This window comes from Cebidichthys violaceus, unplaced genomic scaffold (assembly GCF_023349555.1).
Source record: "Cebidichthys violaceus isolate CVI_PGR_0920_01 unplaced genomic scaffold, fCebVio1.0.p SCAF_2, whole genome shotgun sequence".
In the NCBI taxonomy this organism is placed as follows: domain Eukaryota; kingdom Metazoa; phylum Chordata; class Actinopteri; order Perciformes; family Stichaeidae; genus Cebidichthys; species Cebidichthys violaceus.
In genome coordinates, this window is record NW_027176372.1 from 2,207,979 (window position 1) to 2,279,030 (window position 71,052).

A 71,052-nucleotide genomic window follows, 5' to 3' on the forward strand; every position below is an offset into this window, starting at 1 on the left:
TCAGCTAACGGTTAATAATCAGCTAACGAGGCAGGAACAGCCCCAGTCCTGTGCTGCTGTGTGTTCTCACTGGTGCTGGTGTTTCTGGAGGCTTACCAAGACTTTGTAAAGAAAATGCATAACTTGAGAAATGAGACGTCGAGGCCTTCTGCATCAAGCTTTACCTCGAGTGCAGTTCCACAGGATTTATACATACTGTTGTGATTGCCGTCTTAGAAGCCCCACCTCTGCATCATGTTCCCTACATATATCATCTTTTAGCTGGCTTCCTTCTCATCATCCTGAAATGCTACACGAGGGGAACTGAATATAAATTGCCTAATCGTACTTGTGCTGCAAAGCAGCATGAGATAAATAGCCTAATCTGTTCCACATGCTGCTGCAACATTAATGTTTAATTCCATCGCGGTCCTGCAAAACTTCTGGGGAAAAAAGCACAAAGTCTGAGATCTAAATAACGTGTTTTTCACACAAATAATTTAAATGTATGATGCTCTGCCACGCAGGCATGAGACAACATGATACAAGCTATATATTACACGGTATATTAATAAGGCAGTAATTCATGATTTATGAATGAAACTCGTTTTAAACCTTCACCGCATCCTTGAACTTCCACAGCTGTTTCTCTGTGCAGTTTCAATGGCAGGCTACTAGTGTTCTCCACACTATTATTGTATTGTTGTACATCACGTGTGTTTCAAGCTATTCAACAATTGCCTTCATTGTTTTCTCTTTAACAACCCAGATGTTTCAAGGTGTTGTACATAGAGGCGTATGGAATCCTCTCCCCAGCACAGCGACGCTGCACTTATTACGCGTTTCATGCTCTGAGTCTGGTAGCTGCATATATATAAAGAAGTGTCTGCATTGTCTTCTCCAATAAAAGAAATATGAGCAAACCCTGGACCACCTTTTCAAAGATGAAAGAATATGTCAATGTGAGCAATTCTACTGTGAATTCAGCAGGATTTAAAACTCCATAGAGGCAATCGAGTAGTACAGGTGATAAGAAAATGAGCTTCTGTGGATCCATTCAACCATAGTTCACAGATCCATGCAACGATTGTTCTAAATGAAAATGCAACTAAAACTGAAAAGGTTTCAGAAAGTCGTCATAAATGTAAAATGAAATCCAACTAAAGCAAACAGAAATGTTAGATCCAAAACTACCGTTTCCACATATCCGCTGGAACATAAACCAACATCTGCTTCTTGGAACATGGAACTCATCCAACGCTTTTATAACATCCGATTCATTTGTTACACATTTGGCATTTGAGTCACCGAGCAGAACTTGGTGAAATATATCCATCTTTTGGACAGCTTGCTCATCATGTACTTTGGATAATATTGAACTTTTATTGCCACATTTCAGCAGTATAACTGAGCCTGGAATACAACCGACTACCTGAAGAACCGAAGCTGTCCGTTCATTGAACGGGAGTCTGTAACGTCGTTTGAACTGACGACATTACCTGGTCCCAGACATAAACCTGGGACCGCCTGTTTGTTAACGCGTGTGACTGGAGGAGTGGATCGTCTTCCCCTCGGCTCTTTAACGCCCTCGTGTTTTCATTCAGTAGTGGTTTCATCCGGAACAAATGAGCCTCGCTTTCCTCACTCAGCACTTATTCCACAAAATACATCACCGATAGTTAAGGGGGGGGATTTTTTTATTGCTCTTTTATTCTTCGTCTAGTGGCTGCCTGTGACCACTCATCTGGTTTATAACATGGCGATCTGTTCCAGAGGTGGTTTAGTGCCGGTCGACTCGTCTTAAGCGTTATTTCAGTCGTCTGAAAATCCCCAAAATGTGGCTGACACATCGGCCCTTCAAGGCATGAGGGAGAACGAGTAAAAACAGGTTTCATTGAGGGAAAATGACTTTCTTTATTAGATTTCTATATGTGCACACAGCAGCGACATCAGGACGTCAGCCTGACAGCAGATGGGTCAACGTGAGGAAAAGCATCAATGGAGTGAAGTTCAACCAATTATTAATGTTTGCCCAGCGTAGTTTGAAGATGTGTGTGACAGCATTTGTAAAGGAATGATTCTGTCACAAGTTTTTAGATGCATATCAGCTGTAATTGTGATTAATAAGAGCAGCTTACACTGTATAATATAATCTATTCATGTCAGTCATCGAGGTGTGTTCAATCTGAATGTAAAAGAGGTGATTTGAGTTCATACACAGTTAGCAGAAGATGCAACCGGATATGGAAAGTGCTGGTGTGTAGGAGATGATGATGATGATGATGATGAAGAGGAAGATGATGTACGCTGTAATATAAGGTGCGATGTGTTGCAGAGTTACGACTACAGAACAGTTCCATGAGTGTCGGCGTGCAAAGTTGTGCGAGGACCAATCTTAACTTAAGCTTGTGGATTCACAAAGGATAAGACCAACCTCCCAAACCCGTCTTTAATAAGCTCCTATGACAGCAAAACAGACACATTGGTAACAAAAACATCATTTGCTTCATTTGAAGTATTGCAGGTTCACGATTACCTAAACTCACTTTGTCAGGCTGGATTTTACAGTTTAGGGATATTAAGCGAAGGAAGATGAAAACTCTTATTTTCCAGATGGATAACTATTTTAACGACCCAAGAAGCGCCGCGTGTTGTGTTTAAGAGAATACTGAAAGTGATGCTCCGGACTGAAGGTCCGTCCGTCTAATCAGCACCTGTTCAGGTCATTATAGTGAGAGCGGCCGAACAAAACACTCCATAAAATCCCTCTGCTGGTGATATCGGAGAAAAGAGAGAGCAGAGCTGTCGACCCTTCCTCTTAAAATAAAGGTCTATAAAAGTTTTCCTTTCATCGTTGTTCCAGAGTCAGCTCGTTAAGTTTCATGTTAAATCTATTATTGATGAAAGATGTCTCTGGCAGTCATTGATTCACACGTAGTTCACCCTCCAGGTCTCCTCCAGAACTCTCCAAACTTTCACCAGAAGGAAACGTGACGTCCTCAGAAGTCTGGAATAGTGCCGCTCCCCTCGTAAAACATGTTTTGTTGATATGACTGTTGGGACATCTGGTGAAAACAGTTATGAGTCACTTCACTCAGCTTCTGGTGAAATATGGAAGAACTCGATGGTTCCACTTGTCTTCTTTACCACATTCCTCTCTGTGTCTTTGAACCATTTCAAATCCAAAGCAAAATATTCAAGCGTGTAGAAGTAGGTCCACGGGTGAATTACTGCTGTTGAGTTAAAGAAGTGAGGTCTGGAGCTGCCGACCATCAATTTCTGTTGCTGCTATGTAGCGTTTCAAGCACAGACTGTGGTAGAGACCTGTCAATCACTCTGTAGCCCCGCCCTAAAGCATACCCTTTTGACTCTAAATGGAGCATAATGTACTAAATGAACATCATGCTGTATTGAAGAAGACTGTAAACTGGAGATTGAGACCATAAACTCATGTTTACAATGTTTGCATATATCAGAATCCAGTTGAACGTCACCTGAACTCAAGAGAGTGTTTGGTGTGTGTTGTGTAAACGGTCGTGGTTAACGGTGGATTATATCTTAACATGGTGGTTTGGCGTGAGCTGCCTCTTCCCCTTTTGATTCTGGGTATTGATAATATAATTGGTGTATTGCTGCCACCTCAGTGTCTGGCCTGAGATGTCATGTGAGTGTTATGTTGGCAGCTAATGTGCTGAGAGAGGAAGGAGCTTTTGACACCTCTTCATTATGGAGTCTTAAGTGCCCGTGGAGAAAGATTGACTCCGTCAACTGCCTCCGACGTGAGGCAGTTGACTCCTATCGGCTTCACAGAGACGCTATACTGTTTTGATTCCCCCCCCCCCCCCTCGACTTTCAGCTCATCTCTCACAAACGGGACTGAAATAGCAGTCGACGTAATCTATCAAAGTAGGCAGGCAGATGGCAAGCTGCTGTTGTTAATAACAAAGAAGTATCCATCAAACAGCTGGGCAGATGTCAGGCAGGAAACGCAACCTGCAAAAACAACTTCTTTGTATCTCACCAGTGCCAAGGAAGTATGATGAAAGTAGACAGGAAACGGACGCATTAAGCGGCCGCTGTAATTAAAGTAAATGTTGCGCTGCCGTTTCCATTAGCACCGGTAATGGCATTAAGGATGACCCAGCGAAAAAACACACAGAGGCCATATTGGAATCCTTTATAACAACTCGGGGAAAAAACACAAAGCTTTTTCTTTTGGACATGGAAACGAGGAGAGCAGGACAACTCCTCTTTGATTGGAGGAGAGGTAGTGGACGTTTCTAGAGTCAGAGCTTTGTGAGGACGTGACTATCACAACGCCGGCGTTATTACTCCGTTCTATTTGCTTCTAATGTGCAGAGCATGAATCAACTACCGCCGGCTCCATGAAGTTGGCTACATATAGCATTATAAAATGATATTTTACTGTATTATATATATATATATATATATATATATATATATATATATACACTATAAGCTACCTATTTCCATCCATAAATGAACATGACAGCATCACTTTATGTGGAACATTTTGCAATGAGAACAAAACTGAAGGACTGACATTATTACAATCATACAAAAAACCCAGATTGGTTGCAGACGGGGACAAGCTGAGTGTCTTAACGTCGTCCCACAGGCATCAGCAGAGAGCCGACTCTCACCGTGTGACCGTCCTTCCTTGGCTTGATATGTGGTCCGGTCCTCTGGTGCTTCACTGATGGCTAATCCACTGATCCATTCATTTTCAGTCAGTGGATGAAGCACTGTGTTTGATGTGGAGGGGGCTCAGAGGGGTCGTTGTGTGTGTGTGTGTGTGTGTGTGTGTGTGTGTGTGTGTGTGTGTGTGTGTGTGTGTGTGTGTGTGTGTGTGTGTGTGTCGCTGCCCTCGGCCTCCATAAAGCCATCTGCCCACTGGAGTCCAGAGCGTCGCCTCCAACTCCCTTCAGGCCACTTCAGCGAGTCCAATCGTGGCTCAGAATTAATATTGTGCATAATCTAGACTCTGAAGGATCTGATGCATGTTCAACAGACGGAACTACTATTGTGTGGGTGAGGGAAATGAAATGAGTTCAGAGCGTAGAGTGTAAAAAAGAAGTGGACGTAGTGTTGGTTTGTGGACTACTGTTGGCCATCGCCATCTTGTTTGTTTGTTTTTAGCCAGGAGCGTCGTATTGGACGAGAGGGTTGGGTTGGGGAGGAGCGATACGGTTAGCATAACAAATGCTAAGTTATCAGCTAACACTAGCACTAGCTTGGTTAGCGAGGTGCTTCCCTAGTTCTCGTTAGCTGTGATCTTAATTGGGATGATGTTTTGGCAAACAAAAACCCTAAATAGTGTCTTTTAGTGAAACCGAACGGCCGTTGTCGTGTCTTGTCAATATACACGTACGTTTTCATAACTTTGAGCCTTAATGTGATTCAAATGGGGGAAACATAGAAATTCCCTCCTGTACAGTTGTCATGAACACGCTGTAGAGACCGAACACGTTTATTGTACCAGGCTGTAAACGTGTGTATTTCTGCTATTTGTGCATTTTAACATGGAGGTCTATGGGACTATGACTCCCTTTTAGAGCCGGCCTCAAGTGGCCATTTGAAGAACTGCAGTTTTTCTGCGTTTGGCTTCATTTCTTCCACAGCTTGCCTCTTGGTTCAGACACCAAGTGTAGATCAGGAGTCTGATCTACACCCATCTGGTGTAGAGTAACGATGTTTTACAAATAGCTGTTTTTATGTGCGAAACCTCTTAGCTCCGATTTCAGTTATTTTGCACTTCTGATTTAACTCCAGCGATTATTTCTATACCGGAAAACTAGCTGCACAACTAATCACACTATTAGTTATGCAAAGTAAATGAAATGAAAATACAGCGGTGCAACCGACATCTTCATTGGCGGACATGTAGACGTTCCAGATCCGTTAGCTGTATCTGAAGAAAGAGGAAAATAGATACGAGGACGACGGAAAGTGGAGCTGATGGGAGAGAGTGTTGGTAAAACAGTGTTTGACAGCAACCGAAATGCCTGGTGGCTTCCTCTGTCAAAGAGAGAAATCTGGAAATGTCCCTTCACAGGACATTGGGATTTTGACAACTTAAAATAATATCCCTCCGGATGACAAGTGCTTTATCCGTGAGCTTTTCCTCCCTGAGTCCTCCCTGAGTCCTCCCTCCCTCCCTGTCTGTCTCTTTCTCTGTCTGTGGCGAAGCAAACAAAGAAATGGAGGCAGAGTAAAGTCGTGGCATTTATGGGATGAAAGCGGCTGAGATGAGCGAGGCCAGCGAACTGAAGCGTCTCCTTACATTTACATTACAGTCATTTAGCTTAGGGTTAAGTGTCTTGCTCAAGGACACATTGACATGAGACTGGTGGAGCCGGGGATCGAACCGCCGACCCTCTGACTGAAAGGCGGCCCTGCTCTCCACTTAGCGACGGTCACCCCATTATTTCTCGTTGCACAGACCTCTGCCTCCATTAACTGAAAGTGTTGTTGGAAACCCTTGACCTTACGATGGCCTTATTCCGTCACGTTAGCCTGCTAGTGACCTCGGGAATAGGATTTATGGAACAACAACCCTCACACATAATGCACTTAAAACAGTGTGACAGCATAGGGGATGATGAACTAGTCCTTTCACCACCTCACCGTTCAGAACACTCGAGTGACGGAGGAGTCTGAGTCTTCTTCTTCTTCTCTCTCTTCCTCATCATCATCTCTGATGAAACGCCTCAACAATAAAGAAAAAGAACCATTTCAAACTACTTCTAAAGAGCACACTTTAGCTACTTTGTACTTTAGATTATTATTATTTTGATTTATGTTGGAACATGTTGCTTGTTTGCTGTGCATCTAAACATTATTCTGGTTGTTGGTCCTCCCTTTGAGCGTCATCTTACACGTTTTGGCCAACGACAGATCAGCATGAAAGTACATTGAATTGATATGAGGTCCTACCCTTAGGTCTGCTGGAGCCGTCATCCTCGGATCGAATTTCAATTATGGACTATAAAAAATATAATCTTCTCTTTCTTCCCTCTAGAAAATAAAGGAGGACCTCTACGGACCAGCCTCCTCTGTAACACAAAGGAAGAGTCCTTTAGTGTCCCATCTGTTAAAAGTTCAAATGTGGTGTGAATTCTTAAGCTGGAGATGAACTTTAGATCACATTACAATAATTCCTGCATCACCTCCAGAGCAACAGCTCCTTACTATCGCTGCTTTTGATTAAGAAAGTCAGTTTTGGATTTGGTGGTGATGATAATAAAATGATGCAGATTGGAAGTGAGTTGGAGAGTAAACTTGCTTTCTTCTTCTTGTGCTGGAGTTTTTAGTTGCGTGTCAGTCAACACAGGTGCTATTCCTCTGTGAAATGCAGATTTGGAGCGGCAACAAGCCGTGAAAGAGACTGTAATCACCTCCGGTTCCCTCGTTTCTCTGCAGACAACCGGGTCTCTCCTCTCTTACCCGAGTAAGCTTGCAGGTTGCATGTATTGAGTTCAGAGAGACGAATCCACAAGTTCTGCAGTTTTTCTGAATGAACCAGGTTATTTCATTTATTTGGGTGCTTTAATTATTTTATCCCAAGAACCACATTATGTGTTCCGTCTCCTCTAAACCTGCAGAACAAGCTGCGTCTCTCTGGTCCTGAGCTCGGAAACCAAGTGGAGCTGACTGATGCGGCTTACAGTCTTTAAACCCGGTAAGTCCAGTTTATTTTTGAGCTCCAATATATTTAAAAAATGACTCTCAATCAAAGGGCAACAGGTGTTCATGAACGTACAGTATGATGCTCCCAAAGGACTGAACACGTCGGTTTTAAATAAAGCCCAGGGGGACAGAATCAAGACAGGAAGGAGATAAAGATGGTGACAAAAGATCAGAACTAAGAACAGGTTGAACAACAATCCATGCAAATGGGACTTAAACACATGAACCTCTTTACCCTGCAGTGTTGTTTGTCTTTGAGAGAATACATAGAAATATTATTCACTGAAATATATTACTAAATTCTCTCCGGCTTCCTGGTCAATGCTGCCCCCTGGTGGCAGAATAACGTCACAGCAGCGAACACCAAACCAGAGAGACTCTATAGACTACAACCAACACTATATGGAAGTCTTACATTTCATAAAGTACTTATTATATACTGTACTGTTACTGGTTTGACACTACTCAGCATAGTGTTTCAAACGTTCCTTCTTGACTTCTGATCTCCTATGATACCAGTTCTTCATGATGCAATGGAAACGTGTTGATAATGTGGATGATTAGAAACACATGTACTCTCTTTCTACACACCAGTCACCTAACAGTAACGCGAGCTTCTATCGTTCCTGCAAGACGTCCTGAACGCTCGATGATTCATCCGTTTAGCATTTAGTTGTGCGGAGGCCTCGAGGTAGATGCAACCTGAAACACACGCCTCGTACCAACCCTGTCTCCTAACAAACACGCTCCAGTGCAGCTAAACTCTTCTCCACGATTACAGTCATCTAAACACGTGACGAAAGGCGTAACGTCATACCAAATAAAACCTGTCCTCCCTCCCCGACAAAAAGAAACTAAATGTTGGAGACAATCTGTTCCCTCAAAGCTGGGTTGAATGCAGTTTTGTAGGAAAGGAACATCATATTTAGGAGACCAGACTTCATGGTTGATAAAAGTTTAAATATATAACGCCATTGTTCCTTTTTGTAGCACTTTCAGTGAAAGTGTTAGCTGAGGATGAGGAGAGAGAAAGAAGATGAGAAGAGGAGATACAGGCGGGCCCAGAACTTCTAATCACTAAACTCTTATCTCCTCCAGAAGTTCACACACAGCCAGACTGCTTATTGACTACAGCTCCAGAGCGCAGATGGGGCGTCTGAGGATTCCTCCTTCAACTTGAGGTGCTCGTCAATATTTTGTATTTTCTCCTGTCAGGCAGGGTCATCGATCATCTGGGGAAAGGCCACAAGGACGCTGAAAGAACATCGGGATGAAAAGCTTCAGTTTAAATGAGCTGAGAAGCTGCTGCGGCTCTCCTGGAGAGCAAGACAGACGTAAAAGTACCTGATGTTTTACTGAATATCTGCACTGTTAACAGTAAAACAGTTGTTTGTTGAAAGTCAGACTTAACGTCACTTTGAAATCCACATTAAAATGACTGGATCTATGGTATATATTTAGTTGAGTTGTGTATTTACATTATGTTAAATGAATCCAAACATTTTTCAAACCCAGAGAAATCTATTTTAATCGAGGTAAAGGTTTCATCCGGTCCATCCAGTGTTGGTTTTGTCTAACATTGTAAACTGACTCTTCATCGAGTTTGAAGCCACATTTTTTTTCCCCGCAACACAAATAAGACCTTGGTTGTTTTTAACCGGATGTAAAGGTTTCAGTCATCGCGCGTCTGGATCTGAAGTTATCAGAGGAACGAGCGGAGCAACGTCTCGGCTCGTGGCTCCTCCGGGACGTCCCGTGTTCGCCGAGCAGCGTCAGAGAAACGCCGATTTCCATATTGTCAGTATGTTAAAATGTCTGTGTTGTCTATTATCATGAGGGAGAGGATATATAGATATATAAAAAGTAGTTTGATTCACTTTTAAGTTTAGTCCACGTTGGTGGTCGTGGTTATTTTGTGTTGATGGTGTTTTATTTTGGATTTCAGGGACCCAGACTCAACCGTTGACTGAACCCTCAAGGATTCTCATGAGCCTTGAAACCGGCATTGACTTTAACCTGGAGCCTGTGGCCCTATTGTGTTGTGTATGCAGTATATGAAATAATCCAGATTAGCTTGTGTTGTGATGGTAGCCACGCTCACATTCTGAACTTTGACTCTTTGATCAACATCCTCAGAACATCTGGACTCTAAATAAGTATGTCGGTATAAAGGAGTGACGTGCTGGTTGGGAATTCACCGGAGTAACAACGCACCATGTCACCATGTCACCATGTCAGTTTGTAGTTCTGGGTGAACAAAGGTCATTTAAGAGGATTTCCCTCTTAGAAGCATGTCGATGCACTGAGATAAGCAGAAACACAAAAGAGTCAACAGTAAATACTACGTCAGTCAATATTAGCTGAGGACAGTGTTGGTTTAAGAAGGGCTGATTGATTAGACCCTGCTTTACTAAAGCAACAGCAATGGGTACACAGCTAAACAAAGCCATCACTTCTTCTTTACAGGCTCTCTGGATTATGGATCTATAGAAAAGAAGCTATCAAACTACACCGCTACCGTTTCATGTCTGCAAGTCATTGAGATGACGACTAGAGATGAGGTGATTGCTTTGTCCTCCCACAGATTAAACCCCGAGTTCATCTTCTTCATGAACATGAAGTCAGATGTGTTGTAGTGAGACGGGTGTGGCAGACTCCCTGAGCTCTCAGACTGACTGACGGTTATTTAAGGAGACGGGGTGTAAAGGGTGTAAAGAGTAAAGAGTAGTTGGTGCGAGTCCTGACGTGTGTTCGGTGAACACACAGAGCTGCATTCAGTTTAACTCATTCACGTTTGTACAGTTCACGGTCACTGCCGTGTTGTTCTTGGCCCGATAATGGAGCTTTTGATTCTCTGTTAATACCAAAGTATGAGAAATTGTAAACACAAATTCAGTAAAACGGACGGATTTAACTTTTCAGTCTTTAATCAGAGACTTTAGAGATTTGGTCCAAAGTAGACTGAAGCACGGCGATTTAAGGCAAAACACTTCATTAGAAGACATTTTAACAGCAAGTGCATCGTCAACTGTCAAAAAACAAGAAGTTTTGACTTGTTTTGCATAGATTTCAACAGATTAATACATGTATGCATTCAGTTTTCAGGATAAAAGCATTATAAAGTTAAACCCAATGTAGATGCACTGAGTTCATCCTAACCCTTTTATGTTTGTGTGAATGAAAAGCTCTTCCAGCGCTTTGAATGGAAAGAGAGAACTCACACCGTCACCGACAGTCACTACGAATGAATATCGCTTACTTTTAAAACCAGTTCTGGTGAAAGAGGTCTGTGTGATGAAGCTGGACTCCCGTTGAGCAGAACAAGTCTCTTTGTTCGGTCCGACCCGAGTTTCAACGCGGCTCCTACCGAGCGTCGCCCTCACACCAGCAGAGTCGGATGATAACCTGCAGCGGTGTTCGGCCCTGTGGAGGTTTCTTGTGAACAAACTAAAGTCTCGTTTACGCTCGGTGTTACTGAACAGAAGGCATTGTGGGTATCCTTCAGGTTTACATCTAACATAGTTCACTCCCTTGTTCACTAGCTAGCAGCGGCCTTCTTCCCTTCCTTTCACTGGCGCATTGATCCGTTTGTTTCTTTTGGCAGGAACGTGTATTGCATCGCCCGTGTGAAAAGCTCTTGACCTTTAACTAAGAACACCATCATGTAGCCAACCCTTCTATTACAAACATAGATTTCAATAATCGTTTTACAGTCATTTATTTGATAATGTACAGGCTCCTGGTGTGATGAGCTGCTCTCTTGCACACAAAGACGTGAGCTCCTTTGAGTTTCTACGTTGAATTCAACATGGCCGTTTCCTGGCGTTAATCTCACATGGCATTCACACAAGTGCTTTTCTTTCACTCAAACTTCGCCCTCATTCGCCCTCATTCGCCACCCAGCTGATAATCGCCTATTTACTACCGAGCCACAGTAACAGTCGGTGACGTTGTCACCCTCAGCAAACACGGATAGCAGACAAACAGGAAGCACTCCATCAGAGTGACGCGTGTTAAAAATAAAACAGGAGGTAGTTCATTTAAAAAAACACGACCTCCGTTCTCATGAAATAACTGAAAAACTAAAAAACTGTAAAGAAATGGTAACAAGAAGATTGTGACTCACGAGTCAATCGTATGTCGAAGGACCCGATATGAAAACATTCGGTACATTTGTACAACTCAGGCTCTGTGTGTAAAGGCATCGCTGTAAACTGCAGTTTAGATTCATGAAGGCTGCTGAATGTAAAGTACACACACACACACACACACATTTACTGGTTTGTTTGCTCACGTCGAGCATTGCTTCTCCCATTCAGTCAACAGTCACAGTTCGTTTACGGCTGAGTAAACATGACCACTGGCCTGAGAGAAACCCGCAACATGGACCATCAGTTACAGTACATTCACGGTTCATGTTGTCGAAAAACTGCACAGTATGTATTTAAACAGGAAGACTTTTTGCACTCATCCCAACAGACATTATCAGCCCCCCACCCCCAAAAAAAAACCCACTTTTGACCCTTAAATATTTCAGGCTTGCAAGTGATGGACAGGAGCTCCATGACAGGATTATACATCATTTTAGTGAACTACGGTCCTTGCTGTGAAATATAATAAACGTTTTCATCCGCTCTGCATGTGACTACATACTGTAGGGACACTAATGATGGGGTCAAAACCGTTAAAATGCACTGTGTTATACAGTAGATGTAGGCTATTGGACTACATTAGATGTACATTTTCAATTTCAGGGTCATTCAAATTAGTCAGGACGGACCTGTAAATAAATATATTTATATATAAATAATATATAGTTTTCCTTTGGCAGTTTGAACACAAAAATAAGAAAATTTGTCTCAAAGTGAAGTTTTGAATTTTTCTATAAGTACTAAGTTCTTTGGCTTGGACGATTTAAAAATGCTTCTAGAAAAACAGAATCATGCTGAAACTGTGTGAAATAAATAATTGTCTGCAGCAGTTGTGTAGGAGAGATGTGCGACACCGTAGCGTTACAAGGCACAACGGTAACAATTGATATTGCATAAATGTAAACAGAGATCTGGATGAATGGAGCTCTCATTTGCCGGCATAATCTCCGTTTGGAGCGGAGAGGCTTTGGAGGTGGGCGACGGCGTCTGCGATGGTGAAGAACAAGATTTTGTCTCCTCCTCCATCGTATCCCCCTCTTTCCAGTGAGTCCAGCACTGAGGTATTACACTGGGACAGGACGACCTTGATCCCGAGTTCTGCGTAATCTTTGCGGACCTCTTTCAGAGCGTTCACTCCGGCAGTGTCCAGAAACAAGACGGCGCTGCAGTCGATCACCACGCTGCGTAAGCTACGGGGGTTCTTGAGGAGCATCAGGGTTACAGTCGCTCCCTCCTCTTTACCGTCACCCTCCGATTTCATATTCGGGACTCCTGCGACCTCCTCCTCCTGCTGCTGTTTGTTCTTCTTCTTGAACTTCATGAGCTGGGCTTTCTCCTTCACAGGATTGAGCCCCATGCTCTTGTAGAGGGATTTCTTGAACATGCTCTGGTTGGCGTAATAGATTGGAGCCCCGTACCTGAACACGGCCACGGTGGGATGCGTCCGGAGGCCACGGTAAGAGGACAGGTCCTCATAGTGCTCCCTGGTCGGAGCCCGGCCGAGCTCCAGGACCCGGGCTTTCTGGGTTCGGCCCAGGACGCTGAGGGCGGACACCAGAACCCCCACGAGCAGACCCAGCTCTGTGTTGACCAGCGCCGAGGTCGCCATGGTGGTCAACCAGATGGCGGCGTCAACGCGGTTGACCCGCCACATGGCGGGAATGTCGAGGAACTTCCGTAAAGCTCCGCGCAGGTTGACCAGGATGATGACGGCTAACACACACCTGCAAAACAAGCAGGCCGGGACTTAGTGGTGTTCATGGAAGAAAAAAATCAGATTAAGAGACCAAAAAGTCAAATAAAACATAATCTGGCCTCAGCACGTGTGACATCATTGATGAAGACTTCCAATCATCGGCCGCAATCACAGCAGACAGTGGTGCTCAACCGAGACTCAAAGCCTCTCCCAACGGGTGAGGAGTGTCTACCTCTGTACTTTACAATGAGTTCATTACCGTGAGATATTCTAACTTGCAGAGCGAGCAGAGTCAGCACTGACCCTCGCCTACAGGCCGTCTGTATTTGTCTTTTCATGGTCAACAAGATAAGAAGAGCAAGCAGAAGTACTCCTGAGAACCCTTCAGTCCTGAACCGAACTGAAACAATGGAATGTGAAGTTTGACTTTTCTTTTCTTCAAACGTATCGACCTGGTCACAATAATGAAACGTTGTGTTTGCTCAGCACCAAAATGTGCGTGGCTCTTTGTTGCATGTGTCTGGTGATGTATGATCTATAATCATGATGGTCCTCAAGGTGCATTTTACAGATCAGAGATAAATACTGACTCTTACAGAACAGCCCGACTGTTTAAGTGCAAAATTACTGGTCAAGGTCAGGGTTTTCTCAGTTAAGGGCCTTTTAAACACCAGGGGCGTTTCTTTCTAACTTTTTTTTTTTTTTTGCAATTTAAAGGCATCGACCATGTTCAAAACGTACGCTATAGTGTGCAACAATACGGAGGCTCCGTAGTCCGAACTTTATTACAACTTGTAAAGGACCTCTGAGAGTGTAGGGTATTTTAATAGATTGTTCCTTTTTTTACGTCTCTTATTTTGGACGTTTTGTCACTGAAGTCGGTACATTTCCTGTTGCGCTTTTATTTTGAGGGTACAAAACCGGAACTAGGTAGTAAGATGCGATACGAAACAAAAAGTCGCTAAAGGGACGGGAAAAAGTGATAAAAACAAGGAAAAGGTTATGGTTTTGTTAGTTAAGCACCTGGCCGATATGGGCACAAGGTTAGTATCTGTTCAAGTTCATTCTTTGGAAAATGTTGTTTTAAGTTGCTATGAATTTTCGGTTTTTGTGTGAGCTCAAGCTAACAAACTGCTGTTTCCGCTCGAAGGCACCACCTTGTGGTCAAATGTAGCATGTTAGAGGAAGGATGGGGAAGATGCTACAGTGTTCAATAACGTTTGTCTTTACTTATGTTTCTTCATAGTTCTTACGGTGTGTTCAATAAAGACTTATGGACCATCAGTTCAAGCCTCCAGACCATTATTCAGCCGGGGATGCTACACTCCTTTCAACCTTGACAAAGGCAGCGCAAACCGGTTACACTCCTTTCGTTCTTACCTTTCACAATAAAAGCCTGAGAAATTGTGTAACTGTTTATCAGAGGGAACTGAAATTCACTAATTTTTCTAAAAGGAAACTCACTAAAATATCTTTACAGTACCTTAGTCTTTACCAGTTTACCTCAGACAGACTGACAGATGTTGCTCTGGGTCAATAGGATCCAGATAGTTGGTATTTTGTTCATTTGTCACGCCTCTAGTGTGTAAAGGCCACTTGTGATTGTACACGTTTTGTGAAAACGTCAATACTGCTACCATCTAAAAGCTGATTTTACTCTCCGATCCTATTGATGCAGGTCGTCTCTAACAATCTCCTCATATGCTTACTTTTGAAGGGAATAGAAGAGAGGTGCGACGACCAGCAGCACCAGCAGCAGGACGAGGGCGCTGACCAGCCCAGAGACCTGAGTCTGGCACCCGGTGGACTCCTTGACGAGGGTCTTGGTCAGCGCAGCGCTGCTGGTGAAGCAGCGGAAGAACGACGGCACGATGTTGCAGAGGCCGATGGCGTACATCTCCTGGTTGGCGTCCACCGTGTAGCCGTGCTTCTTGGCGAACATCTCCGACAGCGAGACGGTGATGGCGAATCCCACGATGGCGATGGAGAAGGCGTCGACGGCCACGTTGGGGATCAGACTCCACATCGGCAGCTGGGGAGGGAGGAAGCCCGTCGGGATGTCGCCCGCCACGTCCGACCCGTAGTCGGCGTTGAAGTGTCCAAAGTGAGAGGCCAGCGTGGCGATTATCACCACGAAGAGCTCGAAGGGGATTGGAGCCTGGGTGAGCGAAAGAAACAGATTATTCTGACACCCTCAGCTAGTGGGACAACAAATGTAACGTCTGGTCTGAGGCGGGGAAAGATAATGCTACATGAATCAGTAGTTTATCCTGTCTATGGTGGCCTTCTGAGGACTACCTGAGCTCACTCTTAGCTCAACATCCCATAGTAGTTTTAGCTTTTTATGCCTCATTGTCAGCCTCAATTAAATGCTCAGCTCTGCTTTAGCTCAGCTGTGCTTTTGACCAACATACTACAACCATTAGCATGCTAATGTTAGCGCTAACCTCACCGTATCGCTGAGGCTGATGTGTTTTTATGGGCAGATTCTGTAGCTGTGAGCAGACTGAACAGGAACCTTTGCTTTTGATTATAACGAACACATAGTTGTGTTTACCTTCAGCTTGGCTTTGAAGCGATTGTTGAGCTCCTTGACGGGTATCAGGATCAGCAAACACACCAAACTGGTCACCAGGTCACACACGTTGGTGTTTGCCAGGTTGGTGAGCAAGCTGTACCAGGTCTTAAACAGGACGAACCAGCCCTGAGGCCTGGGGATCTTCAGGCCCAGGAGGTATTTGAACTGGGAAGTGAAGATGGTCAGGGAGGCTCCTGTAGCGAAGCCACTGAGGAGGGAGTCCGAGAGGTAGACCGAGACGAAGCCGACCTGGAAGATGCCCATCAGCACCTGAGAGACAGAGACACGCAGTGCAGTTTAGAGATGCCAGCCGTGGAGGAGAGTGGATGCATGTATCCTTCCTGTGAGTCGCCCCTGCTCTCTTACCTGGTAAACCCCAGCAGTAAAGGTAAGCGTAGCCCCCACCGCGATAGCGTAGCAGCTCTTGTCACATCCCACCCAGACGGTGCCATTCCCCTGGTCAGCCAGCAGGACGGCGCTATCGTTCCCACCGCCGCCGATGCCGCCGCTCTCTGTGAGATATCCCGCCAAAGCCAATTCCCGATCCACAACCTGACCCACGAGCAGGCAGAGCACCCCGAACACCCCCGCCGAGATGTGTCTGGAAGTGCCGAAGATGGCGTAGATGATCGAGGTGAAGAAAGACGTGTATAGACCGTATATGGGGTCCTGACTGGCCAAGAGGGAGTAGGCTATGGACTGAGGGACCAATAGGATCCCCACAATCAGCCCCGACATGGCGTCGCCCAGCAGCCAGTCCCTGAGCTGGTAGCGTGGCAGCCATCTCAGGATGGGGACGAAGCCCAGGACTTTGGATTTAGCTTTCTTCGAGGTGCACACGCAGTGTTTCTTCAGACGACGCGACACAACGGACTGCCAGCTTCGGGCCGTTTCTTTCTCCACTCGCTCCAGAATGAGAGGCTGCTGCTGCTGCTGCTGGTCCCTCTCGGCTCCATCTTCCTCCTCCTCTTCTTCACCGTGATTCATGATGGAACCCTTATCTGTGGGGGGTAGGAATGACAGTTTAGAAGCAGTGCTATTATTACTGTTAAGGTCAGTGGGTGTTGGCTGAAATGACATTTTGCTGATGCTGATAAACCATATTTCCTCCTATTGATGTTGCCTCACCATACAGATATGACACTTCCTCTTATCCATAGAACTCAGCTTGTGCTTTTAGTGACTCTCAGACAGAAAATCACCAGTACTGACTGAAGTACTAAACTAAGGACAGAGTTTAACAGGAAGCTCAGGAAAAAGACAATGACATCCCATAAAATGTGTTGTTATCTCTACACAGCATTATGTCACTATTTTTGGAGAAGTCACCATACGTCTTTCAGTTTGATTAATCATACTTTATGGTGTTATTGTCCCCCATTTGAATAAGCAAATACATTCATTTTAGAGGGTCAAACGTCTAAAAGTCGAGGTTGAAACTGGGTTTAACTTTATTAAAAAGTCTGTATTATTATTATTATTATTATTATTATTATATTTGGTTTATTTGATACGGGACAATGCACATTCATAAAAACATTGCTGTAAATGTGCCAAGAGGCTATTTTTCATCTGTAGTCCCAAGAGGCTATTTTTCAAAGTAAACCTAAAAACAGAACATAAGATTAAATATTGACGCTTTACAAAGCGTGCAGAAACAATGAAAGAAGTGAGAATATAAGTAGTATCATCATTCAGGAGACTCTTGTACTACATTGTCAAGTACTAACGAGACGAATTCAACACACAGCTGTTGTCAGACGCAGCTAAACAACAACAACAGGCATGCAGGCAGGTGGAGGACAGTAAGGAGCAGTTTCATTCTAGTGCTGACGGAGCTGGGTACTAACCAACATGTCTTTAGTTGAGCTCTAAATGAACTGCACGTTTGTAGTTCTCTAATGGTCACTGGGATGGAGTTCCAGTCTCGTGCAGCTTGTGACTGAGTGAAAGCACTTTCCCTGAGTGGGATAATGCAATCCCCTCTTGTGAGCCGATATCCAGTTGTTCTTGTGATAACAAGCGGAGGAGAGGTCAAGCCATGTACAATCTTGTACACGAGACACATATTTAATCATGTTCTCCCAGCTAAACGAGTCAGATTGTCTTATATTGTATAGTTGTATAGTTTAGTTCCCTGCTGTTCGAACATTACAATGATCATATGAGTAAGTGAAGACGTCCTAACTTCTGTAACTTAACTACAATGCTGGGTAAATAACGAGCACGACTAAAGCTACACTATTCCCTTCCGACCCAGTTGATCACATTTAAAGCTCCTTCAACCAAATCAAGTTTACTGGAACTCGCAGACTTCACGCGTTCTCGAGTGTGACGTTAACAGAATTACAGCGACGTCAACCTGTTTAGTTCCCTTAAAGAAAGCAACGTTACCAATGTACTGGAGCGGGCATGAAGTCCTCCTGTGAATGAGCTCCATTGTAAACAAGTTGACAACGTGGACACCAGCTGGAACTTTACAGCCACCCGCACTAAAGAAACGAGACCGTCTGCTCTCCAGCAACAACAACAATATATAATAATAATAATAATAATAATAATAATAAAAACACAATATTGTTGTTTAATGTGCGCATTAACTGACCTGAGCTCGACTTCGGTCGCGGTTTCACGAAGTTAATTCAAAAGTTGTGTTCCGAGCGTCAGTCCGCCTCACATGCATGTTAAGCCGCAGCTCCGTGCGTCATGACGTGTCACGGAAAACGTGTTCCGCGTCACGTGACCCGCAGAGAAGGCGTGTTGGTGGATGGGTCACTTTGTAGCGAAATGAGACGCCGCTCGATACAACTAACGCTACAATTAGATTAATGAAGATGTTAATGCAGAAGTTTAGGCAAAGGAAGTTGCTTTGTGTGGTTATTGTCGCAAGAGATAAATAAGTGAAACTTTATACTATAACATATTAAAACCTTCCAGAAACGCACTTCTTTTTAAAGCCCCTGAACTATATAGCTAGATATCACAACTTTTCCATTTCCACGACTCACTGAATCAAAACCTAAAACGCGGACTTCTTATGAACACCGTTCAGAAACCCAGCGAGGCATCAACAGGAAGCCGTCCTCTCAGGTCTAATGAGCCAGTTCCTCACGTTACTGTTGGTTCTGGAGTTTCCAGTCCGAGTGAGCGCTCTCTCTGCTCTGCAGCTCTCTGAAGGTGCCCTCACAAGTTTGACACCTTACAAGTTAAACCAGCTGTAGGATCCTGAAAGGGTTTATTTTGGTATCTCCAGCGACATGACTTCTGTGCTTGCTGTGTGTTATTATCTAGTCTCAGATTCCTCAGAGCCGGTGTCAGGGCGCCTGATGTGCGTTTGCAGTTCATCGCCACAGCAGGGCGGAGACATGATACAGTGTATGATGAGCTGGAGGAGAAACACATGAGTGTAACACTGTGACATAACCAACAATACAGAACGATGTGGACCGTGTCAAAGGTAACTCAGGGGCAAACGAGGAGGATAGTTGGGCTGAGGTCCTACTAACTAATAACAAGCTATTGCACAGTAATGAACTGACAAGAAAAGTACTTTTCTTCAGGCCTTATCTCACAGTTGCCCTTGAACCTCTAATACCGATACGGTTAGCAATTCTTAGAGAATAGGACATTGAACAGATGAAGTTATGAGTTCTTCAGATAAACTGTTAGGCAACTTGTAGAACAGCAAAGGTTGAAAACGATCCCAACGCTCGTCTGAACTTTCACAGCACTACGTATTAAATTCTATAATCAACTTTTCCTGGTATCGTGGTGTTTAACAGTGAAATGATGAAATGTAGTGTAAGCTCCAGCGTTATGTGTGTTATATGTGAGCTGTCTCACATGGAAGCCTTTTTATTCCAGAGATTCCATTGTCCGGAATTACTAAAATAAAAATATGTAATTTACATTCAAACCCTCTTTTTTTATTGTAAACATTTCTTCTCCCCCAGTTTTCAAACTCTCACTGTGTTTGGATCTGCTCCGACAGAATCTGTGTACGTCTGTTTGTTGGAAGTGAAGAACTAAAACTACATCTGCAGAAAAACAAATGCTTCAAACCAGTGGTTGTTAGGCCTATGTCCGTATATAATATATATATATATATATATATATATATATATATATATATAAAATCTAATAAGCAGTGAGGACTCGTCCTCGTGACCCTGCACTAGAACCCATACGTGCTAAAAGGTGTCTCGTCCTGAGACAGAAAATACAAATGGAGCCCAGGATGGTTGGTTAAACGTGACAGGGTATCGTAATCCCGCTGTTGTAAGTGGATGCAGGCTTATGTCCACACATGACCATTTAAAACCATCCAGGTAATCTCCTTTCTGTTCTCGGACACCTGCAGGTTTGGAGAGCAGGACAGAGGGATCACACACTCTGCTGGAGACAATACAAGGACTGTAACGGGTAGGACTGCTCACCTCTTGTTACAATAAGATACAGGGACACAGATGTCATGCCGTTATTGTGAAAACTTTATTAGTATTTGAGGTGCCTTGGATCAGGAATGGAAATATTAAATGTGCTCTTCCTGTCGTGAGAACACTCTCAGTACGACGCGTTTAAATGAACTTTAACATTGATGTTGGGATCATTTAAGGGGGTGACACCCACGCTGCTGTCATCACAGCCAACGTGGTTCATATAATACGAGAATGAGCACAGACTTCTTAACAGCCAATGATCAAACTGCACCACGGTCCTGATGTTAAGAGCTGAAGACAGAGGAATTGAAGTTGTCCTTTTATTCTGCGGTCGGTGAATCGCTGATTTTTGTCGTGTGGTTGATGTCGGATCGTTGCGTTGGACTTTGTAAGCTTCTTGGCAGACGCTGTCTGGTTTTCATTTCATGCCTGCTGGTGTTAGGATAGGAGACATGTTGTCATGGACTTCACCAAATAAGATGTTCAGGGCCTTTAGAGTAAACACCGCCCCTCACAGGATCCCCAAAGATCCACCACCACACCTCACAGTGGGCAGGCGGTGCCTTTCTTGTCCCACCGTCGATGTTTTGTTGCCAAAAAGCTCCGGTTTGCTCTCATCCGACCAAATAACCAATGGCAGTGAAAGTCCCGGTGACGTTTGGCAAACGGCAGGCGTGATAGTTTGTTTGATTGACACAGCCTGTGGTGATGGAAGTGGTGTCTGATGGAGGTTTTTGGAGACTTTTCTGACCCGGAAGTGTCAACTAGCATCTCCAGTTCTCAAGCTGTGGTCCTCTGAGATTCACTCGCCAGGTGAACCGTCCTCCTCACGGTGCGTGGAGTCGGTACATACGCACATCCTCTTCTCCACAGCTCCTGTAGCGCAAAACCTTTGAATTATTGTCCCGAAAGTGTTAAGAGATCTCCTCATATCTATTGCCTGATTTGTGCAGCTCAAACACTTTTCAGCGCACATTACCACCGCGCTCTCTGGTCTGAGGCTGCGGCCCAATAGTCTTCTTTTTACTAAGGACGGTTTATAAGTGGCAGCCATGATGACAGCTGGTTGAATTCTCTAAGGAAGGAAACAGGCTGCAGAGGTTTTTACAAGCTGTACATCATACGACGTCCTCTGTCCTTGGACCCTCTCATCAGAAAAGGGAAAACTCACTTCAATCCTTCGCTGTCTCCTTGAGCAAAGGGTACACTGGATACACTGGACCATCCCTTACTAAAGTAAAGAAGATAATGCCGTCCCACAATTCCTTGTGGCCGCACCGCGACAGACCCGCATCAATAACATCCGTCTCTTCACACCGTGGTTTTCTTTTTCCAGTGAATCCTCCTTCACACCTTCCTTTGACCTCGTGAAGGAGAAGCGTTCAGGAAAAGACGCGGGACGCCATTCTTTAAGGCCTGTGTCACCTCATATTTATACCCCGATGAAACAGGAAGTCCTTGATGTCCACTTTAGAGTTCCTAATCCAACGAGTGAACTCAAATATGACTTCAGAAGTGCCAATACAGTGAGTCAAAAACCAAGAGGATGAATGGCAAAGACATTGTTTTTCACAGCCTGTTTTAAACTAAGGGTGCCACCAATTGTGAAGGACACATTCTAATGTGTCTGGTAGTGACCAACCCACAGAGCATCCTCCTCTTTCAGCTCAGTGTTTGGGTTTTAACTGCAGTCTCAGAGCTCTTATCCACCAGGCTTCCAGCTGCAGCAGATTTCAGCGAACAAGCCATAAAACCCTCCGTACAGAAAGCAGAAGACAACGGGAGCGACCGGCTGGGGAAGACGGCGCAATCTTTAGAGGTTGTAAAAATCAGATATCTTGTTTGAGACCAAGATGAAGCTTAAAGGAAAGTGATTGTTGGACTTGGTGTAGTTGTTTGATTCGTGGAAGAGGAAGGTTTTTGATCAGTTTTTGGTTAAATTCCTCGTCTAGAAACAGTTCCTGAGTTATTGATGGATGAAAGGTGTTTTTCGTTTCTGTCTCTAATCGTCCCCCGTCAGCAGCAGCCATGGTGGACGCAGCGGCAGCAGAGCAGTACCTGGATGCCAACCCGCAGTTCGCCAAGCAGTACTACGACACCAACTTCCGGCCTAAGGTGGTCTCGGACCTGCTGGACAACAACCGGAAGGTGGCGATGGACGTCGGCGAGTTCCACGACCTGACGGCGGTGGAGGAGAGCGAGGTCCTCTTCGACCTGATGCGGGACATCCAGGACAACCTGCAGATGGAGAAGTCCGTCTTCAACCTCATGAGACACCTCAGCTTCATGATGAGGGCCGACCGCATGAGCCTCTTCATGTACCGCCAGAGGAATGGAGTGGCCGAGCTGGCCACCAGGTGACCGGGGATTTCTTTAAAATATCGGAAAAAAGTAGCTCAATATTCCAACGCAGCGCAGCCATTCTTTATTCATTTTGATGTGTATTTATTCTGTGTCTATCTGGTATTTCTGCACAGTTGCAGATAAACATCAGGCTACACTATTATTATAAAAAGTATTATACTATTTGTACATTTATTGAAAACCGATAGATGTAATCATTTCCAAAATTCACAACATGTTTTTATTTATTTCAATATTCAGATGTTTAGCATCACACAAAGGGAAGCAGCACTTATGAGATATATTAATCAGAGAAAGATGATTTCATAATTTAAAACTCATTTATTCCGATAAATCCCTTATTTCGACTTGAGGATTTTCTTCTTTCTTTCTTTTTTCTGATTACATAAATGTCATAAAATATGATGACAGACTTCTGAACCGTGACCGTGACCACTGGAACAGAGATATATAAAATGATATTTCATTGTATGACTGGATGAACTGCACACCGATAATCTCGGGAAACTAAACGTTTTGGACAAAAATCAAACGGATAAATACAAGCAGAGGACTGTTGTTGTTAAAGTTTAACTTAAATGCATCGATCCGTTTAACCTGCAGAACTCGTACTGTTCTAACGTCAAACTGCTTCCTGTCTGCATCAGCACCTCTGTCACACATCTTCAGGGAGCCTCATTGAATTCTCACCAGAACTCTGCTTCACATTCACACGCTTCCAGACACTCTCACAGCTTCATTATAAAGGGAACTTTATTTCGGGTCGCTCTTTATGTTAATGCAGCTCCAGTGGAAAAGTACGCCGTATCCGTACCTTGATGAGTGTCATTAGCATTTCTTTTCTCTGTCGACTGACTTTTGTCAGCTCTTTGAGATCACCTGTTTGAGGTAAAAGCACATCACGATGTAATCCAAGTGTTTGTCTTTCCCTCCAGGCTATTCAACGTCAACAAGGACTCCCTGTTTGATGACTGCCTGGTGCCGCCCGACAGTGAGATCGTGTACCCGCTGGATATGGGCGTCGTGGGCCACGTGGCCTCCACCAAGAAGATGGTCAACATCGCCGATGTGTCTGAGGTACATACACACTGTTGATGTTGACATGGGCATCAGAGTCACGTTACTAGTTCAAGTATTCATATGCATAACCTTCCCCAACCTACATTTAATAGGTATTTAATCAGTGAACATGTATTCCTACCTGTTCATTTCCCCCTAACTTTACTTTACTTATGCGTTTGTCTGCTATAACGAGTAGCCGAGTGCTTGAAGCAGTTGCCAAATAACTGCATTGCTACACTGTTCTCCGTCCAATAAAGGTGAAAACGTTAAAACAAATCATCTTAAAAGACTAAGAAACAGACAAGTCTCTCTATTTATTTTAATACAAACTCCTCCTTCACTCCCAGGTTCATTCAATGGGTGTACACACTTTTTATCTGGTAGACCCACTGAGAATGAAGCCATTTTTCACCATGAAGTAAAAAGAAAACAATAGAAAATGTAAAGTACTCTTCTGCGTAAAGAGCTCCACTGTTGCTGCGTCTCAGTTTGACCACCAGATGGCGACTTGACACCACGGTGTCCTCCTCCGCTAATCCCCTGCGACCAAAGCCAGCTCAATCTCATTACAGCCAAATACCTTTTGACATTTAAAAAATGGCTGGCGAGCTTATTCCCACGTGTGCGTCAGGTGTAGCTGCAGGTCCACTGACTCCCCCCCCCCCCTCCTTCCTGAGAACAGTCCTGCACCAACAGCTATTGTGACATTTACACTTTAATAAGTCAGCAGCCCTCTCCGCATAGCGGAGGATCACAGGCCGTCCTCTGTATCGGTTCCATCTCCTCGTTTCGTGGGAGATTAGAAAAGCTCAGCTTGCCGATGTACGGACAAGACGGACCCGGGGTTGATTGTTTCCCGTTTTGGGTTTCTTTATCGGTTCTGCTGCCGGAAACAAACATCACCATCGCTGTTCAAACCCCCCCCCCCCTCCTCCTCTGTCCGTCACGCCGCGGCCTCACACAAACGCATGAAAAGACATGATGGGAAATGTGGCAACTGGAACGATATCAAAGCCTCCGAGTCTCCCCAGTCGCGGCGAAAAGGAACAGCTAATGTTTCCATATAATTGGTGGGCTTTATGATGCTAATGCCCTGCGGATGGCCTTTCAGAGACATGCAGAGGCTGGGAATCACTGTCTCTCTGCGCTCTATTTCCATCCCAGTCCACCACTCAGGATTGTTGTAGGTAGAGAGTGGGGGATTATGTGTCACTGGGATTATGTTGTGAGTAACAGCTGGCCTCATTCCCCCCCCTTCTTCTGTCCCTGCCTCCTTCAAAGTGAATTTAATAATCACACAATTTCACAAACTAATAACTCTGGCCGTTGTTTGAGGTGTGGTATCTCGAGGGGTGAGTGTGTGTGTGTGTGTGTGTGTGTGTGTGTGTGTGTGTGTGTGTGGGGGGGGGGGGGGGGGGGGGGGGGGGGGGGTTAATCTGTCCTGAATTAGAGCGATCCCAGATTACTCTCAGAGGTCACGCAGGCTCTGAGCCTTTTTCACCGACTCAGCACTGTGACACACCTTTAATCCATTCTGCTGCACTCTGCTGTTTCTCTGTGGTGGAGAGGAGGAAGGTTGCAAACGGTCGGATCAAATCCAAGGGAAGTTAAGTTTGGGAATTTTGGGAATTACATTATAACATTTTTTTTTTGTGGGGGGGATACACATGAAACCCAGTATTAGGTCTTATTGCGTGTTTTAAGATGAGACACTACAGGTGAATAGGATAAAAAAGTTTCCCCCAGTTTATTACTTGCATCAAGACAAGAACTTTTTGTATTATAAGTTTTCTGGAAAAGTATGTTTCGATATGCTTATGATATGCTTATGACATGGTAACTCTTGCCTGAGCAGTTGACCCCTATATTTCATTTAATTCCCATGGAGCAGTATGTTTGGATATGCAAATGAGGTGTTATCTTATTACATATTCATACATCTCCAGAACAGAAATCTGAACATTGGATAAAGCCAGGTTCAACATTCTTGTCTCATTTTGTTGAAATATTAGAGTCCAAAGGTTTTTGCAGGAGAAATCAGAAAATACTGTCATTGTTGGCATAAAGAGATCCACCTTATTTGTCATAACTGGAGAAGCTAAACTGGCCAGGGAGGAAGTTTATTTATTGTTTATTTGCAGAATTTATAATGAATTATTTCCACATTTATTACATATGTATGTATTTATTTGGACGCATGTATCTTTTTTGCATTTATTATTCGTGTACAAATTTGACTTTTCATGGAAGGGATCAAAGGTCTCGCTGCCTATTTATCAGATGTATGTGGAGGTCTAGAGTGTGGGATTTGGTGGCATCTAGTGGTGAGGTTGCAGACTTGCGCATCATTTGTCCATTCTGGGCTACTGTAGAAGCACGGCGTAAACAAATGTATAATTTGTGTTTTTTAAATTTTTTATATCAAAATACAACTTTAGATGAAACTTCTTGAGTGTAGATCCGCTGTGGAAAGGTCACGGCAAAGCTTCAGCTGAGGATAACGAGCAGGATGAGGACTTCTCTGAGCTTTAAGGGGCCAACGGGTCACCCAATAACAAGCTGTCAAACTGCTGGAGCAGGTTTATGTGTAAGCCGTGTGAGGCTGCAGTGAAATAAGCTGTCGTGTGATGCAGATCCAGCGCTGCTGATTCCCCCCCCCCCCTCAACCACTCCTCAGGTCGACCCCTTTCGTAGAGAGAGAGACGGACGACTTCAGACATTAACAGATATGGAAACAGGATGGGTCACTCATTGAGCTGGTAGCGCAGGATGAGGACGGCTCGAATCGAATTAATGATGCTCAGACTGAAAATACAAACTGGGCAAGTCTGTACAGCTGCTGCACTTTTTACTGGACCTCGTTGTATCACACAGAGGAGCATGACATCATGGCACACTCTCTTTGAATGCAGATTCAGGGTGTGTTCCTGCAGCAGAGGGAGAGATCAATATGGCCGTACATGTCGGCTGTCAATAAACAGAAGTACAGCAATGCCAACGATGTGTCTCTGTGTTTGAAACCGTTTCAACACTCTACCCTTTGTCCACCAGACTAGTGACGAGTTTGTTTCCCCTGAGGTCCTCTCTTCCTGTAGGTTTTGAATTCCTCCTCGGCGGTTAATGAGCCGCTCTCCCTCCGTTTCACCGCCGGAGGAACACAATTGATGACCCCTGCTGTTCGGGAGGAGCAGTAGCTGGAGTGCAGCGGAGGGGGCCTTGAGTTTGTGCATAATGGAGAGCCTTTTTGCTCGCAGCGCTTACGGATTGGAAGTGGTGTGTCCATCAAAGCTGGAAGTCTAGAAGGATGCAGGGGAGGGGGGGGGGGCAAAGAGCAGGCAATTAGATACAATCAAATTCTCTCTCTCTCTCTCTCTCTCTCTCTCTCTCTCTCTCTCTCTCTCTCTCTCTCTCTCTCTCTCTCTGCACAGAGCGCTCATTACAGCGACTTTGTGGACGAGCTGACCGAGTACAAGACCAAGAGCGTCCTCGCCGTCCCCATCATGAACGGCAAAGACATGGTGGCCGTCATGATGGCCATCAACAAGCTGGACGGGCCGCGCTTCACTGCGAAGGACGAAGAGGTAACGTCGAACTGGAAGGTCACCCTCAGGTCACCCTCAGCACACTTTACTCTAGTGATTCAGTCACTTAGACAAAGTTTACGACAATCCGTTACAAAGGCTGCATGACACCACCTGACGTAGGCGCAGCTTCTGTTGTTCAGGGTCAGCTCCGTCTCTACTGCGGTGCTTTTGCAGCCGACCGGTTCATCCATCCCAGATTACATTTTGTAATCGACATTCACTTCATAATGATAAAATAAGGCAAACGAATATCTATTGCTACTTTAAGGAAGTATAAGCCTTTTCGGGTTATAAATGGACAAGTGGGATGCTGTCTGCATGTATTGAAGACACCGAGGCCGGACTTTACACTCATTTTAATCCCCCTAAAAAACAAAGTCCCTGTTTTATATCCCACTAAAACAGCAATGCAGAGGTTGCAGAGGGCTGTAACACTGATTAAAGAGTCGCTCTAAAAAACTCCGTCCTGCCGGAAACAATAAAAACAAGTCTCTGTGGCATGAATACCACGCAGATGTGATGCATGACGCGTTGTCTCTGTCAAGAGAGACGAGACGACGCTACCTTCTGGTTTAATATCGCACGTCAAACACGGCAGTTTGACAAATATAAATATCGGCAATTTTTGAGACGTCTGCCATTTGAAGCGTGTCCCCCTGCTCTGACTGGTGGCACGCAGGTAGAAGAGGCTAACATATGACAGAAAACAGAATAGTGTGATGCTTATGGTTTGGCCTTTGAAATACAAGAAAGGTTATTAAAAAAACCAACAACAACAGACAAACAAATAAACTCACTCACACGCTCCAGTTCTCAGTGTTAAGGGACGTGTGTGCTGCTTTCTTTCCAGATTCTGAACAAGTATCTCAACTTCGCCAACCTGATCTTGAGAGTTTTCCACCTGAGCTACCTGCACAACTGTGAGACCAGGAAGGGACAGGTGAGACTGCGTCCTTTGGCATCTGAACCAGCCTCTTTTTTTAGATGTATTTGACAAGACGCCTCAATTCAGCCTGACTCTGAAAGCGCAAACTAACCAAAAATATGGTGGAGGCGAGTTACAGGAAGCAGGAAGTCCAAGAGGTAAAGCTCGGGGTGTGCGGCGCGCCTGAAGCTTTTTTTTTTTTTTTGTGTGGTCCAGGTGCTGCTGTGGTCGGCCAGCAAGGTGTTTGAAGAGCTGACGGACATAGAGAGGCAGTTCCACAAGGCCCTGTACACCGTCAGGGCTTTCCTCAACTGTGACCGCTACTCCGTGGGTCTGCTGGACATGACCAAGACCAAGGTGGGTTACATGGGTCCAGACCCAGTGTCCCAGTGGACACGATGGGGATTTCAGGTTTTAGTCTGAGATTATCAGGTTTCCTCTAATGTGAAATCATATCCACTTTTAGGGAAGAGGTTTTTCTTCATAATCAAATTTTGGTTCAACAATCTGCACATATGATGATACAGTATTACAAGCTCATGTCTGTCTTCTTCTTGTATAAAGGATAAATAAATACACAAATATAGATAACACAATACTTAAAAAAACAACTGGTAATACACAAAATCAGTTTGCATTGCCCACACGCCACAAGCTCACGGTCCAACATGTGTGTGTCCCCACGGTGTTACACGTTTACTCGTGCACACGCTTCATGCACCTACATACACACAGCTGCATGCTGTCAAATAAGGTCAAATAAATGAAGCTTAAGAAGTCCAAACACTTTAGATTTGGGAGCAATAATCCTTGGTTTTGGTCTTAAGAAGCTTGACTGCAGCTCGTTCACCCATAAACCCTACGACTTCACGTCAAGCATGAGTCACAAAGAACCAACCGTATATATCGATAATGAATGCTTCCAAATTTGAAACTGCGTGCATCCAGTGCTTCTTACTATCGTCCTGCTGTGTTTGCACCATTCTCATCCCAGATGAGGTTTTGATGAGATCTGTTTGTGATATTGAGATCTTTTCAGAAACTCCTCTGGGCTTTCTGTGCTTGATCTTCTTGTGCTTCAGTCCCTCGTGTCAAAGACGGAGCTCACACTTAAAACTCATCTCCCGATCGGTGCACGATCCGCACGCGCTAGCATGTCATAAATACTACTTATTGTGCCGTGGCTGTCACCTAATTACAAGCAGCTGCCAGTTGATTCCTAACACCTGCTATCTGAGAACAAACACATGTCGTCTGCCTACACAGATGGCCGTCTGGTTACTACACTGGATTTCAAAGCGCTCAAAAATAAAGAAAGCTAGTAGCTCAGCTTTGAGCCACCCTGTTGTTGGAAACTGTGCACTTTGTGAAGACGGGACAAAATCATTCCAGCCTAAGAGGTGGCTGGAATTAGCATTTTCAGGCAGAATGGTGGTGTTGGATGAGCCTCCAATTAACAGTAAGTGCATCTAAATAATGAAACAACAGAAGCAGCTGTGTCAGCGACGTTGCCCCTCTCTAAATCTTCTGGTTTTCTCTCTCTCTCTCTCTGTGTGTGTGTGTGTGTGTGTGTGTGTGTGTGTAGGAGTTCTTTGACCTGTGGCCAGTCCTTATGGGAGAAGTTCCACCATATGATGGACCCAAAACTCCTGATGGCAGGGTGAGGACATGCTGCTGGTCCTGCTCATTTACTCCAGGTCCACCATCAGGCAAAGTGTCCCCTCGAGTAGCAGTGGGCCTGCCTTTAAGACCAATAACTATATTATTTCCTTAATTACACCTTTTATACAATTTGATATTGTCATGCAACATGGCCGGTGATAATCAGACGTCGGGAGCCTTTCAAAGGACCGAACTGACTTTCGCTTTACTCGTCTTCGTTACACGCCGTCTCTGACGTTTACGTCGTTTGTCTCCTCAAGGAAATTGTCTTCTACAAGCTGATCGACTACATCCTCCACGGAAAAGAGGACATCAAAGTCATACCGTGAGTCACAACACTGGGTTTTGTTTGCTGTCGTGCACGTGGACGCACACGTCCACCGATACCGACGCACAGGAGGCTGTGAAGTGATAAGAAACGAAGCAACGCAGCAACACAGGCAGAGGAGGAGGAGAACACATGCAGTCTTATCCTTCCTCCCTCACCAAACATGACATGTCTACATTTTGTCATTCACACGATTATGTTGTTGATCACCGTGTTGTGTTCATCCTCAGGAATCCTCCGGCGGATCACTGGGTCCTGGTTAGCGGCTTACCGACCTACGTAGCAGAGACCGGGCTGGTCAGTGTGTGTCTTTCTGTAGAGCTCCTCTTCCTTTAGTTCTACACGTCTTTGAGCAGATCTCACGCAATCATTCGAAGTGAAAGTAAACTCTCAAACGCAGTTTGTGTCACAAGAACATCACGAGTTTCACGCAACATTGTTTGCACGTTTCCCACCAGATAACGATACATTTATTAATCTTTGAAGCGTGCAAAATAAAGTTAACCTTTGGAAACTTGTCGGGTGTCAAACTAAGTGAGAGTTATGCAGCGTCTTTCATCGTTCTTCTTCTATTCTCTTCATGTCAAACTGTTCTCTAAGATCAGAGATGTTCTCTGAGGTTCCTTCATGTTCCGTTGAGTTATTGAAGGACACAGTTTCAGCTCTTCCGTGACGAGTGAGGGTTTTGAACATGTGACCTTTCAACCACTGCTCCGCCTCCCCCGAAGCTCAGCCATGTACGAATCAAACAGCACCTGAATAATGAACGAATGGCCGGCGAGCCGATTGAACAGTGACGGCTCAGTTCAGCAGGAGTAAGAAACGACAACAAACACCCGTCTGAAGGTAGGAGACAGAAGGAACACTTCAGTTACGGCAGGTTGGGTCAAACAAGTGGAACGGGGAACCACAACACCAGGTGTGTTTGGGACCTTAAATGACAGCGTGAGGAATTCACAGAGCTGAACGGTTCTGATTATAACCAGCATGTTCACAATTACAGCCTTCACGGAGTTCAATAAGTCCTTTAGCGATGAGATTGCGACAACCAAAAGCAGGAATTCACAGTGAGGGACTTCAATGAATCACATTTCAACATCCGGTTGATCCCTAAAATGTCTACAGTTGTCTTGCAGTATGTTTAGGAGTGCTGCTCCAAATGTACTAATACTAGTTGTATGTGATAATAATTATAAATAAGATTAACAAAAAAGTTATTAGTATCAAAGCAGTGGATACAGATGTTCGTGTTGACTTTGGTGTAGTTAGTGATTGTGTATTAATGGTCATTCTACGGTGGGGTCAGGGATCATGAGTGTGTTTGTTCGATCCATTCAGCTCGTCTTTACCTCGTCACCCGTTGAGAGCACAACGACGACTTACAGGAAGGACAAAGTCTGCAAAACCCAGCTTTATGTCAGCGGTCGAATGTGTTTCGTGTGATTCAACCGAAAACTTTTTGCTCGGAGCAAAAAAAAAAAAGCGCCTCCTCCACATTTCTCACTCTTGACTTTCAGAGAACAACTTTCCTTTCCTTTGTGCAGGAGTCCGTGTGAAACCAGTGTCCTTTATTTCAGATATCTTAATTTCAAAGTAGCTCCTCTGGAAGCTGCGGGTGGTCAGAGGAGCAGAACGCCATTAGGCCTCATTACACAGTTGTCAGTGTGCACACCGTTGTGGAAATGAAAAGTGTTCAGCCACACGCTGCTGTGATGTATATATGTAATTTCTGCAGCCGTTGTAATTAATCACAGTGATGCTCGCTCGTCCATCTATCCCTCCTTCTATCCCTCCTTCTATCCTTCCTTCTGCTTCACCCCGTCTGTCCTTCCATCGTCTCCTCCGCTTGTCATTTTTTTAAGTCGGCATCATCTTTCCTCCCTCATCTTCTCCTTCTTTTTTTTTTTCCCTCTTCTACATCATGTAAAAGGTGAACTTCAGCTTCACCTTTCCGTAAATGGAGGGATAAAGTACATGTCAGAGTGACACTAATGGTTTTTGGATGTGACACGAGGGGATTTTAATGGATTCACAGCGGAGCGATACGACTCTGTCTGCTCTTGAACGTCACATGTGAACATGTGAGGGTGTACTTTTTTGTCTTTAATGTGTTTTTCTCACATGAAGACATTGGAGCAGCTCTCATCACAAATGTCATTTCTTTTGTCCTTTTTTTTCCCCCACAGATCTGTAACATAATGAATGCAGGTCAGGATGATTTTTTCAACTTCCAGGTAAGAAAGCAGCAACTTTTCACATGACTAATAAGCGACTTGGTAAAACTCTGAGCCTCAGTATTTCGTCACGTCTGTAATTGATTCGTGATCAGAAGGCACAGCAGCTGACATGTTTGTTTCTACTCTGAACTCTAAAGCTCCTAATCAATATGTCTCCTTCCTCTGTGGTCTAATGAGAGTTTATTGGAGCTCCTTGAGACACTTGTAGTTACACACCCAGGCCATATAACTGCAACTCCAGCCCCGGGGACCTGTGTCCACTCTGTCAAATTAATACGGCGTGTTACCCACATTGTAGGTAAGAGTAAAATAAAACACTGAGCCGTGGGAAGGGGAGTAATACTGAGGGATTAAAGTCGTACATTCTCTGAGATTAAAGTCATAAATTTACAGAAAAAAAGAAATAGTTTGGGCCAAGGAACCACATCGCTTCACTTTGCCACGTTGGATCAAGATCATCGTGTATTGGTTCTGCATTGTCAGATTGTAATTTGCAATTGGATTTAGCAACAGTGAAGTATTTGTGAATTCAGCCCAGAATCACCGCGTCATCATAATCACCACGTCATCATAATCACCACGTCATCATAAGCATCCAGACTTTGAAGAGACGGTGCTGTGAATTTGGCCAATTTAGTAGAAAACTACTTGTTGATTTAAGTTTTTTTTCCCTCATAAATTCCCCCTGGTAATCTGAGAGATTATCCGCGTTTTATTCTCATAAATTAACATCTTTAATCACCCCTTTTTTTTTTACCTACCATGGCTGTAGTACGCCGTCGTCAATGAAGGCAAAAATGCCCCCAAAATGATCTTGAATAAAAGATTAAGCTCTTGCTACTTTGCTTCCTAATTTAATGAATATGCATGTCAATGAAAATGTCTTAATTATCAGCTGTTATACATTCACATTAAATCACTCGGCAGACTCCGTTCTCCAAAGCTCTGCACAAATGTGATCATCCACAACCAGGGTGACATTAATTTGATTCATATGATTTGTTCTCTTACATTTATTTATATATTTATATATATAGAGAGAGAGAATAGTTCATTACTTTATGTACATTAGTTGTTGCTGTGAGAGCAATTTCCCTCATTATCTGTAATCAGATTTGTATGTAAAGTAATAGATGACATTAGCATATCACAGTCAGATTACAGTAATTGCATTATATATATATATGAGCCTTTACTCTTGAGTGATGTGAATGAAATATAATAGAGGTTATATGTTGAAATACTATATTAAAAAAGTAATTTAGCTACATAATGGGCTCTCGGGTCCCATTCTGCCTCGTAGTCCAAACTAAATGTGTCCCCCATGCTCTGCTCTCCTCGCTGTAAATTAGATCTCTGAGGCTATAAAGCGCCCGTAGTATTTATCCTTATCACACTCTGTGTCTGTCATTGGTTCTGCACCGCTGATAACAACGAATGTTAACACGAAGACCCGCCTCTTCTCTTACAGTCTGACCGGCTTGACTTATTTTGTGACGACGCGTTGTGATTGAAACGCACAGGAGGATGGGTTGTGTTGTTGCCGCTTTGCATTCTGGTCCTTCTGCCCCTGTTGAAATCAGGAAAACGCGCAGCGTTGGATCTCTTATCAGCTCCTCCTCATTGCGATGGAGCTGAACATTATGCATCAGCTGCACGCTCAATAGTTGCCCGTATGAGTACATGTTGCTTTCCAGTGTTGGTGTGTTGAATGGACACGCTGTGGTGTCTTTTATTCCTGTATGATCTCTGAACACCGGTAAAATAGTCCCTCTCCAAAGAGGCAACCCGTCTCAGCCTCTCTGCTGTTTTTAGTGCTTCTGTTCATCTCCACTTTGCCTCTTCTCTGTTGCTGAACGCGTCGCTTTTTACTACCTTGTAAAGCACCTTAAAGTGCAGCTTTATGAAATGGGACTAGATAAATTAGGTTGATTTTTACGGGGAGGTTTTATGTCGCTGAAACCTTTCTCATCATCAAACTGCTGTAAATAACTCTCACATCCGTGACGAAGGAACACACAAGCTCTGAAGTTATCCTTCCACGCCATAGTTTTCATCCCTTCACAATAAAAAGAGAGAACATTTGTTGTTACAGCCGCTTGTACAAGTTTGCGGTGGCAACATAGAAAAGAAGGCTGATAACGGTGTAGGTGTGTGTGCTACATGTAGACTATTCTCACTAATTCACCGCGGTGTCAGACGGTCCGTTCTGATGGGGAACTGAAGCCGTTATCTATGCCGACGATAACAGTGGAACACAGACTGCCGGTCTACCGCTGCCTCCATCGGACACAACGGCAGAGTCAACGTTCACAGCTTTCCAGTGAAGGATGGAACTTTTGTGACTCTTGACAGATAATCCAAGTAAAAATCTTCCGCTTTGTGATGAAGCTAAAGTGCAGAAGTGTGAGCCCGTTTTAAAAATGAGACTTCATCAACCGCTCCTGCGGTGTGTTCATATCTTAGGGGCAGTGAGCAGGTGAATTATTGATTCTCTCTCATATTCCCTCTGGATGGAGAAAGGTCATATTACATTTCTGTGGGGTTCCTGCTTTCTTTATTACAAATATTCATAGTCTTTGCATGTTGAACTGTGTGTGTGTGTGTGTGTGTGTGTGTGTGTGTGTGTGTGTGCACAGAAAGAGCCTCTGGATGACTCCGGCTGGACCATTAAGAACGTCCTGTCTATGCCAATCGTCAACAAGAAAGAGGAGATAGTGGGCGTGGCCACGTTCTATAACAGGAAGGATGGGAAACCCTTTGATGAAATGGACGAGACTCTGATGGAGGTACAGGCTGTGTGTGTGTGGCAGCACTGAGTCATTGGTTTATAAATACACTCGGGCCATTCAGAGCGTCTGCATTATTTATCATTGGGCCTGGAGGCTTTTTACTGAAGTTTCTCTATCTGCCTCGCTGCTGAGAGTTCCGTTAAAATACACAACATGACAGTTTGATCCTCAAGCGTTCCTTAAAATCTGTCTTTTTCTGAACAAGTGTCTTTTTCCACTTTTGAACGTGATTCATCACTCATTGATAACCGCACAGCCGAGGTGATTTATTAGATCTGATGTTTGGAGAAATACATGCAGTGTGGCGATGTGTGTCAAACAGTGTAAAGTACATTTACTCTTGTACTATGTCTAAGTACTTGTACTCTACTTGAGCCTTTATGCACATTTGTACTGTTACTTTGTGCTAGATTTCATGTATTCGTCACATATTGCTAGGTACTTTGCAGATTAAGATTTTACATACAAACCACATGACCAACATATAAAACACAATGAATTACTAGTAGTAGTAGTTCAACTTACACGTCACTGGATGGTACAACATTAACATACTGCTTACATGTTATTCACGAGTCAGTCACTACTTTTACTTTGGAAACTTAAAGTTTTTCTGAGTAAGTTTTAATTGCAGAACTTTTTCACGTTGCTTCTACTTTTACTTGAGATGAACCTCCTCCACCTCTGACAGGGAGGTCTCACTGGGTTTTGGGCTGAAGAAGGCAGTTAGCTTGAGCAGTGATAGCCACCGTGGCTGAACAGAAAGAGAGAGAGTGTCACCTATTCTTATTAAAAAAAAGGATTTGACATACCTGCCTCCAGTAATAGGCTGCTAACTCTCTCTCTCTCTCTCTCTCTCTCTCTCTCTCTCTCTCTCTCTCTCTCTGTGTGTCTCTCTCTCTCTCTGTGTGTCTCTCTCTCTCTCTCTCTCCCTCTCTCTCTCTCTCTCTCTCTCTCTCTCTCTGTGTGTCTCTCTCTCTCTCTCTCTCTCTGTCTCTCTCTCTCTCTCTCTCTCTCTCTCTCTCTCCCTCGCTCTCTCTCTCTCTCTCTCTCTCTCTCTCTCTCTCTCTCTCTGTCTCTCTCTCTGTCTCTCTCTCTCTCTCTCTCTGTCTCTCTCCCTCTCTCTCTCTCTCTCTCTCCTGTGTCCAGTCTCTGACTCAGTTCCTGGGCTGGTCGGTGCTGAACACCGACACCTACGACAAGATGAACAAGCTGGAGAACAGGAAGGACATCTTCCAGGACATGGTGATGTACCACGTCAAGTGTCGCAAGGATGAGATCCAGCACGTCCTGGTTAGTGGACAAGGGTGTCAAAGAGGGACCTGGTTCTCTACTACCGTAGAGACAAACACATCACTGAGACCATGGAAAGGCTCATATGGAAGCAGACTTTTGGGTTATTAATGAATGAATGTATTTGTATAATTGTAAGGTTGGTTTGTTGGTAAAGCCATGTATAAATAGTTAATTCTTTTCTTTACTTGGCCCATTGAGTTCTCTAGAATATGTAATAATGGTTATAATGACAGAGAGGCACATCTCTATGAATTAAAGTCAAACAGTCGTTTGTACTTCAAATTCGGCAAAATAACATCACGAGTGAAACATGAATAATACAATAGGAATACATGAGGAACGAATACTTTCTTCCTCCATTGATATTTGTGCTAGCCAGAAGAAAGCCGGCCCGTTTGAACCCGGTGGGTTGATGCGGATGATCTAAACGGGAGGAGCGCATCGTTTATAAAGTGAAATAAGCTGTCAGCTTTCTTATGAGGTGATTTGTCAGCGGACGGAGAGAGACAGAACAAGAGCAGATACCTGATTTGACCTTAGATCAGGAGTCGGCTGATTGATGCCAAACCGTTTCCTCTCCAAGGTGAGCAGCGCTGATGTTGTGTGTTTCCCCTCAGAACACCAGGGAGAGGTGGGGGAAGGAGCCGGATGCGTGTGAGGAGGAGGAGCTCCAAGAGATCCTGGTAAACAACAACAACAACAACAACAACAACAACAAGAAACATCCAGTTTGTGTTTCAGGAAATTCCACGAAATTTAGAAATGTCTTGAACTCTGAATACATTGTCCATACACAAAAAGAAATACATTTCCCACAATGCAAGCTGATTTTGATTCCATGTTGGAAAAGGGCTGAGGACAAGCTAACCAGTTTTCTGGACTCTATAGATTGAACCTGGACCTTTTTGGTTATTCTGTTTTTCTGTCTTTCTATAAAACCGCTCTGTGCTCTACATCCACGTCACAATGATCGCTAAGTGTGACGTGTGTCCGTCTCTGTCCACAGTCTGAGGTCCTGCCAGACTCTAAGAAAGCTGAGATCTTCGAATTCCACTTCTACGACTTTCATCACACCGAACTGGAACTGGTGAAATGCGGCATCAAGATGTACTACGAGCTGAAAGTGGTGGACAAGTTCCACATTCCCAGAGAGGTGAGTAAGTAGTTAGCTGGTTAATGAAGTACTCTGTTGGGCCGTGTGATGAATATCCATGCTGTACATCGTCTATTCATTGTCTGTGAAGCCAGTATTTCTGCTCAGTTGCAATATATAAAATCATGCAGCCCTAGACAATAGAAATTTGCAAGATAATAATAATAAACGCTTGATTAATCATGATAGGATTCAGCTGGAAGTCGATGAACATGAAAATGATTCGTCTGAAAAGTCCTGTTGTTGTCATTTCCTCCTGAACACACAAGTTAACAGCAGGAGGCTGTGTGCTTGCAGGTGCTGGTGAGGTTCATATACTCTCTCAGTAAAGGCTACAGGAGGATCACCTACCACAACTGGAGACACGGATTCAACGTGGGACAGACCATGTTCACCCTGCTCATGGTGAGACGCTCACATAAACTGACTCTCTCCTTCCGTCTCGCTCGTCTCTGTAAGCCGCCATCAATCCCTCACCTCCTCCTCCTCCTCCTCCTCCTCCTCCTCCTCCTCCCTGATTCAAAGTGATAAACATTCTCTCTCCTCCTCTGCCATTCCTTCATCTGGAATGAAATGATGAAGTGTGTCTGTAAATGAAAAGTGAGCCAGTGTTCCCTGAACTGGTCATTAATAACACAACCAGTGAGTGTCGTTATTGTTTTTATATATATATATATATATATATATATATATATATATATATACACAGCCCCTACTTGGACGTTGCATGTGCACGTACGTATGTGATGATATTTGTGCATGAGCTCCATGAATCATGCTCCCATGTCTCTAGAACAGCCGGAGCTCCTCGCTCCCTGTGTCTGACCTGTCAGTGTTTGTTTGTGCTCTCAGACGGGTGATCTGAAGCGGTACTTCACAGACCTGGAGTGTATGGCCATGGTGACCGCCGGCCTCTGCCACGATATTGACCACAGAGGAACCAACAACCTTTACCAGATGAAGTAAGAGAAACAGGGAGGACAGAGGGAGGACAGAGGGAGGGAAGGTTTGTTTAATCAACAGAAAGATGGCCGCTTCCAGCTTCAGCGTCACCGTCTGATAACCAAATAAAACGTCTTTTAAGGCGTTCCAGGCTCTTTGGGTTCATCAGGTATCAGGACTCTGTTTGAGAGCGCTGAGGCCGTCTCGATCATTGGCTTCAGGGTTTGATAAACGAGAACATGGAAGCTACTGAGGCAAAAAGAGACCAGCCGAGTCACAAGTACCCTGAACAGAGAGGCTTACACAATGGCTCTCTGTAAGAGAATCATTAGACGTACCGCTCACTGCAGCAGACACGCCGTGTTGTGTCTCATGGGGGAAAGCTCATCCACGTTTTGATCCAATAATTGATTATAAACTGAAATGAACCCAAATTGAATTAGACAGCGACATAAACAATATCATACATTAAGATATGGTTTTGATAATTGCTTTCTTCCTTGACCTGATTCCTTCCTGTCGTCGGTTGGCGCGAGAGCGTTTCATCGACTCGAGGTGACAGCAGCCGCTCCTCCCGTGTTCAGGGGAGCTGACCTCAGCTCTTTATGTGACGCTCACGTCACACGCTGAGAACATCAATGAGCTCATATTGACTAGATACACCTCCAGCTGCTCCGCTCCACCTGCTGATGGATGAGCTAATGAGAGCCGCCATTAGCCGCGGACACAGCAGGCCAGGCCCACCCTGAGTTTAACGTGCATGATTTATCACAGTGTAACCTCCCCACTCTGTGTGTGTGTGTGTGTGTGTGTGTGTGTGTGTGTGTGTGTGTGTGTGTGTGTGTGTGTGTGTGTGTTTCCAGGTCTGGTAATCCACTGGCGAAGCTTCACGGCTCCTCCATCTTGGAAAGACACCATCTGGAGTTTGGAAAGACTCTGCTAAGAGATGAAGTATGCTGCAGTACACACACACACACACACACACACACGGACACACACACACACTTTGTTAAGCAACCCGGTATCCTTGTTGACTTTTCTGACTTTCTGTTGCGTTTCAGTCGTTGAACATTTATCAGAATCTGAACCGCCGGCAGCACGACACCGTCATCCACCTCATGGACATCGCCATCATCGCCACGGACCTGGCGCTCTACTTCAAGTGAGTCCAGCAGCATGGAAACACATCTAACCGTCAAACTGTCTGTGTGTACGGCATTCCTCTGCTTTAAATGCACTTTAGTCAGCAAGTTAAGACAGAATAGTGACAATTTCAACTAGTGAGTAGCACATTTTAAGAGTCGTTTCATATTGTTCAGTGTCGTTCATAATTTAAATAAGATAACCACTGACTTTTAGATTGATATTGAAAAGGAAACAATTCATTAATTGACTTTAATTAACTACAAAGGAGTGTATTATTCAGGCATACCTACCATACCAAACAATGATCGGTAGAGAAGACGTACTGAGAGTGAGACACATTGATACATGTTTATACCTTTATTATCAGAAATATCCTCGTGAAACCTGCCCCGTAAACCAAGCACCCCCATTGTCCCTCCTCAATACAGAGCAAAAGCACAGAGAGAGTTGGGTTAATGTGAAGGAACCTGTATAAAGACAGATGAGATGTATGTTTTGGAGTACAGTTTTCTTTCTGTGCAGGAAAAGGACGATGTTCCAGAAGATCGTGGACCAGTCCAAGACCTACGAGAACTGGAACGATTGGACCAAGTACATGATGCTGGAGACCACGCGCAAAGAGATCGTCATGTAGGACACACACACACACACACACACACACACACACACACACACACACACACACACACACACACGTGCCAACAGAGACGTACAGACCAACGGATGTCAGTCACGTGTTGTGTTTTTAGGGCCATGATGATGACCGCTTGTGACCTGTCTGCCATCGCCAAACCGTGGGAGATCCAGAGCAAGGTACACACACACACACACACACACACACACACACACACACACACACACACACACACCTACCTGTGTGATCTCCACACAAGGTCCTTTTCATACTTCACAGTATAATGGCTGAAAAATGGCACTCCAGCCTCGCTAACATCCAGCCGCTCTCAGTAATGCGGCGCACACTGGCGTTCTCAGAGAGGCTGTGTGAGAGGGGAACCGATGATAAAGTAGACAGAGAATGACACTCTTGTCAGCGCTGCCATTTCTCTCAGTAGTGATTCCTGACGGCCTCATGCATCAAAAGCAACTTGCTGCTTTTCATTCCCCCTCATCACGTTGTGGCAGCCGCCGCCTTTCATTTCAGTTAAGTGTGTGATAAACACATCGCCCTGCACACACAGGACGCGTATCCGGCTGTTGGACGTCTGCTTCACATTCTCATATATACGCACACGTGAGATGGAGACTCATCTCATCAACATAGAACCCATAAAAACACCAGAGATGGTCATTTAAAGCACAGCTAGTTGAGAACCGGTGAGGTGTTTGATGCAGCATCTGTTGACAGAAGAAGTAAAGATAACAATTTTATTTCTGCATATAAAAGTTTGTTTACTTTATCAGATTTTCCTCCAATCTGTGTGTTCAAATCATTTTATTGGGCCGCTAAAAATCCTTTAAATAAGGGCACAAGCCAACAATTAGTCTGTTTTAACCCAACGCAGTAATTGTACTCTTGTGCGGACCAAAACAACCGGTCTGAGACCGCTTGCGAGAGCTGGTTTCGAACCCTAATGTGGTTCGACTGCAGTAAAACCAAAGCTGACCCAAGTCGTGTTGAGATGGACACAGACAAGCATCAGGTCAGCACGAGGACTGACTAGGACCTCTGCAGAAGTTTGATGTTTGATTGACATCTGGGCCGAGGAGAACACAGTGAATATGGTTAATAAAGCGCACATATGTAGTGACGTTTAGAAAGTCATTCCAGATAAACTGGAGGAGAAGAGATTTTTGTTCTGCTTTAATTTGTGTGCTCAAAATAGAAAATAAACCAAAAGTATCAACTCTCCTTGTGATTCGGACCGGCCTAACAGACTACAGCTCATGAAAGCGCACTGAAATGATTTCAGAAGGAACAAATACATCGCTGGCTGAAGTGATCCCACCCTGAGACCTTCCATTCAAGGGGTCACAAGTAGACATGGCTTCATTTCACAGGGTCACAGGTTAGAACTGTTAGCACTAGTCTCATTGTCCACATCAGTTGTTCTTGTGCTGTCACAGCACGGAATGTTATTGTTCATGTTATTGAGAACCAGGAGGGATTTCTTCAATTCCTTTAAAACACAACCCTCCGTGTGGTCCGATCCTAAATGTCCTGTAATGTATGTTTTCCATTCACTCGCTTGGCCTCCTCTGCCTCACTTGATTGACAAGCTAGCGTATCTATAAAGTCAGCAAACAGTCTTATCCTAATCCACCGTTTACATCTAGCTTCTTGAATTCAAACACTCACTACTTCTCAGGTGTTTCTTTACTTGAACAGGGACAATGCGCGGACATTTACCCATTCTAAAACAATGAGAGGTTGAATTGTCTTCCGCTTCGATGTGGTCATCAAACACAACATGTTACCAAACCCAAACTTTTCTATGTCTTCAGCTCCGTTACTCCTCCTGCATCGCACGACCGCTGCCAATTAGGGTATTCCACTTTGTATTTCATTTTTCGGGTTGGCGCTCACCTTCGGTGCACCCGGTGAGTCATCTCTGCTTCCCACACACACTGTCAGGACGTCGGCCGCCCTCCTGAGAAGTGTTTTCTAAAAGTAGTTTGATGACTAACTCTTCCTTTTTTTAAAAGGTGAATCCCTAACACATTCCAGCTGTCATATGAACCCTTTCCAAACTGTTTTCATGTGCAGAAACCTCAGTACCAGATGTTAAATTAAGCAGAATTTTGACTTTGATTGTTCGATAAATACCTCCTGAAGTACGGATCGATTCACTGGGATCGTTATCGACGATATGCGTCCTTCCCTCGGATGTGACGGAGAGACGAAAGCTCGAGCTGCTCCATATCTCTGCTGAGATAAGATATTCTGCTGACATTTTTTTATGGCTGATATTCACTCAGTTCTGCTTCCCACTCACACAGAACGTCTGGCTGCACAAGCCTCGTGACAATTGTTCCCCAAACCTGACTCGATGACTAGCTCTTTCTAAAATGAGGTTTCCCATCCTGAATACAGAATTCACACGTTATTCATCAGATCTAACGTCGCTCCATTTCAGGTTTGTGAGGGAAGAATAAAAGCAGCTTTCTTTTTATTTCATCAAGACACAAAGCCTGAAACTGTCTGAATCAGATTCTCATTTATGGGACATTGTGGAAGCTTTATGGGCCGATTATAACAACATGTATGAAGACGTTTAGCTTGTTATAATGTTTCATTGTGTGGGTTTTGGACCGTTCATTGCACCAACAGAGCAGCAACTTAAAGACATCTTTGGCTCTGGGGAACTTGTGATGTTTTAGTCGTACAAATACAGACAAACATAATGTCACCCGTATGGAAAACCTTCATCCCCCAAATGATCAACTTTTCAAAAAGCGGCTTGGTTTACGGCTCCATCCGGAGAACTCATAACCAGACTACTTGTTGAGGTGATGATCAAAATCCACGAAATGGTTGGTGCATTGTTTTTAATTGTCAACAGCACCACTGAGACTAACTCCTTTCTGATTCCCCCTCTAGGTGGCGCTGTCTGTCGCTGCAGAGTTCTGGGAGCAGGGAGACCTGGAGAGGACGGTCCTGGAGCAGAATCCCATCGTAAGGACCCCGAGAGCTCGATGCTAAGAATCCGGTTTAGATGTCTTTGTCCTGTTGACGTCACAAAAACACTAAACCTCCTTTTAGCGTCGACTGCTTTCATTGACAGTTGACCTCTGACTTCCAAAAGAGAGGATTTGGTGGGTGCAGAGAGGAATCATGGGAGTCGAGGCAGGACGAGGCTGTCCTCGAGGGCTTCACTTCAGGATGGAGAGCGGGAAGGACACGATTAGAGACAGCAGGGGGATCACGAGACGGGAACGCAGTTAGAAGACAAAATGAAAAGAAGCCGTTCTGTCCCTGTGGCTGTGGTGTTGAGCGATGAACGGGCCATCATGTGGAGCACTGATACAGAGAGAGCCAGTGTGGCTCTAACCCAGCCGACCGTACCCTCCGCTGGCTCTCTCTCTCTCTCTCTCTCTCTCTCTCTCTCTCTCTCTCTCTCTCCCTCTCTCTCGCTCTCTCTGTTTCATCCCCTCATGTATGTCCTTGAGACACTTGAAGTGCGAGAAGCACCGTCCCACACTGCTGAATTAATAGCATCTGTGTCAGCAGGGAAAACTTTTCCATTTTGATCAGTTTGTGCTCTCCCAGCGGTCGATTCCGTGACTCGCCGTGGTCTGACGAGAAGAGAAAAAAACAAAAAGATTCAGCGGAGGCTGCGGCACTCGATTTTCCTCGAGACATGTAGGTGGCAGTTTTTTGCCAGCAATTACAGCCAGCGTGAACTCTCTGACGGCGTTCTGCAGTCCGGTGTGCTGCCCACACGCACGCCTCTTTTAGATGTGGCTGCTAATGGGACTCTAATGGGACTCCACGTGTTCATTCAACCTTTAATTGCACACTGAGACGCTACATGTGGAGCCCTCTTTCAGAAGCTTGCAGAGTTACACTCTCCCAAAAACGACAGAAAGTGACGCTTTCAGGGCCCGATTGGATGCTTCTCACATTTCTTTGGTACAAACTGGTTTCTAAGTCAGTGATGGATGGAGCGCTCGATAACACTGATGCATGTTTACAGAGAAAGAGGTCAGAGGTCAGCTTCAGTGAGGCTGGGAAGGCACCAGTGCTGTTCTTAAAGGGATAGTTTGGGTTGAATGGGGTTTTGATCCAATCAGTGTTTTACCTTCAGTTAGGAGAAACAGACACGACTACCTGCACAGGTGCAAAGTAACGGGGGCATCCGCAGAACATATTTCAGTCCCCTGATCTTAATGTTTTTAGTAAGTTTGGTCTATATTTTGAATATTTTTGAAAGTGAAACTTATCTATTCTCTTGTCAAAGACTCCAATGACAAAAACAGTGTAGATAACGTTCTCTTTCAGCACAGTTTGAATGTTGGAAGGGGCCGTCTGAAGATATTGTAAATATAGTGCACACTTAAACTTAAACTTAAACTTAAGTTTAAGTCAAAGATATATTTTACTGCTGCCTGTTCACAGCAGCATATCTCATCTTTGTACTCCTGTCTGTTCCTCCAAACTGGTTTTGTGTCGACCGCTATCTACAGTAGGTAATACACTGACTATTGATAAGTACCTCTAGTGATAAGTACCGCTATTGATAAGTACCTCTATTGATAAGTACCTCTATTGATAAATACCTCTATTGATAAGTACCTCTATTGGTAAATACCTCTATTGATAAGTACCTCTACTGATAAGTACCTTTATTGATAAGTACCTCTATTGATAAATACCTCTGTTGATAAGTACCTCTGTTGATAAATACCTCTATTGATAAGTACCTCTATTGATAAATACCTCTATTGATAAATACCTCTATTGATAAGTACCTCTATTGATATTCTATAGTCCGTAATTATTGCTGATAATTTATTTACAATTTGCAGGAAGACAAACGGGTGGACAAAATAACAGCACCTCTCTTTCTCTCTCCGTCTCCCTCTCTCTCTTTCTCTCTCCCTCTCTTTCTCTCTCCCTCTCACTCTCTCTCACTCTCTCTCTCCGTCTCCCTCTCACTCTCTCTCTCCGTCTCTCTCTCCGTCTCTCTCTCTCCCTCTCCCTCTCTCTCTCTCTCTCTCTCCCTCCTTCAGCCCATGATGGACAGAAACAAATCAGATGATCTGCCGAAGCTGCAGTGTGGTTTTATCGACTTCGTTTGTGCTTTTGTGTACAAGGTCAGACGTCACACCACACGGAAACATTCACTCCTGATTCCCTTTAACTCAGCGTGACATCGTCTGCATCTGTTTAGACTGTAGGTACATTTACAAGGTGTGACACTGGTAACGTTTCATCTCAAGTCGAGCAACTTGATATTGACTATTCAGCTGTGTAACTTTATTTACTAGCGACTTGATAACTATCATCGACTTTGTGCGTCTGAAACTCATTTCTTTGTGTTATTTTTACAATATTTACTAAATGTTTGGCTCTAACAAAGCTGTATTGACTGTGTGTGATTTGATCTGCGTTGACGCGTCGTCCTCTCCAGGAGTTCAGTCGTTTCCATGTGGAGATCACCCCCATGCTGGACCGCCTGATGAACAACAGGAAGGAGTGGAACGCCCTGAAGGAGGTGCACGAGGCCAAAATGGCCGTCATCGAGGAGGCGAAGAAAGCCAAGGAGGAGGAAGCTCAGAAAGCTGCGGGGGCCAAACAAGGTAGGAGCCCCTCAGACATGTGAACACACAGAGAGACGTATGAACCGCCGCTTGACAATCCCAGTAAAGACACACACATACAAACAAACAGGTGAAGACATTGTAAAACTATGTAATGCATTTTTCATGGTGTCACTTTAAATGATAGAAACATTAACTTCCTTCCTTTTGTCTTCCTTTCCTTCCTTCCTCCTGCAGGAAGTGCAGCCCAGTCACAATCAAAGACTTGCATTGTCAGTTAAAGATGCTACAACAGCACCAGTTTGCTTGCTACAGTACTTTGCCGTTGTCCAGCGTTGGCTTCCTCTTCTTTTTTTTTTTAAAAGAGAGCATCTCTCCTCAACTTTGTTCTGTTTCCTTCTGCTTCTTCCTGTCCATCCTTCGATACTGCATTACTCGTCCTATGCACTTGACGTAATGATGTGTTCAGACGTTTGTGGGAAGCTCCAACATCCGAGAGTCCGCTACCAAAAATAAAAATCTAACTCACCTCAGTTTGGAGAAACAGACAGGAGTTCCAGCACAGGAGCAGGTAAAAATGACAATTTTTGTCAATGGAGTCTGGTGGTGTGTGAAGACAGCGTAGATGGACATAGCCGCGTCATTTCCCCCTCGGAAGGATGCTAAAGCTGGTCAATGCTACGGATCAATACAGGCAAATTCTTTGGAATCATTTCAACGTAATACATTTACTGTAGTTAATAATGAGAACATGTGAATTTGCCTAGACGTCACTTTGCAGAGATAAGTAAATATATGCTATTTTCCTACTGAATTACTTTGTTGTCTGTGTTTTTACTGAGCTGTGTCTCTGTGTGGCAGTTTAGTTTAGTGTCTGTGTATCTGCTGGTGAATTCTGATGATTCTAGATCAATTTCTTGTGTCTTGGTGTATTGTGTAAATGATGTACTAGGGCTGTTGTGTGTGTGTGTGTGTGTGTGTGTGTGTGTGTGTGTGTGTGTGTGTGTGTGTGTGTGTATACAGTAGGTGAGGGTATGTCTACATAGTATTAAGTAGTATCTAAACATACCAGCCTCACTTTGTGTAAATGCATCTATAGTGCTGCTGGGGAACTGTTGGCTCCGTCGGATCGTGACACAACGTGCCGTCGAGTGTGAAGCGGTCAGGACCTCCAAAGTCCGAGGCCTTGGTTCTCTGCTGGAACATGAGTGCATTGGGTCCTCCTTGGGAGTAAGTGGCTGCCCCGAGAAAGGGAGCTGAAGTATCTCTAGGTTTCGTTCAGGAGTTGGGGTTCGGACGGGCGGTTCGGTGCGGTGGGCTTTTTACCAGAGCTCTCAGTTTACCAGTTCATCTTGCCAATAATACGGCCAATATGATACCAAGGGTAAATAGTCCCAAATACCCCCAGTGTGGCACAAGGGTTAATAAACACACGTTTGTGTACATCAGACAGCGTATTCCAATGCACTTCTGTCTGCATTTCCTTTCTGAGACTCAGTGTCACGAGAACTCTCTCTGCACTTTCATTTCAGTCCCAAGAGAATCTTGTTTGGGAAAACTTTTGCACTCTGTTCAACCGTGAGGATTTACAACCCAGCAAGCATGTGATTGACGGCAGTGTGGAGTAGCTGCCAAGTGTTGTGCCAAAATGTATTTCCCCAAAAAAATAGGCATCCCCTGTTGGTAGTCTTTTCAGCAATTTCAAGCAAAGGTAAAACAAATTACAAAAATCTCAATATTTTCAGCCACAAATTATTGATTCTACTAGAAGGTTTTCAGGCTATAAGAGTTTTTCACCCAGAAATCACCCAGTAAGCAGGATGACGGTTAAAACTGGGTCTAAACAGTTAAAACTGGGTAAAATGTTTTCAGATGTCTAGGTTATACAGTATAGAAGCATTGAAATGATTCTATTTCAACGGGCGTTGTTGTAAGAACCCGCATCACGTCATTGTAACCTTCATGTGTAATCCCAGCGCCTGCACACGATGTTTATGGTGAAAGCGCGTTTGAAGGGATACGACAGAAGGGACGCATGATGCAGCTGTGGAGCAGTAAACATGTTGCAGCGTACATGTTGTCTACATCTTAGTAGTAAACATCTCAGAGAGAGTTGTCTGCAGCACTAGTGCAGGCCCACTGCAGGAAACATGCATAAAAGAGGACTTACACAGCAGCTGACGATGTATAAACATCTGCCAGCTGTGCTATCCATTTGCATGTGTTTATGTGTGTGTGTGTGTGTGTGTGTGTGTGTGTGTGTGTGTACACATCGGTTAATTCTCCCACCTAGAGCCATACATAATACTGTTATAAAACACAACATGACCCCTGAGTGGGATAATGAAAAGTGATCGCCACTGGAGCCACGATGGGAAGGGAGGGGGGCAGGACTTGAGCTAAAATCATTATCCACCCATCCCTCCCTCCCTCACACGCCATAGTAATATAATAATAGCACGGATATGTAACCCGCGTGTGTCGTCACTGGTGTATGACGAAAGTAGCCGTGACGTAAGGGCATGCTGGGAGCTCAAAGGATTGCCGTATATGGTTGTGATGATCGGCGGAGCTTGTAAAGCTCGGCTCTGACGCAGCGACATCCCGTGACTGCAGAGAGGGAGAGAGGGAGAGAGGGGGAGAGGGGGAGAGAGGGAGAGAGGGGGAGAGAGCAGCTGCAGTACACCCAGTGAGCCTACAGGAAGGGAGCTTTAGCCTCATTCTAGCAGCGATCGGGGGGCAGTCGTGACTGCAGAGCTGCCAGCCTGCGAGCCACAGTCAGAGAGAGAGCGATGCAGGACTATTTATAGGACCGGTGTGTGTGTGTGTGTGTGTGTGTGTGTGTGTGTGTGTGTGTGTGTGTGTGTGTGTGTGTGTGTGTGTGTGTGTGTGCATGGGTCGGCTGCAGTTTCTAAGCAGAGGAAGTTACTTGTTTGCTCAGGCTTTCTTTGCCCCAGCAATGCAGTCTCATCAGCATTTTATGACGCACGCCGGTAGGTTATTGTATAATATCTCTGGTCACTCAAGAATAACCTGATGCCCTGACAGCTGAGGTGGTGATGAGTGTGCATGTGTACCACAGATAGAAGAACCAGGGCTGCAACCAAAGAGCAGTTATTGTCCTCCTCCATAGCCACGTTGTTCTACAGTGTCTATATATATATATATATATATATTATATATATATTCATCATATATATATTCTGAATTAACTTCTTCAAACCCTGCATTGATAAAACATTGATTGAGACACACAAACCCAATACCGTCCCATCAAATGGGGATATTTTAGACAAAGTTTCTCATAATTCAGCCGCATACATTATAACTAGAATTTAAAACACAGTTGTGTGGTTAAACAATGTTTGACTGTGCAGCGTGGGCTTGTAATGACCGACCCACTTGTGAATCATTGATCAGTCAGTGTTTAAAATGCCAAAAATAATCAATAGTATCTGTTGTGCATTACTAGACACCAACGATTGATTTTAATTAATGTGATCAACAGCCAAATTAACCCAAAAGTATTAATTCATAACGATCTGAAACAAATCAAAGAAGAATATGTGTGGCATTTGATTACTAATTAGCTCAACAGCCGGATTAATAAATGAATTGCGGGAGGAGAGAAATAACTGAAAGCGATTTTTCCTGTTTCCAAAGACAAAAGGGTATTAAAGTGGGGAAAAAACTCCCATGTGACCTCTTTCATTTGTCTTTCCTCACCTTTCTTTTAATACATGCAGAGAACAATGCCAGATGATTCCAGTCCCAGCAGGTGTGATGGATGCAGCTGCTAGGATCAACATGTCTCATGAGGACAGTTAAGAAGCTTATCCAGCAATATGTGCAGGAAACCAAACCGCGAGACGTTGAATGTGCATCTGTTCGGTGACGTAACACCAAACACGGTCGTTTTCCATCTCAGGGTCACGAACCCTCTTTGGGAAGACTTTGGGGTATCATTTGTCGTCATAACAAATATTCCTGAGTTCTATTCCTTAGTTTTCTCAGGCCAAGACGGATATTAATATAGCAGGTCAACAACATTAAACGGTTGAATAAAATCATCATTAGTAAATGCAGAGCGATGATTAACATCATAAAACAGCCGGAGATTATAGTAATTTATACAAGCTTTAGGTGAAACCCACAGTATAGCAGAGGTCTGTAGTTGTATGACATGGTCATGTGACACAGGGTCAGCATCCACTGAATGTAACCGTTATCAGTGTGTTGACCTCATCCTGCTCTCTGCAGTGTGTCACCTTCTCTGTCCATGCAGCCCATGTGCACAAGTACAGCTCGGTTCTTCAATGAACCCATCCCAACGTACTGTAAAACACACTTACTGTAATTGTTTGTTTCGATAAACATCAATCAGAATGAATAGCAGCTGAATGTACTCTAAAGTGCCGCAGCACACGACGACGCGATACAACTTTACTGTCACTTTACTTTGGTATTCATTTTGCAGCCTTAGGCAGTTCCACTCAGTCACACATATATGACGTTGTATTTTATATTATATATGACACTTCCCTAGACGTACATTTGAACACTTATGACGATGTTTACATAAATCATAATCATAAATATCACATATAAACAAAGGGACCGTGAATCGCCTGTTGGAGGAGAGAAGCTGGTGCTCTGAGTTTTAAAACATGCGAGGAGTCAGAAGAGAAATGTTACCAAGTGTGAGCACGGACCATCATCTTCATCAAAACCCAATTTTGATTGTATTGTTCTAATTTTCACAGAGAAGCCGGCCCGGTCGCACTGCAGTACAGCATGAAGAAAGTCAATTCATTCCTTAAAAGAAACACATATAAAGTACACGTAGTAATCGCCGCCTGCTATTCTACTCGCAGAGGCAAAAACATAGATTTGACAAATAGTTGTTTATGATTATAATTAAGATTATCTGTTGGAGAGGTGCGTTACCATGGTGAAAACATGTGTAGAGGTGAAATAGTCACACACTCGATGCAAAACATCTTTAATAATTCACCGTTTCGACACAAGGGGCTCCATCGAGGCCGTACAGACGTACGGGTCATGGCCGTGCAGAAAGGCAGATTCAGACTGTTGGTGTGAGTTAACACAGTGCCCCCCCCCCGCGCTTAATCTACCCAGCTAAAGTTTCAGAGACAAATTAACCGTCTTGAGATATTACATTTGACAAACGCAAGAGCGGGAAGAAGGAAGGAACGGCTTAAACAAACACGTGTTCCCCCAATGCAACGCTGGCCGATTAGCGTCTTTTTTTTATTTTTTTTTAAATGTCACAGATTGTACAGAGCAGAGTGAGGATGGTTCTGGTTGACAGCGGTGTCTTGCCCCGGTGTCCCTGTCAGAGTTAAGCTGGAGCTCCACGAGGATGACACGGTGTGTCTAATGACTCTGCACTGCAGAGCGCCTCTGTTTGCTGCAGTCACGACTGCCCTACAGAAACAACCCAACGGAGGACAGCAGGACGGGGAATGGCTGACGGGATGACTTTCTAATCGTCTGCTTTCTCCTCTGGCTTCGGGCCGTGCAATTAGTCACCAAAGTAAAACTGGTGAAAACGAATGCGGTCTAATGCAGGGGCTTTGCAATGAATCCTACCTTCGTGGAGGTTGTGCCGTTCAGCCTTTGATGAAACTGTTTCAGAGAAGCTGGTTCAACTTTGTGCTCATTTTTATGTGGACCTGACAGGTGATTCTATTTACTCGGCCCTCATTAGTGGAAAAGCTGTCCCGGAGATACTACTGTACGGGCTTGTAGATCGTTGGGTGAGTCGCTTGGAGTCATTTGGTTAATTTATAACAACAAATGAGAGCAGTGTTTGTGTTCTCCGAGGTCAAGAGTGTTCGTAGTGAGCAGTGGGCTCCACCGAGACTGCTTGTATTCATGAGTCTCTACCATCTGTCAAGGAATGGAGGATCTCAGGGCTGTATCTCTACCGTCTTTTTTTTTTACAAAAGTTCTGCTGGCTTCATCAGATCGTGACCAGAAGTGCACACTGTGTTAGTGGGTATCCAACATGTGGGTCGGGTCCTGTCTGAGGCCGCGGTGCGATGGATTAGGAGTGAGTTTCAGGCCCGGGTAACGGTAGTTTAGAGTCTGGTTCACGGTTGAGGAAGCTTGTTGCTTGAGACAGCATCTACCAGACAGTCATGGTGGAATAAAAAGTGTTTCTATGGTTGCTTGTAGCGCTAAACCAACTAGCTCTACACATTTGAGCCGCTTTCAGCTCATCGTATTGACTTCTCGTTGGTTTCTTGAGTGAAGTGCTCTCGTCAAACGAGCTCTGATGAACGGACCAAACGGCGATCGGACTGAGGATGCAGAGGAGCCAGATGTTCTCAGGAGATACTGGAGACCAAATCAGAGCTAAAAGGAGAGTGAAGTAGACTCCGATGGGATGTCCATGCTGCTGTGTGACTTCTGGGTGTGGATACACAGTTGTTTAGAGCTTCTTCTTTTTTTTTATTATTTCAACAATTTGAAATAACGTCAGTTTGACGTTTTTGCGATCGTTTCCTGAAGTACGTTGTGATCTGGGTGCAACTTTTTGGCTTCGAAGACCAAACCAGAAGGAATAGTTTGAACAAAGTAGTGCAAAGAATGAAGAGCTCACGGCGTTACATTTCTAAACTAGTGTCCTTGTCGTCTCCGATAAATTCTGACATGCTTGAGATTTTATTTTTACTCGAATCCCTGTCAAATCGGAGAGCAGTGTTACAGAACTCCAGGAATTCAGACTGTTTTTAATTTCTTATTTCACCATTTTCCTTGGATTAATGTACTCGGTGCATCATGGAAGTCATTCGGTTCTACTGCACGGGTACTTCTGTTGTTTGGTTGGTTTCCGTTGGTCAATATTTTCTCTGTATGACAGTCAGAGCATTAATATAGCAGCAAATGTAAAGACAGAGTGGAGTAATTTCTACCTGAGCAGAAAATGAAGTCGCTCTCCATCCGTTAGCTCTGTCAGCGCTGTTACCTCCGTTAGCGCTGTTACCTCCGTTAGCGCTGTTACCTCCGTTAGCGCTGTTGTCACCGTTAGCCTTCGTCATGTCGAGAGCCGTGTGAAGTATCTACATATGCTCGGAATTTAGAATTTAGCACCTTTAAGTTTGCTGAAACATCAACCCTACATATATTTTACCATCGACGAAATCACATTTACTCTCATTTTTATCCTAATCCTTACCGTCTGCCCTCTCAAGCGCCATTTTGCTCCACACCGGTTTGATTGAAGTTCATATTCATCCGGTTACATTTCGATTTGTTTCTTCTCTGGTAGCTTCCTGTGAAACATAAATGTTTCTCACGTGTTGTTGCCGATGTGGGAGTGACAGCAGAGCATCAGTACAGCAGAGCTGGTTCAGCGATGTCCCCTGCACAGACATCATCAGTGCAGTCACTGACATGTGAATCACAGTCTAGCCAGGCGGAAAATTGCCAGCGGCCTGTTAATAGGATGCTGTTTAACCAGGGGAAGACTGGAGGGAGGGAGTGTCCATTAGTGTGTGTGTGTGTGTGTGTGTGTGTGTGAGTGTGAGTGTGAGTGAGTGTGTGTGTGTGTGTGTGTGTGTGTGTGTGTGTGTGTGTGTGTGAGTGTGAGAGCACAGGCAGCAGAGTGTACCGCTTTATGAAGCTGAACCTCTCCACAGTGTGTGTGGATAGGCTGATCACAGCAGTACAATGCACAATACATGCAGTCTTGTGTCGACATGCACGGACAAGGTTTGGTAATATTCCTCCTGTAAGTCTACATGCTGACGTGTTTTTCTCAACTAGAGGGAGGATTTGTTGCAGCAGCAAGTAGGAAACAACATGCAACAGAGACAATAACATGTTATAGGCATGATAATGAAGCAGATGTTTTAAAATGCGTTGTTATTGCCTCACCGCAGAGCGTATCGGTGGTGGACACGATGAAACAAGCACCTGCAGACGTTCACGGCCCTCTGTGCTGCAACACAAACTGCCTCTTTAAGGGCAATAACATCTCCTAAACTAAATCCATAGCAGCTGTTCAACATGTCCACGCTCCCTTCATGAAGACGAACTATGACGTCTTGACTGGCCAATCATGAAAAACCTCCAAAACTAATATTCCAACCGTTAACACGTCATCACCCGTAAGTATTCCAAGACACGCGTGTGAAGTTCACACCACTGCCTAAAGGTCTTCATCTATCTAGTGTGTGCATGTCTTCAGTAGGAATGAGTGGAAACCTTTGTTTTGGTCTTTTCATGGGATCTGTTCATGAGAAATGTAGTCAGCCCAGTTTTCAAAGTATGATTATGACCCATCTTCATCCAAAATCACCACATGGACTGAAAGAAAGCTGTTCATTAGGATTTTTATTTTTTTGAGGCAAATCAATGAATATATGTACTTTATACAGTATATGAGGAGCACATCTCTACAGTTTCATAATGTAAACAATCTCTGAAGAGAAATGTATTCAGTTTAAAAGGAAGCCATAGTCTTCTGTTTTAAACTATTTACATGAATTAAAATATAATTTATAACATCAGATACTTCCGCTTCTATGAAACTAGATTTTAACAATTCAAAAATACTGAAATGCCTTTGTCTCCACGTTCTCAAGACATATGAAATCACACAAAACGGAGAAAAAAAACAAAAAAACACCATTTAAAGACATCCAAACTAAATGGCGTATAAATAAAAAAAAAGAAACGCAAAATAAAACCAACATATGTAAAAATATAAAATCTCACTAGCAGTATTTACCTTTTTGTTTTTACCAAAAACTAAGTTAAAAAACAAAAAATCATTTATGTGAATTTGATAGTCATTAGATGTAAAGAGACAATAAAATCAATAGAAATGAAAAACAACAAAAACAATGTATGCCCTTTATGTCAAAATATCTTCTTCCACCAAAACAAGAAAAACACTCACATTCAGCAGATTGTGACAGTTTGCAGTCCCTACTGAGTGCCTATTTGACATCACTGTTGCTATCAAGTTTGACAGGTTACCTATTAGTTTCTCTGTATTTATATGATCATGTTGCTGATCAGACATGAAAGTGGAATCTGAGGCCGGTATTGCAAGCACTCCTGTCCTGGTAGGGGCTAATAGGATGGTGTCGCTAGCTAACGGATACATTGTTTTACAAAACTAAAACAGTAAGTGACATAAAAAACAAAAAAAGGGTGGGTTTTTTTTTTTCATGGGCCATGGCATTGAAAACAACAACATCTATAAAACTGATTTTTTTTCACGAGCCACGCTCTTTATTGTTGAAGTTTTATTTTTTGGTCAACTTGCCTATCAAGTTTAGGGGTTTTCTTGCCATTGTCCATTTTTCTGAAATGAAGAACGGAAAGAAAGGTATTGCATTCTGACTTGGGGAACTCCCTTTGGAAGGATGTGGGGTTTTTTTTGTCTTTGTCTTTCCTTTTTTTTTTTTTTTTTTGATTCGCTGCCCGTCGACCTAGCACCTAGACCGAGTGGACAGCAGTATTATGTTGAAATGTGTCAACGTGTTCTCAAAACACTGAGGAGAATGGTCAACATCAAAGTTTTCTATAAGAAAGTATATAATAATCTAGATATCTACACAAACACACAAATATATATATATTCATATATATGTATATACCTTTTTATTATAATATGGCTATTGAAAAAAGTTTTAATTACGTCAGTAATTATTGAATAATAAACCACATTGGATTGGAAAGGAGCTGAAACGGTAATATCGGTAGCTTAGTTTCCCACCCCGACTGAATTTTAAGGCTTGCAATGATGGAACATGGGGTTGTTTCAACGTCAATCACCTCTTGAACAATGGAGGCACTCAGCGCTGTAGAAATCCCACCACATGCTGTTAGTCTGAAGGTTTCCTCAAATAAGTGGAAGTCTGATTTTTTTGGATTACATGTAGAAGTAATGCTCTTCCTCCACAAGTTGTTATATGTTGCAGAGGTAGCTCTCGTTTAGCCTGTTGCTTTGTTATCGTTGTTGTATCGTACAACTTTCCGTGCGTTTGAAGGCATGTTTCTCATCCCTTGACTTCCAGCCTTTCTCCCGCACTACTTCAAGGTAAAAGAACTTCTTGTCTCAATGTGGCCCTCACAATTTTGATGGATCCGGCTGCCTTCATGCTTTATTTAGCGTCTATCCTGCTTCCGTACTCGTGAAGACACAACTACGCGTTCCAGCTATTTGGACCACAAAGCCGTTCTGTAACTTATTTCTTAAAATTGTAAGCGACTGAATCCAAATGCTTCCTTTTTTGGAGGGGCAGTGGTGGAACTGGGATTTCTACAGCGTCTACCTCGGAGTGAAAGCCGACGACTCGCTTCAGTTCTCCTTCCCCTCCCGCCCACATTCCTTTACCAGTCATACATGTGTAGCTATTGGCTGTTAGCGGTCATAAAAGTAAGTGTTCTATGCAACTCAGATTTGAACAAACCTGTGTACCATCAAAAAGGTGGTAATAACATAGTTACAATGGCTTCCTTTCAACGAGAACAAAAAACTGTGAAGATATTTCAAGACTTGGGACGTTATTTGTGCAAGAGTATATTAGCATTTGTTTTGTATACGTGTTACCCACATTCTTCCTGTAGTTTGTCTTTATGATTTTTTTGTGTTAAACAGCAGTCTACATACAGAACAAGTACCCTATTGAATCTGCCCGTGTTGTAGATCAACAACCACACACTGTACATTATTACCTCAGTTTTTCGGAAAGGCTGTCATCAAGATAAGATTATTATGTATTGCATTTCAAATTGCTTTAAGAAAACATAACAACAAAAAAAACATAAAAAAAGATTTAGTCATTTCATAAACAGCAAATAAACATAACCTTTCTAGTGTGATAGTCTAAAGGGATACTCGTGTCGCTCTTTTACAACAGTGTTGGACTTTGAGTGAAGTCATTTATTTTTTCCCTTAAATTTCCTCCCTGTACTGAACAAACATCGACTAATTTGAAATAACCATCTGACCATCTGCTGTCTGATTAGCAATCAACTAAAAATAAAAATAAACACACAATACACTTTATGTTTACAACGAGGCATAGTGCTATATACACATTTTATATTCATATATTATATTTTCTTTTTTTTTTTATATGTAAACCAGCACATTCTCTCACTTTTTAGTAGTATACATACTAAGCACAAATACTCATTCAGCTGTTTGAGATTAATTGTTAAAATGTCTTTTTTTTCCCCTCCTTGTTTCTCAATCAGTATGTATAGCACTAAATTGTTTTTGTTAGTTTTGGACATCAGTGAGCCTGGAGAAGCAACGCCACGTCACTTCACTTGCTGTTCAAATTTTTTTTTTTTTTTACAACACTGAATAAGGCGCCTTTGTACTAAGTGTGCGTTCCTAATAAAGTCAAAGGAGAATCGAGTGATGTAAACATTCAAATTTTTGTGTGTGTTACCAAGGAGTTGATTAGATAGAGTAGGGACAAGGAAGAGGATGGGGGGGGGGGGGGGGGGTTATCTGTTAAAAAGCAGGGAGTTTACCAGGGTTTGGGGAAGACCTGGAAACAAGGCCTTGAACCCACAAGCGACGGAAAGCGATAGAGTTGGAGGAAAAGGACGGGCTGCGTTTTGTTGAAATTCCTCGGCGAGGAGAGGAGGAAGAGGGGGGATCTGGAGGAATGGCGTGTCCCTGAAGAAAACAAGTAAATGAGGGGAATGTTCCCCTCCAAGGACACTCGAGGACCAACCGGCCACCAAGCCACCGATCACTCCCCCTCCCGACCCCTCGCCGCCAACCTGCAAGCAGTGTCCGACTCAAACACGAGACAAAGACGAAACACTCAGTTACACAAGGACACACGGTCGAGACTCCAAGAAACGGACACGCTATAAAACCGTCGAGGCAAGCGAAGTAAAGAGTTAGAGAAAGAGAAAGAGTATTCCCCTCACAGGGGGAGCTTAGTGGTAGGAGGAGTCACTGGATATAAAAAAAAAAAAAAAAAAAAAACTACCCATAACCACCCATCAGTTGGGGAAACCCTCACACAGACAACATTTCTGACAGAAAAACAAAACAGAACAGAGTGAGGGACCTTTTTTTAGCGTTGGATGGGGGAGAGCATCCAGTGGAACAGGGGGAAACAGGGATGGATGGATGTGAGGTAGAGATGCTCAGCTGATACAGTAACTCCCGGACGAGAAACCAGCCTATTTTCGGCCCGATTTGTTCTTTTTCGTTCCTGACGCTTGTTCCCTGGCTGTTAAGGAGTTCGGTGCCACCGTATTGGCAGGTTTGGAGGCTCTCTCTCTCCCTTTTTTCACGGCGGTTGCTACTGGCTGCATCAGGAATGTTAATTAGGCGCTAACCTCGAACTGCACAACGAGCCGGAATTCGTCGCATGCAGTCAACCGGAGACTAAGCAACTCTACCCTTTTTAAAGTACAGAAAAAAAAAAAAACGACACAATCTTTGGGCAAGCAGAAATGGGGGAAAAAAACCGCAACGATTACATTCAGATTTTTTTGAATACATTCCATCTGAACCAACAGATTCGTCTACTTCTGGCAACGTTCTATGGGTGGAGTATGGGGAGCAAATTGGTCCCGTTTCCCTTTGTACTTTGAAAACCCAGTGACACCGTGAAGCACCGTCGCCACGGAAAAAAAAAACGCGATTCCTGGACAATCGAAATAGTTGAATTCCACGATGGACTTAATGTGACGGAAGATTGGACTGGGGTGATCTGGACAAAGTGCGGATGTGATGAATTCATACGGAGTTCTGCAATGAACAAAGTACGGTAGAAAAGCGTCTATGGCTATCATCATTATTTCCCCATTTTAGTCCTGCTTGCTGCAGTCCAAATGTAAACAGTAAGTGTTGCATTGGCTGTGGCATTCAGGGGTGTCATTAGGCTGCAGCCGTTATTGGACACATGTTCATTGGGACCCTATCAAATATACATCAAGACCCCTCAGAATGTGGGACAAATGTAACCTCGAATCAACCGATGCAGCACGGACAACAATCGCCCATTCTGACTCCCAAAACGTTCTAGTTCTAACTTTAGGCCCAGTCCTTGGATTTACTTTAACCAAGACGGTAAGTATCTTTTTTATTTTTTTTATTCCGTCCTACTTGAAAGCTCTTTATATAATCTGGTCATTTAGAGAATTCTAGAAGAACTCAACGGGCCTCTTGTGCTGTTCCATTGCGTGCTGTAGATCGGTGGACTTTGAGGTATAGTCTTTTTCCCAGGACCTAGTCGGGGTCTTAATGTATACAACGCGGACCAAACGGAACCTGCAGCAGCCAGTAGCACGGTCCAAAAATAGTCAGCATGGCAGAGTTGGAGATCAGAGTCAAAAGAGGGAAAGTGGAGGACAGCGGAGATATCGACCTCCTTACAGTGCATAGATCAAATCAAGGAAGCACTACAATTACAAAAAAGAAAGAAAAAAAACATGACTTTTTTTTCATCTTCATTTTAGATTTGTAAACTTTATCAGTCATCAAATGATTAAATGTATTTTTTATATATATTCTTTGTCCATAACACACACACACACACACACACACACACACACGCACGCACACACAATAGATTTTAAAATTTATAACATCCACAATTTTTCGCTAAAACAAAGCAGGGGTCTTTTTTTTTTTTGTTTCCTGGTTTTTACAACCGCACAACTTAATGGCGAACACGGCTTGAAAGGTTCACCGCCCGAAAACCGGAAAGAGAGGGAGTTTTTTTATCTTCTTTTTTTTTACAAAACAAACAGAACAAAGAACACACACACACGCGCAGAAACACACACACCACGACGACCAACGCAACGCAGGGAATAGCAAGGATTTGCTACAGAGATCTCTCGCCGCCCGCTCCTCTGAGGCCGGGCGACGACCTCACCAACACAGACGGCTTCTGTTGTTCAGCTAAGAAGTGTATCGGTATCGTTTGTGGTAGTTGTACCATAGCTGTTAAAAAAGTCCCACTTTCTCCATCGTCTCTTAACTCCCGGTGGCTTCCTCGTTTTTAAGCAGTATCCTCTGGTGAAAGAAACTAAAAAAAAAACAAAAAAACAAAACGAGGTCCTTAACATTACTTTATTCCATTGGTAAAAATGTAAACATTTTGCGAGGTTGCCTTGCATGGAGGTACTGAGAGGCCTGTCTTGAGGGCAGAGCCGTGTAGTCGCAGGGTTGTTGCTGCACCGTACTAAGGCTGGCCAGTCAGCGGTGCAGGGACTTCTGGGCCTCCTTCAGCAGAGTGTCAAAGTCCAGTGCATCGTACTTGCTCTTGACGGGGCCCGGGCCTGCCTCATCTGCAAGACAGAAACACCGGGTTGTTATCAAAACGTAAGAAATCTCAGTCAAACTCAAACTTGTAGAGCTCCGCTCAAAGGATCGCGAGACTCGGCGACGATCCGAAAGACGCTTTCCAGATGTCCAGCAGGCTAAACGATAGTCAATGGGAAACACGACGACGTCGAACCTGCAAATTGTTCTATTCAACCGTGGCAAACGAGTCAAGTGACAAGAAGACGGCAAAGTGAGTGAGAGAGAGGAGGGCGGGGCTACGTGATCTCAAGTTACCGTGAGTGCGACTGGAGTTTCCCCATCTCTGATGAATAATGCGATACTCGCCCGAGACCCGTTCCACCGTTTCTGGCCGTATTGGTGGCATTTGTGACGCCGGCATCGGTAACCGTTACAGCTCGTCGGTCACGTAGTGTGAAACGTGGTGTGGTGTGAACTTGGCTTAGAATGCCGTCGCGCCTTAATGTTAAAATTCCAGATGGAATGTGTGCAAACGTCTGTGGTGCTTTCAGCTTTGGCGACACACAAATTTGCCACATTGACTAATTTAAAACAACAAAAACATACTTATAACTAATAGCTACTAATACATTAGTTACCGCGAAACCAGGCATGCTGATTTACTATTTGATCCTCTTTCAGTAGAGCTCTGTTAGTGAGTCCGTGTTCATTACCGAGGTCTATGTAGCGTTTCCTCGTCAGCCTCCGTAGGCCTGCAGGCCCGTTCTGGAAAACAGTCTCCCGTTCTCTCCAGTGCTTTTGACCCCCCGACTGGCGGATCTTTATCACCCCGCAGCGCTCCCTACAAACCACACAGGCAGAGAGACAAGACACTTTCACATAACGTCCACCGCTGCGTCGGTAGAGACGGAGAACGCTGAATCAATCACATGCATCCTTTCGTTCAATGCACAACATTTAAGGAATAACTGGATCGAAGCAGTTTGTAGTCATTACTTGACTACGATACGTTAATGTGACCATGTAGACTGCATTTAAAACCATCAGAACTGCGACCCATAGCACAAAAGAAAGTTCCCGTTCCTCCACCCTCCAGATGGAGGAATCCAGATCGGGACGCTTACTCGTTGCAGATGATGACCTTGCAGTCCTCGGGTTTGCCGAAACCCTGGAAGCGTTTCCTCAGCATGTTCTGGGTCACGCTGGTTGGCAGGTTGTGGATGTAAAACACCTGGCAGTTGTCCTGGCAACAGGGAAACCATGGCAACAGTCAGGACAAAGGACAATACAGACAGACGTGGGAACTGGGGCGGGGAACGCTGAGCGCAAGGGCGGCAGGGGTCTGATTGTGCAGCTGCAGTGTTATATTATATGGAATCGGTTGTGCGTTTAAATGTCCAAACCCGTGGATCAAAATGTCTGACGTGAAGCATCGGACCTTTAGAGTGTGGTGAGCTCAGAGCTACTGAGGTGGAGTTTGCTTTTAGATTTCAAAGTGTCTGTAGGATGTTCTCCGTACCTCGTCAGACTTGGCTTTGTTCCTCTGCTTGTCGTCGGGACAGATCTCGGAGTTCTCACTAAAACGGGACGGGAAAGAAAAAGGGGGGAAAAGAGAGAGAGAGAGAGAGAGAGAGAGAGATAAGGACGGACACAAGGTGAAACTGAAATGTCAGACATGAGGAAACAGGTGAACTGCGGCAAAAAGGCGGACTTTCTCCCACTTACTGCAGTACGGCATCGCTCTGTTCTCTCTCTCTCTCTTACCCCCTTCTCTTTCTGCCATTGTCTCCATTGTACAGAAATAATGTGACCACTGACCTCCTTCAACGTGAGACAGTCGAGTCAAACTTTCTCTTGCACGTATAGAAATGCGTACTGACCTCTATGTAAGTAGACAGTACGGTATTTGATGTAAATGTTGAACTCCTTTCAAACTGTATTTCTGTTTTCATGCTACAGATCAGATCACCCGGATCGAAAGGATCGGAAGGATCGGAAGGATCGAAATGTCTCAAGCGTCTTCTCTCCCTTCCTCTCTCCTTCTAATACTGTGTTCTACTCGTGTTGTCTGCTTCCCCCCCCGTCTCTACATTTCACTGTTAATCTCCTTGACCCAGATCTTCACACCGTCTCATTGTCTGCCTGTCCGTCTCACCTGGAGTCTGTCTTGCTGGCGGGGGAGTCGGGACACAGGTGGAGGATGGGCGAGGGCGAGCGGGACGCAGACGAGCGCTCCGCCTCTTCCTCCGAGACCGGCGGTGTGGCAGCCGCCGACTGGCAGCAAGACGGCAGCGATGATGATGATGAAGAAGATGATGAGGATATCACCACTGTGCTCTGATGCTCAAGCTGTTCTGCGATTTCCGACACCACCAGCCTTTCCCTGTTCTCCTTTCCGTTTCCGTCCGACACCTGATCTTCGGCTTCTTTGGGCGCGAGGGCGGCGCCGTCGCTCCCTACTTGCGCCTGCAAAATGGCGCCGAGCATGGCGGCGCTGCGCTTGCGGCTCTCCCCGAGGCTCAGGGCGCAGTAGTCGTGGTCGCCGAACGTGCGGTGGGTGTCGCTGTCGCCGGCCTGGCCCATGCGCCGCAGCTGGGCGTACAGCTCCGTCTGCTCCGGCAGCTTCCGCTGGTGGGGGACGCGGATCAGCCGGGACGAGGCCTTCGCGGCGGCGCTGGCGTTGGCGCTCAAGGCCGAGTTAACCGACTCGCTGCAACCTCCTCCGCCGCCGTCACTGCCGCCTGTTCCTTCACCTCCCTTTCCTCCCTCTGCCGGTTTGAAGAGCTCATCCTCCACCGGTTTGTGGGGCGGGGTGGTGGGAGGGGTGAGACCTTAAAAAGGGGGAGGAAAAAAACCCACATGAGCTAGATACAAACTGTTTCCTGTCAAGAAATAGTCCAGCACATACACTCCTTTTACAGGAGGACAAAGCCTCATTAGCAGTTGCCCCCTGTTCTCAGTCTTTATGCTAAGCTAAGCTAAGCTAACAGGCTGCTGGCTCCAGCTCCATCTTTACTGTACAGATACGAGAGTGGTATCGATCTTCTCTTCTAACTCCAAAATGTCTATCTCACTTCCTGTTACTGTTGAGGATTTGGTCCCTCTGTCCCATACGACTGTATCTGTAGAGCTGTAACCTGTCGACGTCAACACAAATCCAAACAAACAAGCGAGTAAACGCGACATGTTTACCTGCCGTTCCACACAGATCCACGCTGAGCGTCTGCTCGAAAGGCTTGGTGCTGTACTGGGACTCTCTGGTGGTGAAGAGACGCCAGCGATCAAAGGAGAGAGAGAGAGAAAGAGAGAGAAATTAGAGAGTGCTGTGTCATGTTGGAATATGTTGTATTTTTTCCAAACAAACAAATCAAAAGCAATCCAATAACCGCCTGAAACGTCTCCCAGTAAAAGCTCCTTTCAGCCGACGTCTGCTGAATTTGAATTATGCTTCTCCCTGTAAACGCTGCTGCCATTTCTCGGCACTCCTCATTTCTTATCGCAACAACCATATGTACTCGTCTGTCCTCTCCCCCTATTCTTCTTCTCCTTTTCTATTTCTGGCTGTCTGTTTCTGTTTCTCCAGTCGCCATGAAAGAAAGAAGCGCTGCCAAGTGGATTGGCTTCAGACGGGATATTACCCTCCGCGGAGAACAGGGGAGTCAAATATATATTAAAATCAAAAAAATAAAAACTCTTTCTTTTTTTTTTTGGTGAGCGCTTCAGAAGACAGATTCATTAAGGGGATGGAGGGATGCCAGCTGGTTTGCACAGAGAACACGTGACTGGTTGTAGCTGGAGACGTCCCAGGGTGGATGGGTGGATGGATGGGTGGATGGGTGGATGGATGGGTGGGTGGGGAGGTTCATTTGTAAAAGCAGGAGCAGTGAGGGCTCTCACATTGAAGTCTGAGCAGCCAGAGGTCCAGACTCATTAGGGAATTTGGAATAAAAATCTCTGAATTTGAGCTTGGTTAATCTTGTTTTAAAATATTACACAGTCCCATGAGACATGACATGACTGCAAACCCACGCTTTGAAGGACACGTTTTGCGTCTCACGGCGTCTCGACATGCACGATCCGACCCGTTTAGTCCCGTCACACTTTGGAAATGCTGCATGTGAATACGTTCGTTCGTTTGCGAGGCTCTTCCTTCCTGCCAACGACAAATCCCCCAGACCGAACGCTCCACACGAGGAAGTGAGAATGTATGAATTATGGACCTCTGCCACATTGTGAAGCACGGACGTTTCCTCAGCTGCATGGAACAGCAGCTCCTTGGAGTTTACGTCAGACTCTGAGTGGGGAAATGTTACCTGGAAAAAGAGCCCAGCCCTGCTGTGCATTGAGTGCTTACAAACACCAGGACTTAGACAACACAGTCACGTTGTGTGGTCTGCTTCAAACATATGATCTGGAGGGGAATAGACCCACGTTTGAAGTTAGTCTGTCCCACTCTAGTTACCAGAATCTAGATTAGTCCAGTAGATACATAGATTTCCCAGGAGGCATCTGTCTTCCACCTGTCTGCTCCACAGAGGCCACTGCAGCCTTTTTATTTTATTTTTAATTTAAAGAAGAACAAGAAGATGGCGATTTCTGGAAATGAGAACCGCAACATTTCAGCCTAAGTTAACGTTGGAAGTGGAGTTTTTTGATGAATAGTTATCACTAACACTTTTATTATTTTTTCATTATTTGGTTAGAATTACATAGTTGGATGTCTTACATGTGGATCCTGACTGGAAGCTTTTAATACATAGTTGGTCATGAACCAGTAGATAGTTGATCTGACAGCACCATGTGGAAGTTCAGCAGGAGGACCAGGACAAAAAGACATTCCTCTAAGGAGGACTCGCTGCTGCGTGCTAAATGCTGCATACAAACATGGAGATCTTTTGCAAAGCTAGTCCTGATGAGACTCAGCAGGCGCTTCACGTGGAGAAACTCACCCTGTGGACTTGGGGGTGAGAGTCAGACAGAGGCAGGCTCGCTTCTCTGCAATCAGAACAAGAAGCCAGTTACAACCATGCACAACTTCAGATCCATGTGTCCCTGTCATTCTTACCCTTCTTAATTAACAACGGAGGTGTATGAACGTGCATGTCTGCTTGTATCTTTTGGTACATATTATTATAGTTGAGAATAATGGGCAGTTTCCCTCCTGTCCATCTCACCGTTGTGGCAGCAGGGTTTGGTCGGCTCGTCTCCCGGCGTTAGCTGCTCCGGCTGCGTCTCCGTCGTCGTCCCCCCTCCGGCTTGTGTCAGCAGGAGTTTGACCCCCGCTCGTCCCTCCTCCCCCCTCTCCTCCCTGTCCTTCCTCTCCCCTTCCCTCGCCCGTCCAGGCCGCAGCCTCTTGGCGAAGCGGCTGGGGAAGGAGGCCAGGCGTCGCGAGCGCCGGACGGAGAAGGAGCCGCCTCCGCCATCCTCCTCCGTCTCCTTTGGGCTTTGAGGCGCCTCCGAGGAGCGGCTTCTCCTCTCAAGGGAGGAGGAGTCTTTACGCAGCTCTGGCTTTGGGGTGGTGGAGCTGGGGGAGTAGGCCGGGGCTGACTTGGCCGGGGCAGAGGGAGCGGAGACTCTGCTGGGGCTGTGAGAGTGGGAGTAGGGAGGGCTGTGCAGTCTGTAAGGCTTGCTCACGTCGAAGGAGCTGCTCTGCTGCAGGAGCTCACGGAGAAGGGAGTTGGCCTTCATCTCCCTTCGCCTCGCAAAGGGGAGCCTCCTGGGGGCGCCGACGCCTGTCCCAGTTAAGCCCCCGCTAGTCCCGGGAGTAGCCACCAAGACCACTCTGCTGTGAGAGCTTGTGGCGGCCGGGCGGGAGGCCTCGGGTCTGGCTCGAGGCCTCGCGGCCTCGCGGTCCTTCCGCTCCCAGCCCTGCTGCTTGCGTGTGGGCAGGCAGTAGGTGTGCATGTACGTGATCAGCTCCACCACCGAGTGCAGTTCTTTCTCCGAGCTGAACTGAGGCTTCGCCGGCTCAGCGGGGGCCGTGGACACGACCGACACGCCCTCCACCTCGCTGCTGGAAGACTCCTCCTCCTCTTCCTCTTCTTCCTCCTCCTCCTCCTCATCCTCCTCCGACTCGCTGTCCTCGTCCTCTTCTTCCTCTTCGTCCTCCTCCGTGTCCGGGGCCGGAGCGTCCCCCGAGTCCCGGGCAGTGGTGAGGTGGCGGTGGAGCTCGGTGCACAGGCGGCCCGCGGGACGCACCGCTCGGGGCTTCCTCTCCTGACGGAGGTCGTTCTGAAGGGTGGAGACACACAAACACCAACACCAGCGTGAGACTCTTTCCTCAAACATCACCCTCGGCTGTAACACCACCTACAGAGGGTGGTGACAAATGCTCAGAACATCATCGGGACCCAGTGGTGTTGGAAGAGGGATCCCAATCACCAGAGACACAAAGTGTTCTGCCTGCTGCCGTCTGGCACGATCTGACTTCTCATGTATCTCATCACATTCAAGTTTCTTTATGCTGCAATTACACTCATTTACAAAGATGTGTCATACTATTGTGCTTTATATGTGTTATATGGTATGCCTATATTTTAAGATTGAATTATTGAATGTGTTCGATTCCCCTGTGTTACTTATTAAACTATTCATTGATGTATATATGTATATATGTATATATGTAATGGGCTTTGTTGTGAGTGAGTGTGACATCTCAGACGTTGATTGATAAACTGCTTCACTGTAGTTGTGATGAAAAGAACTACAGTGTGACTTTTTGATGATATTTTCCATGATATACTAGAGTATGACATTTTTCATGCCAGTTTTATGACATACTATTACTTTAAAAAACATATTTTGACAACAAACTGTAGGATGTCGTTTCAGTCACATTGTCCACGACATACTATGAAATTACTTTTTTATGATTTACTTTTTTACGACACTATCCATGATTTTTTTCATGAAAATTTCACGACATGGTACATTATATTTTTCATATTTTTTCGACATACTATACTATGACTTTTTTTGACATGCTATACTATGACCGTTTTTCACTTTTTTCGACATGTTTCTTCCATTTTTTCGACATGCTGCACTATGTGGGTGACTGTGGGTAAGTGGAGAGCAGGGCAGCCTTTCAATCAGAGGGTCGGTGGTTCGATCCCTGGCTCCAGCTAGTCTCAGGTCATTAACCCCAAAATGTCTCCCGTAGCTGCATCTACAGTAGATAGATACTGAATAGTAAGTCGCTTTGGATAAAAGCTCTATGACGGATTTTTCACTTTTTTCAACATACTACACTATGACTTTTTTCCACATACTATACTATGCCTTTTTATTAATCTTTTTACATGATATACTATACTATGACTTTTTATTTATTTTTTTACATGACATACTATACTATGACTTTTTTCATTAAATCATTACGACATACTATATTATTATTATTCTTTCATGATTTTTGATTTGCACAACATACTATACTATGACTTGTTGTGAAATTTCTCATGACATGATATAGTATTGCATTTTTTTCAATGACATTTTATTACATGCTATATTATGACTTTTTTACGGTAGTCACATGGCCTACTATAGTGTGACTTATTTAAAAACTATGATTTCTTTCATCACATAAAAAAACATGAAAGAAGTCATATTATAGTTTTCATAAAAGCGTCTTCCATAAACTCCACTGTAGCTGTGCTGGAAATATCTCCTCACACTGTGTACAGTTACTCCAGAGCACATGAACCACCTGACCAAACAAAGACTCACCAACAAATGGTGTATCTTCAATTTCCTGCCCTTGATACAGGAGCACTGACCACAAAGCAGTATATTCAGTTTACGACTGTGAGGGATGATTCAGTGTGCAGCTGGATGAAATGGCTGATTCTATATTGCTCATACTGAGAGAGAGAGAGAGAGAGAGAGAGAGAGAGAGAGAGAGAGAGAGAGACTATGATTCACTGTTGCCCCCTTGCCCTGTCAGTCAATACTCCTGCCATCTGCCACAGCAAAGCCACCACTGCTCAAAAACCAAAGCTCACACACACACACACACACACACACACACACACACACACACACACACACACACAGCCAGGTTCGGAGGTTACATGATGGATACAGGCTCGGCTTATCCTGCGTCCCGTGGGTATATATTTTTCGTATCCTCCTCGCTCGAGCCACAGCAGAGGGCCGCTTGACGCTTCGCCACGTTTTATTTATTTTTTTTACGCTCGTAAAAGATAAACGAGCGGCGCTGTAATCAACGACCACTTGAAGCACAATGCTCGCAGCTATCCAATTACTGCCAAGTCACACAGCGGTAGCCGTTGAAAATGTGTCCCCCCCCCCCCCCCCCCCCCCCCGACACCACATCTATCATCGGCAGCAGCTGAAGGTTGAAGAGTTTTGAGTCTAAAATTAAATCTTTCATTTGTAAAAAAAAAAAAGAAAAAAAAAAACTGTTGCTGGCTAAACTTTGGAACATTATGCTGTTTTATTCCTGCTCCTGTGAATGATGCATCCGATACTAGTTCTTAAAGGCCAATACCGATGGCTACCATTTTTTGCACCGGAGCCACTGAACTGCCAGTTTTTCAGGAGTTCCACGATAATTAAACCTGTGATTAAACCGCGGTGCTAAAACTCTCCCCAGACAGCTTGTGTAATAAACATTACTTAATGTGGGATTGATGCTGAGGACGCACATCGTAACATAACTGACACTCCAGCTGCTCCAAAGAACATCGACATAAGACTGGGACTTCCCCGCTTGCCTCTTTATGAATCGTATCAGCGTTCTCTAATCTGCAACAGTTTACCGTTGGTTAACTTTTAGGAAAGATTATGGTTTCTGTCGGAAGGAAATGATGGTTGTACACGAGATACTAACTCTGTCAGAGTTTGACACTTCGTTGGGTCAACCATCCATCTCAACGCTTCTCCCTCCTACGTCACTCTACCTCCATCTTTGCTTTTGAGAGAGAGAGCATCCATTATTTCTATTAAGCATAAGAGAGAAAGCATCGGAACGGCTATTTACTGCACTCTATCTGGCCAACGCTCTTTAAATAGACAATGTAGGAATGATTCGTAATGCTGACATCTGTTTAATGTGCGGGTCTGACTTTACCCTGTAGTGCAGACACCAGGGAAGTACTTCTGCCTGAACTAAAAAAATCCAAGGCCGAGGGAGAGTTTGAAATCATACCACTTATTGTAAACCGGCCAAACGACAGGTGTTCACTGCCTCACCTTGACCAGGGGTCTAGTCGGCCGGAGGTGCAGGCTTCTGTTGGTATAGCGGTGGCCGTGGACTCGGTCTTTGTGTGCGTCGACGGCCGCGGGCACGTTGGGAGGAGTCAGCAGGAGCGTCTTCAGCTGGTGACGAGAAGGAGAGGGGCGGGGGGGGGGGGGGGGGGAACCAGTTAGGCCTGCGCTTTGCAAAACTATAGCATCAAACACATTGGGATTTATTTTGAAATGACAGAGACAGGATGTGCGTTTTGTTTCCTGTAATGATGTCTTTGTGTGAGGCCCAAACGTGGACAGAAAGTGGGAGATCTTCCAAACTCCGGCCCCTCGCATTTCAATTTTTAATCTATATTCTGTCAGCTGTTAACTCCCTGCAGATGGATGTTTGTACAAGGGAATAATGTGCAGAGGAGGCCATGAGGTTATGATACTGTACATTTATCACTACAGCTGACAGCGACATGGCACGTTCACGGTTCCCATTAAAGAGCTGGATTCAGCCACTTCTCTCTCTCTATAATAACATAGAATATGACTTCTGCTCCTCAATTTGTCCTCCATCCTAACCGTCCTATCTATCATTCCCTCCGTGGTCACTTCCTCCCCCTTCTTCCATCCCCCCCGCCACCTGCATTTCCTCCCCCTCTTTTCTGCGACACCTATCTCCATCCTCTCTTCCTTTCCTTGAATCCTTGTCCAGTCTTTCAGCTTCCTTTTTTTTCCTTCTGTTTTGATCCATAAATCTTTGATGCCGTCCCCCTTTCCCACTTCATCTATTCTCTCCATCTCTGACCTTTGACAACCATCTTCTTCTACATGTCCTTCTCTCCATCCATCCCCCTTAATGTTGTCTCTTTCATCTTTCCATACTCTGCTTCCTTCAGATCAAACAGGAAGCCACGGTTAGTACACAGAGAGGAAACAGAACAAACCCCCTCTCCTTCCTAGGGTATTACCTTTCAAACAGATATTAACACAACCGCTCCTCATTCCCCCCGCTATCCTTTCATTGCTTTTCTTTTTTCATCTGTCTATTCATCCATTTATTCCAGTGGCTGGCTTCATGACGGGGCTATCAGCTGATATAAATCAGCTTAGGGAGAAAATCCCCCCACTAAGCTGTGCAGCGTTTGCTCCAGAAGACGACGGTGTAGAAAATACAGATGTGATAGGAGGAGAGGATTGGAGCGGTAGGATGTACCGGGGCTTCCCACAATGATTTACAGCAAAAAGGGGCCCGGCACCCAGAGGGCTATCTCAATGCAACACACCCTCTGGCAGCCATTGTGGTGGCC

General features: G+C 44.6%; 3 protein-coding genes across 4 annotated transcripts; 1 reads left to right on the top strand and 2 right to left on the bottom strand.

The window, feature by feature from the left end:
- Window positions 1–10,598: 10,598 nt before the first annotated feature.
- Window positions 10,599–18,809, bottom strand: slc26a2 (solute carrier family 26 member 2). 2 transcript variants are annotated; one of them, XM_068714083.1, is made up of 5 exons: window positions 18,720–18,809; window positions 16,481–17,115; window positions 16,094–16,384; window positions 15,246–15,694; window positions 10,599–13,564 (listed from the first exon to the last, which is right to left on the bottom strand). In XM_068714083.1, exons 2-5 carry the CDS (start codon window positions 17,099–17,101, stop codon window positions 12,769–12,771), a joined length of 2,157 nt encoding a protein of 718 aa, XP_068570184.1. In that variant the 5' UTR covers window positions 17,102–17,115; window positions 18,720–18,809; the 3' UTR covers window positions 10,599–12,768. The 2 variants fall into 2 exon arrangements, with proteins under 2 accessions (XP_068570184.1, XP_068570183.1); XM_068714082.1 differs by lacking the exon at window positions 18,720–18,809 and adding an exon at window positions 18,509–18,554.
- Window positions 18,810–19,489: 680 nt separating this feature from the next.
- pde6a (phosphodiesterase 6A, cGMP-specific, rod, alpha) lies at window positions 19,490–47,041 on the top strand. Its single transcript, XM_068715330.1, has 25 exons — window positions 19,490–19,571; window positions 20,475–20,536; window positions 22,574–22,910; window positions 23,853–23,994; window positions 27,408–27,560; window positions 28,414–28,503; window positions 28,705–28,845; window positions 30,074–30,148; window positions 30,411–30,475; window positions 30,709–30,775; window positions 32,665–32,712; window positions 35,355–35,504; window positions 36,657–36,800; window positions 37,421–37,486; window positions 37,810–37,956; window positions 38,254–38,361; window positions 38,809–38,918; window positions 39,762–39,849; window positions 39,960–40,060; window positions 40,567–40,674; window positions 40,794–40,857; window positions 43,604–43,678; window positions 45,736–45,819; window positions 46,137–46,305; window positions 46,504–47,041. Exons 3-25 carry the CDS (start codon window positions 22,582–22,584, stop codon window positions 46,545–46,547), a joined length of 2,568 nt encoding a protein of 855 aa, XP_068571431.1. The 5' UTR covers window positions 19,490–19,571; window positions 20,475–20,536; window positions 22,574–22,581; the 3' UTR covers window positions 46,548–47,041.
- Window positions 47,042–54,615: 7,574 nt separating this feature from the next.
- On the bottom strand, window positions 54,616–70,376 carry ppargc1b (peroxisome proliferator-activated receptor gamma, coactivator 1 beta). The gene is made up of 9 exons (XM_068714084.1): window positions 69,758–70,376; window positions 65,713–66,769; window positions 65,488–65,533; window positions 63,731–63,795; window positions 62,694–63,369; window positions 62,058–62,115; window positions 61,663–61,781; window positions 61,252–61,379; window positions 54,616–60,582 (listed from the first exon to the last, which is right to left on the bottom strand). The coding sequence occupies exons 1-9, from the start codon at window positions 70,088–70,090 to the stop codon at window positions 60,491–60,493; spliced, it is 2,574 nt and encodes an 857-aa protein (XP_068570185.1). The 5' UTR covers window positions 70,091–70,376; the 3' UTR covers window positions 54,616–60,490.
- Window positions 70,377–71,052: the final 676 nt, after the last annotated feature.

What these genes read in the sequence shown, in the direction of transcription:
- slc26a2 (XM_068714082.1), bottom strand. Translation starts at nt 18,554, where the DNA reads ATGGAGCTCATTCACAGGAGGACTTCATGCCCGCTCCAGTACATTG. An exon ending in ATGCCCGCTCCAGTACATTG is followed by an intron (nt 17,116 to 18,508) that starts GTAACGTTGCTT and finishes TACCCCCCACAG; the next exon opens with ATAAGGGTTCCATCATGAAT. An exon ending in CTCTTCTATTCCCTTCAAAA is followed by an intron (nt 13,565 to 15,245) that starts GTAAGCATATGA and finishes CTTGTTTTGCAG; the next exon opens with GTGTGTGTTAGCCGTCATCA.
- pde6a (XM_068715330.1), top strand. Translation starts at nt 22,582, where the DNA reads ATGGTGGACGCAGCGGCAGCAGAGCAGTACCTGGATGCCAACCCGCAG. An exon ending in GTGGCCGAGCTGGCCACCAG is followed by an intron (nt 22,911 to 23,852) that starts GTGACCGGGGAT and finishes CTTTCCCTCCAG; the next exon opens with GCTATTCAACGTCAACAAGG. An exon ending in AGACTCTGCTAAGAGATGAA is followed by an intron (nt 39,850 to 39,959) that starts GTATGCTGCAGT and finishes GTTGCGTTTCAG; the next exon opens with TCGTTGAACATTTATCAGAA.
- ppargc1b (XM_068714084.1), bottom strand. Translation starts at nt 70,090, where the DNA reads ATGCGAGGGGCCGGAGTTTGGAAGATCTCCCACTTTCTGTCCACGTTT. An exon ending in CTCACCCCCAAGTCCACAGG is followed by an intron (nt 63,796 to 65,487) that starts GTGAGTTTCTCC and finishes CTTCACCACCAG; the next exon opens with AGAGTCCCAGTACAGCACCA. An exon ending in GAAACGCTACATAGACCTCG is followed by an intron (nt 60,583 to 61,251) that starts GTAATGAACACG and finishes TCTGTCTTGCAG; the next exon opens with ATGAGGCAGGCCCGGGCCCC.